The sequence below is a fragment of the Hypomesus nipponensis genome, chromosome 6, assembly GCF_054491055.1.
Source record: "Hypomesus nipponensis isolate SF chromosome 6, ASM5449105v1, whole genome shotgun sequence".
NCBI classification, from domain to species: domain Eukaryota; kingdom Metazoa; phylum Chordata; class Actinopteri; order Osmeriformes; family Osmeridae; genus Hypomesus; species Hypomesus nipponensis.
This window is the reverse complement of record NC_140366.1, coordinates 4,176,823-4,248,911: the sequence shown is the minus strand read 5'-3', so window position 1 is coordinate 4,248,911 and position 72,089 is coordinate 4,176,823. Positions and strand designations below refer to the sequence as shown.

Sequence of the window (72,089 nt, the reverse complement as noted above, 5' to 3'; positions counted from 1 at the left end):
CCCCCCCCCCAGTCAGAAAGAAAGAACGTTGTACCTGATCAACATGGTTGCCATCGCCAGTAGGCCAGCGGTGCTTACTAGGGGCACAACCTCCCAGCTGTTCCCCAGGCTGCCGCTGAAAAAAGTACCCCACTGTGGCATCATCTTGAGATCGGCCACTCAGAGGAGGCTGTGGGATACCTGGGGTGGGGTTTGGGCCTCTGTCCATGCCCTGTAGAGTATGTGGTCCCCCAGGACCCTGGCCTGCTCCCCCGACGGAGGCAAGGGAACTGCCTCCATGAACTCGACCCCCCCCTGCTTCAGGAGCACCGTTTGTGTGCAGCATCCCACCTCTCGATTCCTGCCAGGCCACGTCATTCATACCTAGGATGCTGCATGGAACGCTCATTCCACGGGGAAACCTGTGAAATTAATTATTGTGGACAGCGGGGTTAGCTAAAAAATTGGTCTGAATTACAAATGAGCTCGTGATATTACTATCAGATTTAACTCGATGAAGTAGTAATATAATTGCTAAGATCATTAATAAAGCATGCATGCTTCCAGAGATGACCAATTAGACACATGTATGAACCGTACTCATAGCCAGACTATCTTGTTTCTGGACCAGGAAAATATGCCCACGTTTCATTGCAATCTATGTAGTCTAGTTTGCTAATTCAGACATTGTGGTGTGAGCCACGTCAATAAAATAGCATGGCAACAATAGGATTTTAGCCAAGGAAATATGATAGGATCAGACCCATCGATTGGCTTGCATAGTCTGTTAACTAATAATTCCCTACTAGGAGAGATCGTGTCATCTCATGCAAGGATGCTGCTTAAAATGTGCTAGCTACGCGCTAGTTGGTTGAACTAGTACTAGTTAACAACATGTTTGCTCGGCAGACATCAAATTCAAAAAGTGGAAGGGGGGGGGGGGTCGTCGCTAGCTATGCTAATACTACTGCGATACGCATCATTGAGGTAGACTAGCTAGCTAACTGTGAGGCTGGCTAGTCCAACGATATTCAGTACAACCATGCCAACGTAATAATTGGTAAAGCCAATTTACTCAAATGTGTACAGCAACATGTACGTCAGTTAGTTAGCTTCGACAAGCCAACGATAGTACTAGCTGGGCGGACTACATTACAGTACATTGACATTATTATTATTAAGTTGCTAGCTAGCTACAGTAGCGCTTCTACAGTCTAGCTATGTAATGTTGTTGAATTGAACATACAAAAGATTTCGCGTTCAGCCAAACAAAAGGGCTACACTGCTAGCTCACATTGATGCTTCTATTTACAGACTATAATTATTGTCTACAGATATTGGGCTAACCAGTTAACTACTAAATTGTTCCTATACGGTAGTCATCGGCCTCACTTGTAGCTAGCCTAGATACCATAGGATAGCAATGCTGCTAGCTACCTAGTAGCAGCTAGCTAGTCAATTACCAACATGATGAGGAGAAAGGCCTTGTATTCAGCTAGCTAGCTAGTCAAGCTATCAAAATCAGTGAAAAAAAATCGAACTTATGATTTTTTTGGGTAAATAATTAATAAGAATAGTGGAGATCACACGGCAGCTACTAAATTATATTACATCGAAAAAAACAATAACGTCGTCAGATGTCGTTATAAAACACAATTGCTGCTGGGTAGCAAACTAGCTTAGCTAAGAAGACAGCTAGTTTGTAAGACACTCAACGAGCTAACAACATGGCCCCCCTCCAAGTCCCAAACAGACTGAGGGGCCTTACACGCTAAACAAAAGGGGGAAATACTAAGAAACCACGGCTACAACAATCCACGCTTAACCAAAATATGCACAGCACCGTTTTTATGTAAAGACTTCTAGCAGATACTCACGCACAATCTCAAGCGAAGGTCGATGGTTTTGTAAAACGTCAGGCCTAAAATTTTGTATTGTTTTGTTTCCGTGGAGATCGGTGTTTTAATGTTTTAGCTAGCTCTAGCTAGTAGCCTACGATTGAACATGCAATGTAGTTTGACTAGCTATCACGCCAGAGCCTCCCTGCAGTGTGCATATTATCCGTAGACCTGCGCAGTAAGATGTCTATCAAACCAACATATTGGAAAGTCTTCATTATGAGACCCTTACGTAATTTAAACCAGAAAAACTTACTAAACCTCAACTTTTGCCTTAATAGAGAAGATACATTTTGTGATGGTTAAATAGCCTAATGCAACCTACACGTTATATGATTGATTTCACACGCCTGGGATCTTTTCGAATACTAATTGTAACCTACTTTTATTTTAATTATAGATCTACAAAAATATAGGCAATATTCCCAGATATCAAAAATAAATCCCCAGTCCAATATTAAATAGGCATACGTCATACCTTTCATAGGATTGCCCCCATTCACAACTGAATTGAAATAAACCTAACAATTTTGAGGCTATAGAACATTAGCCAACCACTCTGCAATTTAACCTACCACGCAACTGCAATATTCTAACTTTGATTTATTATGATCTTAAACAATTAGGTTTATAGGCGCTGTTAGGCAGCATGCAAACTAAACAGGCAATGCAATGTGTTTAGAACGTTATGTCTGTCGCGATAGGCGTTTCAACACCAACATTTCACCTCTTAGACTTAGTCACATTATCCTTTTCATTCCTTGTCCACAGTAGAGGCTGAAGACCCTCTTGTCTCTGTAAGAATGTATTCGGCTGATTCAGTCAGATGGTGTAAATCATTTTCCTCGTGGTACACGACCCTCCCCTACTAACCAAACAGACTGTCCAGATCCAATCACATTCTCCCTTAGAAATAGTGATCTCACCTCCCCACTTCCGATTGGGTTGCTATATTAAGAAAGCGTCCGTGTGCTTTATAAAGGAAGCGCCTCAGCTGTTACTATTGCATCTACTTGGAAAAAGAGACTGGTGTTTGCAGAGCACAACGATCAGTGCTCAAGAATCGTCACCATAGGCCTATAGCGACCAAACGGCGAATAGTCTGGGATTCACAGTTTTAATCGAATTTTGTATTTTGTCACAACTAAGTTTATAGACAGTTCTTCTCTTTTCCAGAGCAACAAATGGCAGATATACGTAAGAAACTTGTCGTGGTTGGCGACGGCGCGTGTGGAAAAACCTGCTTGCTTATTGTCTTTAGCAAAGACGAGTTTCCAGAGGTGTATGTGCCAACTGTGTTTGAGAACTATGTGGCGGACATTGAGGTGGACACTAAGCAAGTGCAACTAGCATTGTGGGACACGGCTGGCCAGGAGGACTATGACCGCCTTCGCCCACTGTCCTATCCGGACACTGATGTCATTTTGATGTGCTTCTCAGTGGATAGCCCAGATTCACTTGAAAATATTCCTGAGAAATGGGTACCAGAGGTTAAACACTTTTGTCCAAATGTGCCCATTATTCTAGTAGCGAACAAAAGGGATTTGCGTAACGATGAGAATGTCAGAAACGAGTTGTCCAGAATGAAGCAAGAACCGGTAAAAACCGAGGACGGGCGAGCCATGGCCATGCGCATTGGCGCCTATGACTATTTGGAGTGCTCTGCGAAAACTAAGGACGGTATACGGGAAGTGTTTGAGACTGCGACACGCGCTGCTTTACAGAAGAGATCCAGCCCATCTACAGGTTGTGCCAATTGCTGTCTGTTGTTATGAATTAACAGACGACCACTGTAGACTACTCCGTTAACACCACTAAGATCGGTTGTCTTTCCCTGAGAATCTTCAATGAAGAACGGTGGATCCATAGCATGGACCTATTCGCCAATTCTGTTGACCTAGATTGAGTCTGCCAAGTCCACCATTAATACTAGTTAGAGGTCCTATGCCAAACAAGTTCGTTCTAATGCGGGGGTATCCTACACGTTTACTAAAGAATGCTGCTTCAGAGGGCTTGCACAGGTCCTAATTGGCAAACGGCATTTGATGGACATAATGGAATTGTGATGGCAACACAAACGAGTGGTTTCAAGGACAAAAACAAACGCATCTTCATTACTAGGCCTACAGACTACTTAATCTACCAGTGTTGTCAAGTTTTATTTATATGAAAGACTGAAGCTTACAAGCCAAGTTTTATTGCACAATGAAAGGGTTGTGTCTTTCATTAAAAGTCCTGTATCTGAATACTTTTGCCACAGGTTTATTTGTTTTGGTCAAGCTGCTTTCACGAAGACTTCCTCCAAAAGGTTGTGTATTCTGCCTCCTGTTTGGTTTGTGTGAGTATTTCATAGGCACTTTGACTGTATCAGGTCAGAGAATATGTATAGCAGCTACAATGTGTACTTCACATACTGTATTGTGAATGTCATATGACATAAAAAGTGCAATATTTGTATGTCTTCAAGAATTTGCTAGTTGAAAAAATATAAATTTTGTGCTTTTTAAAAAGATACTATGATTTTATTACAGCCTGTTTAGTCACATTGAATGCCTTGATGATCCCAAAAGTGGAATTACGTAAAAATGTTTTAAGTAAAGTCCCAATGGCATCAATGAAACCACCATATTTATTGTATTCTACTTAGCACAGGATCTTACAACTTGGTTTCTAAATAAAATTCTGAATAACCTGATTATTACTATGTCAACCATGAGGAAGTGTTGGGTGTATATTAGTTACAGATAAAGCATGTTTATATTGTCTTTTCAACAGCAAAGTGGATATGAAGTGTATTTTTACATAAACTGTGTAAATAGGATTGCAGCACAATAAGAGGAAACTAACCCAAAACCCAGAAAGCACACATAAAGCACTGTACTATATTATGGACTGGGCAAACAGGAAAGCAGGAAGACTGGTTTTTGTCACAGCCCACCAACACAAAAATTAACGGAAGTACAAAGTTGGATTTCATATCAAGGGCTTTAACTACAGAATAAAAGCTTAATCAAATTATGTTTAATGTAAACATGTCGCATTCATGTTATGTAATGGACAGTGTTTCATGACATCATTTCATGTCATTGTTACAATTTATTTCCTTTGGTCCCTTACAATAGGGGTATTCTGTGGGATGTAAAGAGCTCAGTCTTGATTTGGGTTCAATAATTTAAAAGGCACATTCTTTCTAAATGTCTGTTGCTGGGCTCTTTGTTGACAGGAACAAAATGTTTTCTCTCTCTGTCAGTCTGTCACATACCTGCAATCAATTTTGTGTTATTGTGCATCATACAAAAGTTTTAGTACACTGTATTGTATGTGTGTTATACTGCAGGAAATGGACATTAAGCCAGAAAAAGTATTGTTAGAAACTTATCAGTGTCATGTAATATTTTCACATCCATTCAGGACAATGGCACTGGAAGGGGTCAACTGAAACCCCAGTGAAGTAATTCGAATGGACTATGTCTCTTGGAACTACACTGAGAGGGAAACAAATGGAAAGTTTTAAATAGAAAAGCGATGCAGAATACAGCCAACAGCAGTCCAATCAATAAATAAATCCATACATTTCTCCATCACTGGCTTTCTGTTTTCCATTTTCCCAACCAAGAGGAACTATTAATAGTAGGGGTGTAACATAATTTTTACAATATGTATTGTAGAGTTATGGCAATATTTTTACAATATGACGTCCGTTTGATCTTATTGGTTGAGCTACCAGCACGCGACCTACTCTGCACCTGCGTGCAGAATGCAATGTGTGCATTCATTGCATTCACAGAAATCGCTTGAACGGAAATTGTATGTACAAAAAAGAAATGTATTATGTTTAATGTTTTGGAAATAAATCTGTTAAGTGAATTTCAGTTTAATTCAAAATGTTGTTCAAAATATTGTAATAAGTATTGTATTTTACACCCAGTATCGTGACACGTATAGAATCATGAGCTGAGTGTATCGTTACACGCCTAATTAATAGGGCAGTTTCATGCCTCTTTAAATTTGTATAGGCCTCACTAATCCAGAAGCAGTATTCCATGTCTGTGCCAGTGGCGATTTCTTTAAGACTGCAAGGGAAGCTCAGCTTCCCCTGCAATAAAAAAAAAAGTATGGTCAAACATTTACTATTGTGTTAACCTTTTAAATGTGTTAGAACACGTTCATATAGAAGACGAGTTCTTTCAGAATCAGCTACATAAATTAGCAGGTCGACTGACTGATTTCCTTCTCATACATTCCCGTAGCGTCACATTACATTTCCAGAGAACGTCTAATATTCATGGATACCATGGCTGTGTCTACTACCGCGCACTTGTGCACTTCGAGCACTGACTTTCAGTGCTTAGGACGCTTCACTTACAAAACCAGCAGAATTCAGTGCACTGAAAGTACCCGGATGGCGCACTGCAAACGGTCCAAAAAAACAGTGTACAACAATGGACACTACTCGCCCTAAAAGGGCGCCATCTTGGCTACGTAGCGGAAGAGGAGGAGCCATTTCGGCAGCTTTTTTAACTTGGGGTGGAGAAGCGCTTTCATTTTGGCAGGTTTCGCGGGTGTCGCGAGCAGATTTGCGTCCGTCACTTCGGTCAAGTGTTTAACGTAAGTGTTCCATTTCAGACAGCACTTATCAGTGACGAAGTGCACTGAATATGTAAGTGTACTGTTTTGCGGTGCACTGTATTGCAGTGTACTTCGTAAAGTGCGCGGTAGTAGACACAGCCCATGTGACGTCACTGTGTTTAAGCGCCGACATCTTTGTGTCTGAAAGTGTAGCTAAGCCCCGGTCACACCATAAACATAGAACAGAAAGTACAGAAAGTAACCCACAGAAAGTAAAAAATGCTTGCCATATGTTGTGCTGTTGGATGCAACAACAGTCGCCAAAATAACCCAGAGATCCAATTTCAGTGTATCCAAAAAGATTCTGATCGGCGTAAAACCGAACGGGGTTTGGACACCCAGTTTCCGGTCTTTTTGCCACCATTTTCTTTTGCAATCGCTAGGAAAGTGTAAGTAATATCAGAAAATGTCTAATATAGAGAGAACTGCCACTCTCGGGAAACTTCCGGGCTCTGAACTGGTTGAAGTTCCATGTGAGGGCGCTAACGAGCGAGTGCAGAATGAATGGAGGTCTATGGAGCTATACCCCTAAAAATCCACGTTTCTCAGGATATAATTTTTTGCCTAGTAATTTGAATTCTGAATTCGAAAGGGGAGGCCAAAAAAATGCTTGCTGTTAGATTTTTTTAGTCGCCTTTCTGTTCTAAAAAGCTTTTGAAAATGTAGTTGACGTCATACACATCGTACGACCAGAGCTACTGCTTTACGGCAAGCTCTGGTCACTTACTTTTTTCTCTCAGGGCATCGACAATTCTGGCAGTGGCTAGAATTTTCGATAAGTGTAAACCAAGCCCTGCGTGTTCTTCTCCTCCTTTGACAAAATGAAGGCTCAATTGCGCTGTTTGAAAATCTCCCCCTAGTGACGTAGATAGGGGGAAGGTTACCTCCCCTCTCTCTGCTTTGCCCGACCAGATCATCTGGCCCGCCCATGAGAAACTGAGCTACCACCGTGCAAGGGCGAGTGCGATATCGTTTTTTCCTGGAGAGACATCATGGCGAGCAAACAAACGAAGCATAACAGTTGCTCAGTGCTTGAATGTACAAATGCAAGCACACATCTTTTTTTTTAGTTCCTTCATCCGAGCCTCTGCACAACCCCTATCTTAATTGTATTTTCGCTGGAAATGCGCCGACACAACTTCCCAAAGTGTTGTATGTCTGCGCCAAACATTTCCTCAACTTGAGCAAACACAAAGCTGGCCTTGCTGAAATTAAATTCTGGATCATTACTAAATCTCCTTGGTCAAGCTACAAACCTTGGACAAGTTAACTAACGCTATATCATTTTGTTGCTTTACTGTATATGGTTACCTAGCTTGCTACCCTTAGAATGTGGTTGTAACATTAGCTCTGCAGCTAACAGCTGAGTTACTGTTGCTAACGTAAAGATAAATGGCATCAAGTGTGTGTGTGTGAAAACAAACGCTGTAACACGAGTGTTGTACACTTCTTTGTTATTTGGATAACCGTAGTTATTCTAGTCAGAATATGAGTCTGAGAACTCTCCGTTGGGCTTTGACTACGGGGCGTGTTTCAAACAAGCCTGGAAAACAAATGCCTCTTCGCTCAATTGGATAGACCTACAACCAACCAGAGCAACGTAATATGTTGTTTGTTCAAAACGAATTCAACTTAAGCGCTCTTTTGTGACGTGGGTGATTACGTTACTGTTGATCATCTGTCCATCATCGTATAAAGCCCGCCCTGGCAATTTAATTGGTACGCCCAGATTCTGGTTTTCTGTAGTTGTTCCCCAATACGAGACCCTCCAGACCCAACTTCCCGACCACATTTTTTTGTGGGCGGGGAGAAGTTGGGCTGGCAGCCAGGCTAAGGGTGTTCAGATGAGAATGCCTAAATTCGAGGCATCTTACAGCAACGGGGGCAACGAGCCATTGCGATACATCCTGTAAACATTAGCGCATGTTGCCGCCCCTCTCCTCCTCATTAGCATTTAAAGCTACAGACACAGGAACAGCGCGTTCTGAGGAAAGCTGATTGTGGGACCACTTGTAATGGCTATAATTCTGCACCATGGCTGAATTTCCGGAAAGAGACTTCAGATACAGTATTAGGGGACAACTAAGGCCTATATAAAAGCATCCAAAAACAGCATGTCATGTCACCTTTAAACAAGCTTTGTTGTAGTTAACCTACCACTAATATATTTTGTCATGCTAACAGGTTAGAGATAATGGCGACAAGCGTTCGCTGGAGCAGAGGGCGACTGCTTCAATCTGGAGTGGTGGATGAGATGCTTTTGCTCATTAGCGAGTTAGTTAGGGAAGCCAACGATCAACAACCACAACAACCTGGTAATGTACTCGTCAGATTAAACATAATCTGAAGAAGCAAGATTCAAAACACGCTGCCTCTAACATTTTCTCTTGAACTGCAGTTGCTTTTGGTTTCACCGTACCTCGAATGGGAGGACAGACTGGAGGAAGGCCGGTTTACCAAATCGCCCAAGAGCAGTTGCAGATGTTGTTGTCCTTTAACTTCTCTGCTAAACAGATTGCGGAGATCGTGAGTGTCTCAAGAAGAACAGTGAACCGACGGTTAAGGTATGTCAATTGAAGGACTAGTTCAGGAGAGATCTGAATAATGTGACCCCTTTCTCACTGAGCCCTACACAATTATTTTGTTTATTTACAAAGCACATGAAACACTGCATAATTACGCTTTCTATACATTTCATGAAGAAATTGATATACTTTGATAGAACTCTTTCATATCCCATATCTTTGGAGAAAAAAACTGTCATGCCCTTGTAGGCTACCACATAGCTACCTTGTCACTGTTCCTTAAACACATTGTTTTATTTAGAGTTACTACTAGGGATGAATGTAAAAAATGTATCTAAGTCCTAATATGTATACATTGTCTTCCATAGACAGTACAATTTTATATTTTAGAGGTCGCTACACAGACCAGATGATGCACTTGATGTGAAGGTGCTTGTTCTGCCCATAATATGTTTTTATTCTGTCCATAATGTGAGTAAGCAGTCTCCATCATGTCAATGTAATAAAGATGAGCAGAACAAATACAAATTTTGTGTGTTAAATGTTATTGCATTATGTAACTGAAAATAGGATACATGTAGGATAAACAATATTCAGCCCTCCCAACGGATCAGCTGATCACATACATAACATTCGAAGATGAGTATCACGCCTTTGAAATCCATACATTTAAACAGAACAAAACATGTGTTCATGTAAAATACAATTAATTTACGCCTACATTTAGTCCTCCCCAAACTGATCTGCAGAACACATTCTAACCTATTCCAAGCTACACCTTTTAAAGTATTCATAAGTCTCGCCCACAGGTATAGCACCAGGGTGCACTTGTTTGCATTTGGGAACCTGGCCAGTCCATTTTCTGGGTAGAGAAAAGGCAAGCTCTGGCTGTACCGGAAATATGTCATATATACATATAATAATAATAATAATTAAGCCTCTATAGTGCGTAGGCTAATTAATTCCTAGTAAAGTCAATAGCCAGATTTTGCTGTAGCCTTGTTTTGTGGTGTGTTTGGCCTTCGACAGTAAAAAAAAAAAGCTGAGATCTGATGTTTAAATATACAGTGCATTATGTACACTGCATAATATACTAACCCCTTTGGGTTAGAATATTAAGGTAGGCCTACATAATCTAAATTGGCCAACTGTAGACAATATAAACAACGTGTTCAACTTTATGCATAAATATATGTGACTCTGTAGCCTGCACATAGGCCTACAATTTGTTTTTGTAGTCAACAAGACAAGCATTTCATGGCAAACTATTCAGTGTCATTCATTTTACAAAAATGATGCACCTCGACTTGGGAACAGGGATGAATGCAACCATAGCCTATAATGACTCAAGCGCAGAGCATGCAAAGAGATTGTAAATAATTGATGAAAGGTCATATACACATTTATTAAAGAGTAGTTTTGGCATGAAAAAGTATTATGCTGAAACTTTACAACCACCAAAGTATGAGTGAAAAAATAAATGAGTGTGCTATGCCCCATGTATGGTCGAGGGGATTCAAACATTCAATAGCCTACCAAATAGGCAAAGGAATGCACCACATATCTGGCCAAAGGTGCTGCTCAGGCAATGCAACATAGCGGCATGGAGATTAAATCTGATCACATCTGGTCTGGGCCATTAATAATATAATAATCCTTGCTCAGGTTTAATTAATGGTACTCTTTTCCTTGCTTCACTAATTTACAACTCCGTTCAAACATGCTCTGACTAATGCTGGGTACACACCACAAGATAATCAGTCTGATTTTGGGCCAATTTCCCTGTTCCGACAATCCTAGATAATGTCCCGACAATCGTAGGTTATGTCCCGATTATCTACAGATTATTTTATCAGATTTTCACTTTAAATGAGGTGTGTTAAGAGTGGCCAAACTTGCTCGGAAGAACATCGGAGCCGCTCCGAAATCATGTGTGAGGGGAACCCCGAGAACAAACACCACACACTATAGCATCAAAAAGGTTACATTTAGGATTTTCTTGTCCTCATGTTTGTGGTCTCTCACATTTTAAAAATCTTAAAAGGTTAAAAAATATTTCTACCAGCATAACACAGGTCTCTATCCTCTATAGACCTGTCCTGCATGTTTGAGATGTTTCCCTGCTCCAACACACCTGATTCAAATGAATGGGTCATTATCCAGTTCTGCAGAAGCCTGCTTATAACCATTTATTTGAATCAGGTGTGTTGGAGCAGGAAAACATCTCAAACATGCAGGACAGGGGTGCCCTGAGGACCAGGGTTGGGAACCACTACTACTGATAGGTTCCCATTAGGGTTAGGGGAAAAAAACAGACCCTGTACATTTTCATTTACTCTCAATTACATAAGTATTTTGTACATTCCCTGTGTTGGATATTACTTGTATATTGCCATGGGTATTACTTGTTTTATTTCTTGAATAAGGCTATGTGTACTGTCCAGCTGTCTTCAACCCTGTGTATTCCTAACCTGTTTTATTGTAATGTTATTTTGCTTGGTGTTGTGCCACAATTTATCCTTGGCTATACCCATAACATTGACCAGAGGCTCTGCCCTTACTATTTGTGCACTCACACTGCCATCTAGAAGGCAATTTAACAAACTTAAATGTATAACTTTTTCGAAATGTGAATATGATATAGTATACAAACGTTTTTTAGTTTTCTTCAGTTGGTACAAAATAGCCTACAGTTGCTGATAATGTCACTGCCAATTTATATTAGCCTATTTCTTAACCTTAATTCAATCAAGATTGGTTGAGTGTGGACAGGTTTTCTCTCTTGCCATGATCGTTATCTGGTTTCCCCTCAGAAACAAATGAAGTGGTAGCACCCACGTGTACAGGCGTCAAAAACGGACGTCTGTACACAAAATTGTGTGTACACAAACGTGATTTCAGACGTTTTGGCACAGTTGGCGTTCGATGGATAGCACACATACGTCGGGCCTATGGGGGGTGACAAGTGCCCTCACACACACAAACAGCATGCACTGTATACTAGCATTGCCCACACGGTGCGTGTCGTCTCAGCCTTTTTATCATTGGTTCCCAATGGGAGTGATGGCGGCGACGTGGCGACTTAGTACGTGAGGGAACTTTGATAGCAGCGACGTATACGGCGACGTTACCTTTGTAAATGTTGCATTAGTGCGTGTGACGTGTATGGTGAGCGGAAAGGGACATTCCTAGGCTTACCAGGAGAAGGAGCAGCCTAACCATACGTCGCCAACGCGGCGACGGCATGTAAGGAACGTCTACCGGCGGCGACGTCGCGGCGACGCATGTTCGAAAGTATACAAAATACTTACGCCTACTAAGTACGTCTGAGATAAGTACGTCGTCACTAAGCCGTCGTCGCCAAACAACACACCTACTAAGTAGCTACGTCGCCGCTTTCACTGACTTGTTTTGTCAAACCTTAATGAGTGAAATCAAGTCGTGCATAAGGCTACATGGTTCATATGTTAAAGTGTCTTTATTGAGAACTTCATTTACTTGTTTTTTCAAACCTTATTGAGTGAAATCAAGTCGTGCATTAGGCTAAATGTTTCATATGTTAAAATGTCTTTAGTGAGAACTATAGTAGCCAACTGTGCACAGCCTGTAGCATAGAGGATTTTACAACAGGTGCTTTTGCACCCCCTACTGTTGAGATGAAAAAAATACATTTTCAAACTAATATACACAAACGATAAAAGGTTTTTAAAACATGTAAAAGTGATGTCAGAGTTGTATGTTCTATCATGGTTTGTTGTACTCTAATGATTAGTTATCCATTTTAATATCCAGTATTCATTTTGAGCATGTTTTAAAACGTAGAATCGCCTCTAGCCTGTAGTATGCCAATTGTTTGTAGGCTATTCACATTTTGAACATTTTGACATTTAATAATTATACATTGATATGTGGATATAATCATTCAAACCTTTCAAAGTGCCAATACACACATCTGTATATCCCGGCATGAAGTGTGTAGCCAACCAGTGCTTGTTTAAAGCTTTCATAACCGGGTTCATATATGAAGGAAGAATAGATAGATATGTAGGCACTTCAGGCAGTGACAAGGCACAGAAAATAAGGATAACAGTGTATTTATTCAATAGTCAGTTGGATGTGAGGGGTCATGTAAATTAGTAGTGTAGGGAGTGGATGTGGGATCAGTGCAAGTGTAGAGTGTGTAGAGAATTATTACAAACTAAAAAGCAAACAGTGATGATGTTCCTGCTAGTAATAGAGACCCAGTATATTAGGGCACAACTTATTAAGAACCGAGGCACAGATCACAGGTGTACCCTTGCAGCAATCACAGCTCCTCTACCTGCCTGCCATCCTGCAACAGAAACAAAGACACAGAAACAGACAGGAAGACCAAACAATGCACAGAGCCAACAATCTAACATGGTTTATGCCATCATCAGAACAACCTCCCGATCACTTCAAGTCATTCAGGTAATTGTAATGTCCTATCGGCATCTGTGAACATATGCTTTCTCAAGTAGTATTTAACATTTATAGGCAACTGAAGAAGCTGTACTTTCACTGAACCACAACCTAGAATAGTCTAGGTGAGCACAATACTGTGTATTTGGTGCTTGTAAAGTTTGCATTCATTACATTTGTTACAAGTATTTGTTTTTTTCCCAACATGTGGCAACAGTGTAGTCTAGTTGTATTGAGTTTGTTTGATGTGTTTGCTAACTTGGTGGTTCTAATAAGTTACTAATGAATGTAGCCTTTTGCTAATGGAGTTTTAATTGATAATTTTGCCTTCTGACTACACTTTTCTGCTTAGCTCTCGTGTAGAAGTGCAAGACAGCAAATTAAACATATTCAGACAATCAATTAAGGTTTTCATTTTTTTGTGTGGACGCTACACTAACAGAACCTAGCACACTGTAACATGATACCAAAGTTTATTTGTCACTAGCCTATTGATATTGCTTTAAACATGATTCTTTACCATTAAATTCACAACTTACAAGGTTAATACTGAAGATGTATTAGATAGTACCCAATTGCTGTGAAAGTACCAAGTCAATGAAGTGAATCACCAAGTACAAGATAAATTCAACGTATTTATTATAGATCTATAAAGTGCACGTGTCTGATACACTCAAGTTGAGCATCTCAGAAGACTGGACCATGAATACAGGAATCAGGGCAGTTAAATAATATCACAATATGGGGAGTTTTCCTCTCACAACAAACGTCAGGGGGTGATAATCAAATTAGCCTTTGCAAGCACAGAAAGAGGATGCTACATGCTAGATAGCATTTTTTTAGGTCTTTAGATAGGGCTCCTAGAAATGGCCTTGACGCTCCTCCTATTTTCCTTGTTCAAAGTTGCATGGCAGTATACACTTTGGTACTATTGTGACCTCTGACCTACACTAGTCTCACAGGCCTTTCATAGTCACACCTTACAAAGAACTAAGTTATGGCTATGCAGGCATAAGCAAACAGTTAGATTTACATGTTTAGCAAAATATTAGCCTAATCGTTTATACAGGTCTATCTTATTATAAGGCCTAGGCTATAAATCAGTTATTCTGCTTAGTCCATCGATGTTAAATAAAGAAGAAGTAGTAAAGTGAAGAAAACTTAAGGCCAACTCTAAATGATCTGGCAGGCTAGTTAGTAGGCCTATCTAGTAATAGATAGAATAGGCTGCTACTTTCATATGGGCTTCTCCCGCCATCCACTCTTGCAACTGGAGTCCCAATGTTTCTAGTAATAGCACCACAATAGACATTCTCAACCAGTATATTATCCACTGCCTGTGTTGTCCTTCTGAAGTTGTTAAATTGAATAGGCTGAACATCAACATGTAATATCAAGTATAGCCTAGACATTCCAAAACGAATTAGCTTCCAATTTTATGTATGCCTAGGCTAATTGGACCGTGTCCTGGCAACAAATATTGAACATTATGTTACATGTTTTGCCAGGATAACTGGGCTAGACCATTGAATGTTCATGATGTTCCTGTGAGTTTATTCCTTTGACTGGGTACAACAACGCGATTAGTCAACCGACTATAAAATGTTTTTAATGTCGGGCAACGACTAAAGTCATCTTCTGACAATGCCTTTGCTTCGTGTTAAAAGCTCCAAAATGATGAACTGGCAAAAACTTTATAACTATACATTTACTCTAAAATGTACTTTAAAGTATGGCGACGACGTTATCCACAAGTTCGTTATCCACAAGTAGGTGCGACGATGTAGCAACTTAGCTTCAAAATGATGAACTGGCAAAAACGTTATAACTATAAATGTACTCTAAAATGTACTTTAAAGTATGGCGACGACGTTATCCACAAGTACGTAATCCATAAATAGGTCTGACGACGTAGCAACTTATCCAAAAGTAGATGTCAAACGACAGTCTCCTTAGGCAGGTTATCCATGTCCCTTTCCGCTCGCCATAGGACGTGTAGTCTGTCTGCAGTGATGGACGCCGCTACGCCAAGCGTCTGACAACAATGGACGCCGCTACGCCAAGCGTCTGCATTGATGGACGCCGCTACGCCAAGCGTCTGCCATTATGTGGTAAATTAGCTATAACCGGTCTCAGGTTGGCAACTGTAGGCTAGCTAGCTAACAATCGGAGATAAAAAAATAATAAAGTAGCCCACATGATCAACTGTGGCTATTTCAGCTAGGTAGTGTTGGGCTGTATCAATTGGCAGACCTTAATTAGACTCCGAAATTTGTGTTGTGTGTAAATATAGTTTTAAGTACGTTTTCATGTCATGTTTGATATGTATTAATTTCGTATTTTATGCATCACATGCAACACAGTAATGTTTTCAGTGTTGTAAAATGTATATTTGCTGGTTTGATAGCCTCGAGTTTTGTCGTGCAGAGGTCCAAAATGTGTTTACATATTCTCTTGTCTTGATGCAAAGGCATATTTGTCTTACTGCAGCCAAGTAGGCTACCGGTGATGGGCCATTTGAATTTGTATGTGTCAGACAATTGTTCTTTCATATAACACCGGCGTCGCTATTTTAGGATGCAGGATGGGTTTACAAAAGGAGTTTGATTAGCCTCCTATAGGCTACTTGTTCAGGTTAGGTGCGCTAGGTTTATAAAATACCATTGTTATTGTTGTTTCTGTATTGATTTTGTTACATTGTCATAATGTATTGATTGTCTTACTATTTTGATAATAAACTAGAGAGCATACAATTTCTGGGGAAATTGTGAGGGTGTGCTTGCAGCTGCCCCAGCTGCCCATACTCTCCTGGTGTTTACGTATTTCAAAAAGCATTTAAGTGTATGACTACAGTTCTGACCATTGTGTTCCCTTGATAATAAGTTTGTAAAAATGACATGCATCACTCAGATGGAGGAGAGGTGATACTGGTTGGTTGGAAGAGAAGGAGGCCAAATGTAGTTCATGAAGATGCAGCGCTAGATAACTTATTAAATTGTAATCAGATATAAACAACTTGTTGGTTGCCCTATTATGTCCTATAATCCTCCTATTATCGCCCTATTATGTAATTTGAACGCCCTGAACAGCATCATTTGAGTAATGAGGGCAAGCGCAGGCTTATTGATTACTTAAAAAACGTTAAGTTTCATTATGCATGATAGAGGAGCCTAGTTAGAGAAGGATTTAGCAGTTTTATTATTACAAGCCTATTTTATTAATAATTTTCAGAGTAACGTCAAACCTTTCTTTTGTTTCTTTGACCTTACATTTTCTTTGAGGGCTTAGTGGTCTCGGTTTAACATCATTATTTATAGCGACGTCATTACCGGACACTGTTAGCTCGCAATGTAGACAAAGAATGCCCCTGCAACAAAGTTGTAACTTGGTAACAAGTAGCCAGCTAGAAACCGAGCAGAAGTTTGTAGCCATATAAAGGCCTATATATATAGGCTACTTGATTTGGCTGCAAGATTCGCTGATTTTGAGTGTCCAAGATATGATGGATTCTGATCTGTATCAACAGTCTAGCCATGTAGCTAAGGCTTGTCCGGGAAGAGTGGATTTTTTTTGTACGGCAAGTCTGGAAGATCAATTTAGGCTAGTGCTACTTGCCCCAAAGCACTGGACAAGTTATTAAAACTCAAACAAAATAAAATGCAATGTTAGGCCTACTTCACGTTATGTGCCACTCATTACGTCTATCGATTTTATTTGGGCGAATTCTGCATCAGTAAAACCACCAACCCAAGATCTCTACAGACCAGCTAATTTCCTGCTCAACACTTCAACGGGGGCTTATTACTTGAAAGATGAATTAGGCTATTTACGGTCGTCTCAGTTACACTATGAGGGGTGGGAAATACTGTGATTTGCTTAAGAAGTCAAATGGCTAGTAAAACATAACATTTCATAATAATTTCAGTAAATCAAGCAGCGCTGCAAGACCCAGTGAAATGTATATTCTACACCTAAGCAAGGCTGAAGCAGGCTGACATGAATTATTTTCACGAACAGACAAAGTTTTGACATTGACAAAGTTTAGGCTGTGGCAACGAAGTTCAGGTTAGTAGTCAGATACTTTCACCTATTGAGTAAGGGGAAAGCCGAACATGTTCCGTCGCCGTTTGACTTCCTAAACAGCTGTGGAGATGTTTTTGTTAGCTACTCATTAGTGTCTCGGGTAGGCTACAGCGTTGCAGTGAGCCGCCACACTGATTTGAAACCACAGGTAATGGTCATTTCACCAATAAATCGTTTATTAATGTCAAAATAAATCCTACAACAAAAACGTATTTGTGAGGAATGTTTATTTTAACGATTGAAAACAGATGCATCATGACCACTGTAATATGTGTTGCCCAAGCAAAAGAGGCTAATGTCATGATGCTAAATAGTGGACTACCGTTTCCGAAAGTAGATATGGGCCTACTTACTTAATAATATCAGCTAATATTGTACATTACATTTCACAATTATGTTTCACATCACAAAGTAAAATGATTAAATATCACCCTGGCCTCTTTGCTTGTGGCGTTTCTGCAGCTGCCTTGCAGACTAGTATCCCCCAAGTTAACAGATGCGAAACTAATGTTCTGCTAGAGATAGTCACATGAGTTTCCGTGACTTTGGTGACGTTAGTGGCGTCCGTGACTGTGGCTAGCAAGTTAGCCACCGTTGCTTCACTTTTCGCCACAAAAATGTAATTTCTACTTAAACCAAGCAATGGAACGTAAATCCCAATACAACCAACGCAATCGCTACCGAGACGAACCTTTGACATCGCCGTTGTCTATGTAGTCCAAATATTGAGGCATCCTTTGGGGGGCGAAAAGAAACAATAAATAATATATATGTGAGATAACAATGGTTTGTGCTCGCCGAAGGCAAGCACACCCCGACTATGTTTCTGCATTTAAAGTTACTTGTCCTTGTGCCTGCGTTCAATATTTGGACAATAGGATTTGCTGGAGTCCTAAGTCACTATCAAGAGAGAGCCTTTTTATGTGTCCCTGACAAAGAAGAGGTGAATAGTATGAGTTGTATGTGCTGGTTTTAAAATGTAATACCATTTCATTTATTTTAAGTTGCTTTATGTGTCCACAGGAAGATTGTTTTTCACCACCACTGTTCTACCATTTAGTCTGATTGTTAGCTGAGTTCCAGTTTTAGTCTTTTTTATTTATAGTTTTAGTCTTTTTATTATGCAAAGAACAACACAAGGTCAGACTGGGCACTGAAATTCTTAGGACAAGACAACGCAAAGCAACCCGGCATAACATATAAGTACTCTGAACATATTACATCTATGATAACAAAATAAAATAAAAACTCCTAAATATACACTACAATATACTAAACCTGTAATACACATAATAACCTATACTAACCGTTTAAACCTATACTAACCTAAAGACAAGTGGGGTAACAATTATTGCAATATTGCTGATAATACAACCAGTAGCTGAAAGTGACAGTGTGTAAAGTGGCTAGTGTAAAGTGGTGAGAATGTATCAGTCTCCATTCAGAAGCCTGATGGCCCTTGGAAAGAAACTATTCTCCAGTCTACGTGTGCGAGACCGAATGCTTAAATATTGCCCGCCAGAAGACAACAGGGAAAAAAGACTGAAGGATGGGTGGTAACAGTCAGCTTTCCTGAAGCATTGTGTGTGGTAGGTGTTCTGTAGGGCTGGAAGCTTCCTGCTGATGATGAACTCAGCAGACCTGACCACACCACGTAGGGCCTTGCGGCCCCTGTCTGTGCATCTACCATACCACACTGTAATGCAACCAGTCAGTATGCTCTCTATTGTGCATCTGTAAAAGTTAGTGAGGATGACTGAGTCCATGCCAAACTTCTTCAGTCCCCTTAGGAAGAACAGGCATTTCCGGGCAGCTTTAACTACCGTGTGAGCAGCCCAGGTGAGATCATTGCTGATGTTCCCCCGAGGAACCTGACGCAGCTGACCTACTTGCAGCTGACCTGAAGCAGCATGCTCCTCCTCCTGCCGCCTCCTATAGTCCACAATAATCTCCTTAGTCTTGCTGACATTGAGAGGTTATTGTTCTGACACCATGATGTCAGGGTATCAACCTCCTCTCTGTAGGCTGATTCGTCACTATCAGAGATGAGGCCCACAATGGTTAACAAGGAGGTTGGACCTGTGCGTTGCAAGGAGAGCAGGAGAGGGCTGAGCACACAGCCCTGGGGGGTGCCTGTGTTGGTGATCAGTGTGGATGAGGTGCGGTCAACTATTCTCACCACCTGTGTCCTCCCCGTCAGGAAGTTGAAGATCCCCTTGCATAGGGAGGTGCTTAGTCCAAGGTCCACAAGCTACGAGCTGAGTCTGGAGGGGATTATGGTATTGACTTCTGAGCTGTAGTCAATGAACAGCATCTTCACATACGTATTCCTTTGTCCAGGTGGGAGAGAGCGGTGGGCATAGTCAGGGTGATGGCATTGTCTGTAGACCTGTTGTACCGGTATGCAAACTGCATAAGGTCCAGGGTGGGAAGCAGCGATGAGCAAATGAATGTTTTGACTAGCCACTTGAAGCACTTCATGATGACAGAGGTCAGTGCTATCGGGCAATAGTCGTTCATGCAGTTGACCTTGGTGTTTTGGGGCACAGGGACGGTGGTGGTCCTCTTGAAGCAGGTGGGGAGTACAGACAGGCTGAGGGAGAGGTTAAAGATGTCTCAGCTAAATATAAAAAGGTTCAAATCTGACTATTATTGTTATTAACAATTGTTATGTTGATTTATTTGCTGTTACTTTTAGAACATACAATAATAGCATTTATAGGCGTACAATTACTTGTGTAGGCATCATTATTTGAATAAAAAATCAAGTCAAGAGTGCTTATAGTGGTTTGATTCAATATTGAAGAATTACATGAATTAGAATATTTGGGTATTGTGTGCCTTGTTAGCTGGGTCTTGATCTTGTCTGGGTCCCCAGGAGGTATAGATGTACATTCATAGAATGGTCATATTTGAATGGAAAATTCATGAGTTATAAGATTCTTAGACATTGTATTCATTGAGATTAGCAGACGCTTTTATACAAAGTGACATACAAATATGGGATTTAGTGCTAGTTGGCACAGCAAGTAAACTAACAATTTAGTGTAATTGAAGGATATTGATTACTTTTCTCCAAACTATCATATTCTTACTCAACATATCGATAACACAGGCCTACTGACAACACTTTTTATTGACAGAATTACAACAGATGTTAAGAAACTTGACTAAATAAAGGATCGCCTCACATGGTCACTTCCGGTTCCCTTCCGGTCTCTGGTGAGCTAGCTGCTTATCTTCCTAGCTATCCACAAAATGTCAGACGCTTGGCGTAGCGGCGTCCATCATTGCAGACGCTTGGCGTAGCGGCGTCCATGATTGTCAGGCGTAGGGACGGTTGTGTGTTGTTCTAGTGTGCGAGGGCACTTGTCACCCCCCATATCGGGCCGACGTCGGCTTAAGATCGAAACGTCGTGTTCTATTCATAACGTCGGTTAAGCATCGGCAAATGGTTGGATTTCTTCTCATCTCTGTGCTCTATTTCAAACGTCGCAGATACGTCGGCTCATCGTCGGATCATCACTGACTGTTTCAAGAAGAACGTTCCATTATGCTCATTCCGTGTTGTATTGCTTGGCCTATCTAGAGCCAAAGACTCGCGAGTCAAAGGCGTTCACTTTTTAAACCGTCATTTATCTTCTCAAAGAAGAAGCAGTCGTTGTTAGGTAAGTAAATGAAAGTAGAAAAATATCAAAACGTTTTGCGATAAGTAGCCTATACCTACAACAATGTGTAAAGTTACTGTAATGAGCTAGGTTTGAGTGAATGTTATGCTACAGAGCTACAGTAGCGCAAAGGGACCCCAACCGGCTAGGCTAGTTCGACACAGGTCAGACATTTTACAAAAATGTAGCTACTAACTAAAGCAAAATAAACATACATGTCAAAGTGTTGTATTGTAATAAGTATCCTAGGCCTACATACACATAGGCGAATACTTTCTGGTATAACAGTGATATGTCGGATTTTTTAAATTCTAATTTCGGCAGTTAGCTACTGTAACCATGGCAGTCAAGACAGTCAGAGGGCGGCGGAGACCAATGGAAGACGCAGAACTGTAGGCAAAGCTGTATATTTATGTTTCTCTGTTCCGTTGATCTCTCTTTTCTGTGTTGGAGTTCTTTCAAGAGCTTGATGACATCAACATCCAGTCTGATAATTAAAGATCGTTAATTTGAATTGTGTCTCTTCATTACCCACACAGTAAATCCAAGTTGAATCAAGTAGCTAGCTACTGCTAATAGCCCATTGTATGTTCATTAGCTAAGTGACATTTCAGATAGATTGTGAAATATTTGCTGTCTGAGAGATCAAAACGAAATAAATAAATGTAGAGGTAAGAGGAAATATCTGTAGAACGGCCGGTTGGCACAGTTTTGATTCATCGTCTAGACATCGCCTGGAGGTCGGTTTCGATCAATTGCCGACGTCTCTGCGACGTCTTGCCAATGTGCAAACAATGTCCATACGACGTCGGGCCGACGTATATTGTAGTGATGTGTCGTTTGTGAACGATTCGTTCATTTTGAACAAATCCTTATAAGGACTCGGGAGTAACGAGTCCTCTCAACGAGTGATTCGTTCATTTCCCAACTTGGTCTTTCTACGAGCCTTTGGATCATTTTTACGTGACCTGCAGAGGCTCTGTAGCTAGAGGAAACGAACGATTCGTTCATTTCCCGACTCGGTCTTTCTACGAGTCTTTGGATCATTTTCAAGTGACCTGCATAGGCTCTGTAGCTAGAGGACACGAACGATTCGTTCATTTCCCGACTCGGTCTTTCTACGAGTCTTTGGATCATTTTCACGTAACCTGCATAGGCTCTGTAGCTAGAGAAAACGAACGATTCGTTCATTTCCCGCCTCTGTCTTTCTACGAGTCTTTGGATCACTTTTCACGTGACCTGCATAGGCTCTGTAGCTAGAGGAAACGAACAATTCGTTCATTTCCCGACTCGGTCTTGTATGGAGCTAAATCAGGGCCAAATGTTTTGTTAATTCGAAAAAAAAATCTTTAGTCGAAAACCTTACGTTTGACACTGAAAATGTAAGTTTTGGTCGAAAACTTGAAAAATAAAACCATTTATTCAAAGAAAAAATAAGTGTACAATTTTTTTTTGCATTTCGATAACATTTTGTAATAATTTTGAATAAGTTATTAATTTTCATTTTTCACTTTCATATTTCCACATAGTTTCACATTTCATGTTTTCAGATTCAGCTTCAATTTTTTCTTTGTGTTTCAGTTTTTTCTTTTTGAGTTTCAGGTTTTTTTTTTCAGTTTCAGGTTTTTTTCTTCAGTTTCAGACTTTTGGCCCCGATTTTGCTTAGGGGGCGTGGCTTCAACTCAGAGGCGGGAATTGTGAGTGACAGCCCAACAAAGAGGCAGAAGACTCGGCAGTCGGCATGGCGTCCGCTCCGCCAACCCAGTCTCATACTTCTGCGTATCTATCATCTATGACACGGGTTTACACATCTATTTTGCGTCATCATACGGACTGGTTTTGTTATTTTCACTTTACATTTACACTTACAGTTTAGTGCAGTGTAATTTTTGACGTATGTGTGCTATCTGGGACTAAAATAACACGGTTGATAATCCCGTTTGAATAACTTACATGTCCTGTGATGACATGCATGTGTTTTGTCTCCAGATGCCATATCTTGGTGTGGTTCACCCATCCTGCAACTGCATATTGATATACTTTTGAAAGCCTTCAGGCTATCTCCGGTGTATGGGGATGGATTCTGTACAAGATACATATGTCGTGAAAGGACAGTTGGGGCAGACGTTTGGCAGGCTTTAAGGGACAAAATAAAGTTGACGGTAATAAATATGGATTGCAGCCAATAATATAACCCATGAATAGAGAGAACACTCTCGGGAAACTTCCGGGTCCTGAACTGGTTGAAGTTCCATGTGAGGGCGCTAACGAGCGAGTGCAGAATGAATGGAGGTCTATGGAGCGGTACCCCTCAAAATCCACTTTTCTCAGGATATAATTTTTTTGTCTAGTAATTTGATTTCTGAATTCGAAAGGGGAGGCAAAAAATAAATACACACTGCTGGCTGTTAGATTGTTTTAAAGTCACCTTTCTGTTCTAAAAAGCTTTTGAAAATGTAATTGGCTGTGTCTACTACCGCGCACTTTACGAAGTACACTGCAATACAGTGCACTGCAAAACAGTGCACTTACATATTCAGTGCACTCCGTCGCTGATAAGTGCTGTAAGAAATGGAACACTTACGTTAAACACTTGGCGGAAGTGACAGACGCCAATCTGCTTGCAACACCCGCAAAACCTGCCAAAATGAACGCGCTTCTCCACCCCAAGTTGAAAAAGCTGCCGAAACCCTCTTCCGCTACGTAGCCTAGATCAGCGGTTCTCAAACTTTTCCCCTGGCGACCCCCCCAAAATTCCATGGTGACGTTTGGCGACCCCCTATTCTCATGACTAGTGGAAACATGGGGGAAACCGGAATTCTCCCCCAAAAGTAGTGCTATGGCTGGATACTCCTCTCAATAACTAAAAAACGTTCGAATTTCTTCCACAATCGACCGAATTGGCCAACAAGGCATGTGCATTTACCTTACAGTGTACATAATATAGCTAGTTAATGTTGTTTTTCCAAGTTTTCTAGAAATCTGCTCAAATCGAGGCTTAACAGTGCTACTACTACCGTCATAGCTGCCTGTCCTGTCGGACACGTAATTCTTTCCTAAAAAACTTGCGTCCCTCCCACAAACAAATGCTTCGTAAGTAAACATTTAAGACTTTTAATTGACAATATTGACAACACATATTAAGAAATTTGTCTTTACTCATAATATCGTCTCCGATTTCAATTCGAAGCTGTTAATCTACTGTAGGCCATCTCCCATGGTATCCGCTCTGGCTCCATCTCGGAAAACAAGGGCTGCCGTTGCTGACGATACATTTATTTCCCCCTCCCAGTAACCCCTTAACCAATGATATGTGCTTTGAGCTCAAGTTGTCATGAGTATCTGGCAGTTTTCAGAAATAAAATCAGTGATTGGACAGCAAAGATATTAAGGCAGGAAACATGGGAATTTTCTTTCCCATATTTGAATTGTCAGGCAGGAATCATCTTGTCTCCAAACATTTTTAACGACCCCCTGAAAACCTTTCGCGACCCCTTTGGGGGTTGCGACCCCTACTTTGAGAACCGCTGGCCTAGATGGCATCCGTTTAGTTTGAGTAGTGTCCATCGTTGTACACTGTTTTTTCGGACCGTTTGCAGTGTGCCATCCAGGTTCTTTCAGTGCACTGAATTCTGCCAGTTTTGTGAGTGAAGCGCCCTAAGCACTGAAAGTCAGTGCTCGAAGTGCACAAGAGCGCGGTAGTAGACACAGCCATTGACGTCATACAAATCGTACGACCAAAGCTACTGCTTTACGGCAAGCTCTGGTCACTTACTTTTTTCTCTCAGGGCATCGACAACACAGCTGACAGGTTAGGCTCTCCCTGTCAATACACATGCTAGAAAGGGTTTTGGCTTGCTAATGTTGTTGCTAATGTTGCTAATGCTCTGACATTCTGATTCCGCTTCGGATGCCATCAAGCGGGAGCTCTGGTCGTATCAGTCCTTCACTAACCAATCAGCAGTCATTAGCAGAATGCTAGCGTGTTATGGGCAACAACGACTCACCCTGTAAGAAATCAAAAGGACATAAGTACTCGTTCATTCAACTTTTGACCTATAATCCATGTTAAACATGCAAAAACTACAATCAAATCGGAGATTTTTCAACGACAATCAGGCTAAAGAGACAAATTTAGCTGTTTAGCTCCATAGACTGCCATTCAACATGCACTCGCTCGCGATCACCCCCAGGGTAACTCTGGTGGAACTGCAGCCAAATTTGGTACAATGGGGCTTAATAGGGAGTGGCAAGGCTCTCCTTAAGCTTTGGCATTTCCCTGTTGAAGCTCACCTTCCATGGACTTCAATGAGGCTGCTTTGAACAGTTTTTTTCAGGGCTTCAAAACTATACGGTCATTGGATGAATGGTGAGATTATGTCCCGCCTCGGACGCTCAGCGTCTCTGGGGGTGAATGGAGGAGTGGGCTGGCCTGGACGCTGCGCTTCCGCATGATGATTGGAGGGTCTGTAGAAAGACTGCATCTCCTTTTGATTGACAGTAATTTCGTACAAGAAAAAGTCAGCAAAGCTATTCAAGCTGCTCAATCCCATCACGGATTTTGCAACTGTAGTTGAAAGACAAACTGCAGCAACCTATTTCTTGGTATTTGCTTGGCGAAATTGAAAACGAGTTTTCATCATACATTTCGTACAATTATACACCATGTTCCTTGTTTCAGTTTAAAGGTGACATTACATGAAAACTTCATTTTATGAGGTTATTTAACATTAATATGAGTTCCCCAAGCCTGCCTTTGGTCCCCCAGTGGCTAGAATTTTTGATAGGTCTAAACAAAGCTCTGGGTGTTCTTCACCGCTTTGACAAAATGAAGGCTCAAACGCTCTGTTTGAAAATCTCCTCCAAGTGACGTAGATACGAGAAAGGTTACCTGCCCTCTCTCTGCTTTGCCCGCCCAGATCATCTGGCCCGCCCATGAGAAACTGAGCTACCACCGTGCAATGGCAAGTGCGATATCGGTTTTTCCTGGAGAGACATCATGGCGAGCAAACAAAAGAAGCACAACAGTTGCTCAGTGCTTGGATGTACAAATGCAAGCACACATTTTTATTTTATTCCTTCATCCGAGCCTCTGCGCAACCAATATCTCAATTTTATTTTCGCTGGAAATGCGCCGACACAACTTCCCAAAGTTTTGCATGTCTGCGCCAAACATTTCAGCCACTACTGTTTCCTCAACTTCAGCCAACACAAAAATGGCCCTCCACCTCTGGATCATTACTAAATCTCCTTAGTCAAGCTACAAACCTTGGACAAGTAAGTTAACTAAAGCTATATCGTTTTGTTGCTTTACGGTTACCTAGCTTGCTACCTTTAGAATGTGGCTGTAACATTAGCTCTGCAGCTAACAGCTGAGTTACTGTTGCTAACGTAAAGATAAATGGCATCAAGTGTGTGTGTGAATACAAACGCTGTAACGCCAGTGTTGTACACTTCTTTGTTATTTGGATAACCGTTATGCTGTTGGTGTTATGGCGTGCGCGATATCCGCCTTTCACCTCATTGAAATTATTATGAGTGTGCACCTCTGCAAACCGGGGTGATCAGATGAGAATGGGCAAATTCGAAGCATTTTACAGCAACGGGGCTACGAGCCAGCTGAGTTGCTGTCGCTAATGTAAAGGTAGATGGCATCAAGTGTGTGTGTGAATACAAACGCGGTAACGCCAGTGTTGTACACTTCTTTGTTATTTGGATAACCGTTCTGCTGTTGGTGTTATGGGTCGCGATATCCGCCTTTCTCCACATTGAAATGACTGAGTGTGCACCTCTGCAAACCAGGGTGATCAGATGAGAATGGCTAAATTCGAGCCATCTTACAGCAACGGGGGCTACGAGCCATTGCGATACATCCGTTGTAAACATTAGCGCATGTTGCCGCCCCTCTCCTCCTCATTAGCATTTAAAGTTACAGACACAGAAACAGCGAGTTCTGAGGAAAGCTGATTGTGGGACTACTTGTAGTGGCTATAATTCTGCACCATGGCTGAATTTCGGGAAAGAAACTTCAGATACAGTATTAGGGGACCACTAAGGCCTATATAAAAGCATCCAAAAACACCATGTCATGTCACCTTTAACCTAATTTCCACATTTCCTCCTTCGAGATTAGTATTATTTTGTTAGATCGTTCGTTCATTCATTCATTCATTCAGTAGGGCTTGTTGTAGCGGTGAACTACCCAGTGAACTAGCCAAATAAAACATTTTTAGGATGTTGGCCGAAAATGAGCTTCCCCTCTTTGAAAGACCAGCAGCCGCCACTGAGAGTCTGTGCATACACGTTGTGAGAACTATTAAAATAGACATTAAATGTGAAATATCCTGTCATGTTCTGTTGTGCTTTGGTACCCATTCATAGATGCCTACCTTTTATCTCCATCAAAGGATGTGCTTACGCTCTGCCAACAGAAAGTCAGCAACCAAGAATGGCTTTGCTTTCTGTTGTCATGAATTACTTTGTTTATAGCTGATGTCATGCTATAGACTGTGGAACGTTTTTAAGTGGAGGGACACTTTAGCCTGCTCTGTATTTAGCTTGAGAGATGAAAATGACACAATGTTAAACTTGTAAAGGGTGTTTTCTCTATTCTGTCCATAAACAAAATACTGTTTCTGTAGAGTACATACATTTGATCAAGTAAAGAAAGTTTTGCAGTGAGTAACAATTAATTTTGAAAATGTCTTAATTTCTGTGTTGCAGTGAGGCTTACGTGTATGCTGTATAATCTTACTTGATGATATTCTCTGTTGTTGAACACTTAGTAAGCGCATTTTAAAGCAGGCTGAGCAGACATAGATTTTTTATGTTCCATAAATACAGCACCCTCACAAAGGTAATTCAAATATTACATTTCATGTGGAACCTTAATTTCCACTTTTGCTGATTTAAAGAGAATGACTGTAACACTAAAGTGTGTAGAAGGAGTTTGAACAATTAAACTTGCATTCCAAATGGTCTTTATTTATGTGTTTAGGTTTTTAAATACAGACACAAGGGGAACATGTTAATATCAGCTGAGGTGGTAGATATCTGAATAATTAATATTAAACAAAATAAGCAATTTACAAAACAATGCGGGGAAAAACATGGGAACACCTTTGCCTGAATAACTAGGACTGTTGCATACAGAATGACAACAATGTAGGTTTAGCTGTTTTCCATGTCTAGCTGTTTCAGACTTACTAAAGTTAGATTTAAAAACATTCTTTGACTGAATAGCATTGGTTACAGGTTACTGGTTCAATCTGCCTGGTCAGAAAATGGAATAGGAATGTCAATTTCTATCCTTCTATCATATACTCTTACGTACGACTCTGCATGCTTGGATATCTCTTTAAGGAACTCTATAACCATGTTGTGGAAAGCATTCAAGCGCTTGACCATTGAGCCAATCCATGACTGGATGTCAGCTTTCAGCTGCTCAATAGACATGTCGGCAAAAATAAGCTGGACATTGGTATGGATATCACTGAAGTAGGCCTCAGCCATGTTCCTAAAGTTTTCAGCCTGGGTGTTAATGAAAGACAATCCACGAGAGTTGACAAAATCAGTATAAATGTCGCTCATCCAATTGAGCCCCTCCAGTTTCTGAATACAAAAACGATTTGATTTATTCACAATTTCCACAATGTCCTCCAGTGTTATATTCCTGATTGTCTGAACAATGTCAATGAGAATACGTTGGAGTTCTTCAAATGTGATGGTGGACACAAATCCTTCCTTTCTGAAATCAGGAATGGGAATTTGGATATTTGTAATAAATTTATGAAAAGTTTCGCTGCGGGCAGCAACAAATTCTGGAACCTTTGTGATAGCCTCTTCGGTTACTTCAGTAATGAAGCTAGTGAATTTCCGGTAGACTTCAAGCCCAGACAGTTTGTCTTCAAATCCAGGAAGTTGGAACTGTGTTTCCTTCAGGAACTCAATGACAGCATTGAGAAGAATCTGAATCTTCTCCTCATACTTTCTGAGGACATAGATCATGCTCTCTGAGACCTTTTCGGTCAAGTCAGCAAGACCTAAAGCTTCAAAATGGTCAGCAGCCCTCTTGAACATTACTCTGCCTTCTTCCTTAATCTGCTCAAGTGGACCCTCAAGATTGCTGGCTAGCCTGGTGATTTCATTATATGCTTTACCAATGGGATTGGTCACAATATCCTGCAGAGTAACTGTGGACACAATGGTTGGTATGTTCTCTTTCAGTCCCAACATCATCTCATTGGGAACCTCCATATTCCAGGTTGTCTGAATGTTAAGCATAGCTGAGTCGACCACAGACATCTTGATGGACATGATATCCACATCATTTGTTGGATCAGACTACATGAAAGAGAAAGAATTATGTTTCAGGAAAATGTTACAAAAATTATGTCAGATATTTTTCTAAAGTATTCTGTCAGGGTGTGGTAACGTGTGCTTTAAGTCAGCCCAATTCTGTCAATTACTTAATAATAAAATTGTAAACCAAACTAGACCCTATTTAGATGCTACCTGCGAACATACAACAACATTTCTTACACAAAATATATATAGGTCTTACCGGATAGCGGCTGTAGAGCCTTGCTTTCACTTGAGCTGGGCGCTTTGTCAACAACTGGAGTCCAAGGAGACCAGAAGATGGACTGGACAGAGATACAATGAGCCCATCTTGTGCATTTGCGAACAATTCCTGGTTGGCTTCGATCATCAGGGTGGACATGCCAACCTTAGCTGAATTGGTGATAGAAGCATCCACAGCCTCATTGCTGAAGATGATGGTGCTGTCATGATTGCTGTCAATGATCATGTGCTTCACAGACAGGACAGATGACAGTTTCACTCCGTTATCTCTGTTTAAAGTGCTGGTACCCTCAATCTTGCCTGTCAAGACCTTAAAGTCAGAGGTGGAGGTGGCATCAAGTTTGACTACGATTTCATGCTGATTGATGATACTAGCATCAGTTTTAAGCGTGACCACAGGTGTCTTCATGGAGAACTCATATGTCAGGTCACCCATGACAGGGATCTTGATGCTCCTCTGCATTTTGGGCAAAGTGATTTTTGGAAGAGTCAGCTTGCTGAGGGCAGATGGAACATGCAGAGCCGGCATGGTGATGAGACTGGCGTCAGGCAGAGGGATGGTGAAAGAAGACAACTCAATATTCATCACTGGAACTTTGTATGCTGGAACTGTGAGGGTTTTTGGCAGCTCAATATTGTATTTCTCATATTCTGCCTTTGCTTGATCCAAGGAGATTGTGAGTAAGGCGACAACATTATCCCTACCAATGTTTATGTTTTTGTTCAGCATTCTGGTATTCTTATTGATGGCACTGACAACAGGCTGCAAGTCAAGGTCAATGGTTAACATATCAGGGTTCTTTTTGTAAACAATTTTGGACTCCATGTCAAAGGTCTGCTGAGTTGTTGTCAAGAGCATGCTCAGGCCGGTGTCCTCCCACAGAGAGTAGTCCTTAACTGCGGATGTCTTCACACTGAAGAATGGCACAGAAATTTCAGGAATGGTGATGGGCTCCTTCAACACATCAAGGTTGGCTTCTCCATTAATCTGTGCAAAGATGTGAATTTCCTTTTCACCATTGTCCATCGTGAAGTAATGGGAGTACTTGTACTGATTGAATCGAGCACGACCCACCCAGCTGCACTGCTGCACTCCAGAATTGAGGGTAACGGCAAAGTCATTCTGAAGATCAATCTTTCCAGACAGCTTGAAAGGTAGTTTCACCTTGGTATTTTCCTTGTTCTTGATGTCAAACATGAGCTCATACGGTGTGATCAATGCAGTGAGTGAGTTGGAGATAGTTCCCTCAACATTGCCTACCAGCTCAGTGTTGTGGGAAGCAGTTATCTCAATTTTCATATCCTGTGCCTTAGCCTCTCCTTTCAGCTCAGCAACACTGCTTGTGATGAAGGGTGTTTTTGTCTCAGCAGATGCCTCAATGTTGATTTGACCGTAAATGCAGAACTCAGCCTGAACATTTTGCTTCATCTGAACATGATTTGTGTTTGTTTCTCCAGTGAAGGTCAGTTTGATGTCATGGAAATTAATAGTTATCACCATGTCACTCTTCTGGGTTCCCTCATCTCCATACTCCTGGATGACAAATTTACCCCTGCCTTCATGACCTAGGGTCAGAGTGATGACCCCATTCTCCAGGAAGGCAAAAGTCTTCTGGGTGTGAGAAGTTTCACTCAAGATTTCAAGAAGGGGCATGTTCACCTCATGGTTGTAGGCAGTCTCCAGTGTGGCTGAGACTCTATTCCCTGTTGTAAAGATCGCACTGTTGACAAGTTCAGCTTTGTATGGCTCGGTCGTAGCCTTGGCAGTGGTCTTGGAGGATGCCTCTGCAGAAGTACCATAGAAACCCACTGTTCCCTCGTGGTCAAAGGAGAAAGAGGTGTGCACGACTTTGATGGTCTCAGAGAGAGAAAACTGACTTGTTCTGCGTACAACATGTGCAGTGGCATCCAGAGTGTAGGCAATGAGGTCAAAGGTAGATGTGGCCTGAGAGTTGAGGTTGACAGTGAGCTCTGGAGACTCAGAGGCAGTGGTAGAGTTCTGCAGCTCAGCAGTTGTTCTGAGGCTGTAATCAGGTGAGATGAGTCTGAACTCACCATGAAGTTTTCCAAAACAAGGAATCTTGCTCATGTCAGTGATTTTTTCTTTGAGCTCCTCAGTGAATGTTTGATAATCAAAAGATTTGATCTTCTGGACCAATCGTGAAAAATAGACATTCATGTCTTCGAACATGTGCTTGAAGTCAAATGTGCTTAGTTGATTCACAAACTCCTCCACTGGTGTCATGACTTTGTTTAGGAATGGTTGGATGTCAATAGACTTGAGAGCAGCAATTGCTGACTGAATGTGTTCCCTGAGCTGGAGGTGCTTCATTATTTCCACTGCTTCATCCATAACACTCTCAACCATCTTGTCAACCTCATAGTTGGACAGAATCTCCTCAAGTTTGGTATTTGGTATATTAAATTCCACGAAGAAGTCGGAAATGGTGTCCTTAACTGATTTGATCATATTTTTGAATTCTTCATGGGGAAGCTTAGACATCAGACCAGTCATGTGATTTACCATGGAGTTCATGAAGTGTTTCAAGTCTTGAATGAACAAATTAATGTCAAAAGTGGCAATGACTTGTTTGAGTTCATTTACTTTCTCTCGAAGGTTGTCCCCGATTTCATACTTTGTGTCAATGTCCTTCAGTAGCTCAATGCTATTGTCCATAACTCCCATAATTGTAGCCTTCACTTGCTCAATGACTGCTGGCAGATGCTCAATGAAAGGGATCTGGAGGAGATGGCTGTCACTGTTCTTGTCATACTTTACAAATCCGGAGATGGAGTAGTCCTGGTTCTCACTAGCTTTGCTCAACACAGTGGTGGAGACAGTTCCAGTCATTTCAACTCCCATCTTCTCAAGGTTGTTGTAGGCCGTAAATTCCTGGTCAAATGCATGTTTGTTCAGTTTGGATGTAGACTTCAATGTGACACTTTGCTCTTTAGTGGTTATCAAGCTGTTGAACTTGTTGTCCATATTTGTCTCAATAGAAGTGCCACTTTCCAGCTCGTGGGTAGTTGAGGCTCTGCATTCATGGGAGTGGGAGAAAGACAGGGGCTCTGCCTTCAGGAGGAACTTGCTGTACACTTCACCAGTCTGCTTTCCGTAGAAATTCAGCTCAGAATTTGAGTTGAAGATTGCATCAACATTCAGAGTGAAGGGTTCAGCAACAGTGTGGATAGTGCTATCCAGACGAAGAGACGGAGAGTTGAAGTTTGCCAAGCTGTTGAACTTCATGGTCAAACCAGAAAGTTCCATGTCTGTGTTATGAGACATCTGTGATCCCATGAGTTTTCCGTTGGTGTTGCACTTAGCAGTGGATGTCATATCAGCAAAGCTGATCTCGTAGGTGTGCTTCAGCTCATCTTCTGAGTAGGTGCCCTTTACACTGCCAGTCAGGTCCATATTGTAAGGCTCTGCCTTGAACTCGGCTTCATTGACAAAGTGAACATCCATAATCTTCAGGTCATTGTTTACAACCACAGAGGCAGTGAAACGTTCAATGTCAATGGTAATGTCATGCTTGTAGGAATTACCGTCACTAAGGAAGTTATCAGTTTTGGAGCGGACAGCCAGAGATCCAAGAGTAAGAGTCATGGAGTGTTTGTTGTCAGTTTTCATGTCCTGCAGAGAGGCTACCAGGCTGTTAGAGATGGTCAAACCATCTTCATTCATTCTGAGATTTACTCTATTTCTGGTGTTGGCATCAAATAGGTTACCTTTGTACATGCTGTTCATGTATAGCTCAGAGGTGCTGACTTTCCCCTCCACACTTAACTCAGCTGTGTTCTCTTGGATGGTGCCCTTAGTGTTGATGCTCATACTGGCCCCAGTGGTGTCAAATCCACCATGAATAATGTTCTCGAAGGTCACTGGGCTACTCTGTGCAGTTGTGGTGCAGCTGGTGGCCAGGCTGTCCTTATTCAGGGTCAATGTGGCTTTGTGGGAGGCACGGCTAGCAAATACATTAATAGAGGAATCCCCATTAATCTCAAGGCTTGACGGATTCAGGGATGCGGAGACCAAGGAATATATACGATTCTCGGTATCATCTGCCTGGTTCTCCATCCTTATGCTGGCCTCGTTTCTGGTTGCAGTGAAGTCGACCTGGCTACGGAGCATTCTTTCATCAGCCTTGGTCACAGAGTCAGACTGGATAGTGAGCTGAGCTTCCTTGTAACCAATGCTGAACTTGGTGGTGTGCTTGATTGGGTCGTTGTTCATGTTGGTGTTGGACTCGATGAGAAGCTGCTCATCAGCATATCCGGCCTTGATCTTATTGACAAATTCTAGCATTGGAGCATCCACCCTCAATGTAGACTCAGCTCTTGCTTCTTTCTTCATTGGCTCAACAGAGAATGACTGGGAGTAGGTGGTACTGGCAGTCAGGGATCCCACGGTCAGACTTCCATCCATGTTGGCATCACCAATGAAAATGTCAGAGGCCAGGGAACACTGGGAGGTGATGTCCAGGGATGTCTGCAATCCCAGGGGGCTAAATGCCTGGATCTTGTAGTTGCCTGTTGCTTTAACTTTGTCTGAAACACTGACACTCTCCATGATCCCAAAACTTGTGTCAATAAGCATGTGGCTAAGGGAAGCATTAACAATGGCCTTCATTGTGTCCTCTGGGATGTCAGTAATCAGCGCAGTTCCTGTAATAACATGCACAAGTCAAATTAAACCTCATAAATGTCCTCTAGAGCAGACCTCAGAGCTGATGCATGAAATGTCCTTTCAGTTTAATGCCAGGCACTTGAGCTAAATTCTTGACCTTAAATTGAATGTCAAATAATATGAAGATTACCTCATTGCTACATTTATGAGAGAGGAAGTTACCTTCAGTTGTGTAGGAGAGCAGCTCGATGGGACTGTCAGCCATCACTTTGTACTGGACCATGTAGCTTGGATCCTCAACACTGTTGTTGCCAGCTGAGATCATGGCTTCCCAGTTGTAATAGTTGCTGTTGACCTTAGCAGATACTTCCACCATTCCCATTAGTGGCACAGTAAGATCATAGTTGGATGGGATGGAGAAGGTGGGGACCTGGATCTCCTTAGAGGGAAGGTCTAGACCCATCTGGGGCACTGCCAGGTGTGGTGTGGTCAGCAGGGCTGGGATCCTGAGTTCCTCAGATGACTTTCCTCCAAGAGGTATGGGGATGATGATGCTGATGACACGGTCCTTGTTGAACTGGTATCTGAATGTGCTCTCACTGGTGAATGAATGACAGAAAGTTTAGTCTAAAAGTAAAAATCCATTATTTTGATAACAAATTCAAAATATATAAATATAGCTGCAAGCCGCAACGAGGGGCCAAACAGGTCAAATGACCGCCAAAACATTTTTGACATCCTCCTGAGTACATATAGAACGTTTTATGTGAATCCATCAAAGATTTTCTGAGATACGACCCAACTTCCTGTTTAACGGCTAAGCTGCCGATTTTGATAGACTGTAAAGGAGAAATGGTTTAGAAAATCAAAAATCCATGTGAAATCTTTTGTGAGGCTTGATCTGAAGATAATATGTGCCAGATTTGGTGAAGATTGGACAAATTATTTAATGAATTCAAAATGGCGGCCGCATCAATTCAGCTGGTTAACATGCGTCAGACGTGGGATCTCCCAACATATCACGAGACAAAGGAATCACTTAAATAAGGAAAACAAATCAACAGTTATTGGCCAAAATGCATTTTTGCTTCCTGCAGCCCTTCCCAGTGGTCACATGACACCAAATTGTTCAGACATCCTCAGAAGAGGGTTCAGAGTCCAGGGGCCCGTCCTTCGTACGTTGCTAACTCAGTTAGCTGGATTTGATTATTGAGAATTTGTCATGATGATATTGGATAGTTTGGTTCTTCAACGCTCATTCTGGACTTACTGTCATAGCAACAAGTCCTTTAGCAGAAACCTGCTCGGTAGTAGGCTTATTTTATGTAAACAAGATTTGATTGCGGCTTTATAAGCAGAAGTGATACAGTAAGTCTGTCACAGCCATGTCTTGTCCGTTTTTATGACAACAACCTGTTACGGAAGGTGCAAGAATAATTGGCAGAATTTAACATGAACCCGAATTAATCGCGCATTGTGTGATAGACAGATCCTTGAGCACAGTGCGATAGGCTACTATACCTTTTGAGAGATGTCGGTTTTCTCATGAGGGTGTCATTTACATCATTAATTTGTTGGAACCACATCAAATCGAAAATTATATGACATTAAATATGATAAACAAAGTAATTATGAAAATAAGAAAATACAAAAACATATTGGCCTAGCCTACTGTAATAAGCGAACTACTGTAATAAACATCTAACACGGTCACTATACATTAAATTTATCTGCTACATTTTGCCAGCCCTCTCTCCTGGATTTTGCAGACTTTAAGGTGTTCCCTGGCGCTCTGATTAAATCTTCAAATTCGGAGTGACCTTCGAGCAAGCTCTTGCTCTGTTTGGCTCTGTTGCTTTTAAACAAATTCATGAACGCACAATTATCCCAGACAAGTCAATCCAGCTATACTAATCATAAACAACAGGGGTGTTCAAATAACCTAATTAGCCAAATCCTGATTAGCAAGATGATGTCATCTTGGATGTGTCATTTCGATCTCGGATGTAATAAGCGACATACAAAGAACGGACCGCTGGTACAAAGTTTGGAGTTGATTTCTCAAAGATATGACCCAACTTCATGTTTGGTTGCTTTACTACTGATTCTGATCGGTTGGTTGTACCAAACAAATGGTTTAAAAAATCTAAAATCTGTTGATGATTCATTTGAGGCTTGTTCTGAAGATCATCTCCTTTTTGAAAATCGGACGTACAGTTCCAACTTTACGTGTGTAAACGCACCTCCAAATTATACCTATTGGTGGCGCTAGAGTACTCCAATGGGAAACATGAAACTTGGTGAAAATGAGAAGGGGTCTGTCCCCAAAGAGTGTGCAAAATGTCACAACGTTTAACCATACGGTGCTAGGGGTTTCCAAAGACTCCTATGGCGGAAGAAGATGCATAATAATAATATTAATATAAAAAGGTAGAAACACAATAGTTGGCTTTGTATCTTTGCTGCTTGGCCCCCAATGATAATAACAAGAGAGGGTTGCGTTGGTTGCAGATTAGTCCGTTGTTTTACTTACATTTTATAACTACATTTTGTAATTTTAAGAAATTATAATTACATATGTGAGATAACATAGTGTGTGCTTTGCTGACACAAGCACACCCATTAAATATATATGAGAGAGAATATAGATTGATCCTTGCCAAAGGCAAGCACACCCAATAAGAAGAAAAGGTTGAAACCCAATAGGTGGCTTTGCTGCTTGGTCCCATGATATTTTAAGTTGGCTGGTGTTATTCTTTAATTACTTAATTCTTGGATTCTTTCTTTGAGTGACACAGATGAACGTTTTTGACTTATGTTGCAAATTACATTTTAAATATTCACTTCAGGTGTGTGTCTATATTGCATGCTTTAATACATTTTGTTTCTAAAGCTTATATATTTCTGGTGTGCCTGCAGGATGGCCGCACTGACGAGAGCTCCGCAAGTACCTAGCATTTTGTTTGTTAAATTAGTGTTCCTAATTTGTTTTGTCCATGTTACATTGTCGCTCATTCAGTAAGACCAACAGACACTTCTGGATATTAGGTTGTCACTTTGCAAGGATTATTTTACTGTCTTAGGTTAGCATAGGTTTATAAGGTTAGTATAGGTTTTTTCAGCTACTGGTTGCACTATCAGCAATACTGCACTATTGTACTTAACTTGTCTTAGGTTATTATAGGTTTATAAGGTTAGTATAGGTTAGTATGTGTATTATGTGTATTTAAAGGTTTAGTATACTGTATTGAATATTGTATATTATTTGTATATTAGGAGGTTTACTATATTTTAGCTTATCATAGATGTAATCTATGTTCCGTGTACTTATATGTTATGTTATGCCAGGTTGCTTTGCATTGTCTTGTCCTAAGAATTTGCAGTGCCCAGTCTGTTGTTCTGTGCAACTGACAATAAAAGACTTGAACTTATTCATTTATACTTACGATTTCAGGAACAGCTTCTCAGGCATGGAGGGCATTACTATATTTGGCATGTTGTTCTTAAATGTCTCAAAGACAGGGACATCAGTTGTGATCTTGTCCAACCACATGCTGCTTGCCTGTAAATTTGACAATCTTGTAAGTCTCCTTCTCATGAAAATGAGAAAGCTGAAAAATGGACAAAGGTTACCTCAAGAGCCTTTGAGTAAATGTGACGCAGTTTCATGTCAGTCTTGGCCACCTTATGGTCCATGATGTCCTCTGAAAGCAGTATGAGCCACTTCTGGATGTCTTCAGTGTAAGGTAAGAGCTTATGGATTTCAGAGTTCATGTCAGACATCAGCTGTACCTGAACCTGGTCCTCTCCTAAAAATGGGTTTTGTCAAACGTTGAACACGTCACTTCATAATGACAACCTTAGAATGGACATAAACTAGGCTTTCTCCCAAAAAGTTGTTTAATGAAATGTTGGTGTACCATATTTGAAGACGACTCCCTGCACAGAGGAGGTCTCTGGGAGTTTGACGTCACTCTTAATCTCCAGAGTGAGTCCTTCTACATTCCTCAGTGTGGCAGTGACAGCTGCATCTGTCTGAAGTGAAGGCACCACCAGTTGCACCTGGAGCATCCCATTAGTCATGGCCTCAAGCCTGTAGGAAAGACATTTTCAATGAAACAAAGATACAGAACTAAATGTATTCAAGGATAGAAAAAATTGGGCCAATAAAAAATGTTTCCTCTGAATGTGTGCCCATTTTAACTTACTTGGCGCGACCAATCAGAGACAGCTGGGGAATGTTCTTGTTGGAGATTTCGATGGTGATGGACTTGCCCTTGGTGCTGCTGTCAGTGAGGCCCACCCTGACTCCAGCCTCCACATCATAGTCAGGAATATGGACATTGGTGGTGAAGACGTTCTTGTTCCTGTTGTACTTTATTGTGGCTGTGGCCTCAGTGGGTTCGGAACCTAAAAGCAGGAAGAGTGATTGAGAAGCTGCTCATTTTACACAAAAGGATGTCAAAATAAAAGGGAATCAAGGGGGAATTGATTGGAGTATGTATGGAACAAGGGCGTGACCACGCATTCTTTGGGGGGGTCGTGTCCCGGCTGATATTGAGAAAATACCTATCTGTCCCCCCCAATATACAGCAGAAAATATGTTAAATATACGTTCTCCTTTCATGAACACTGTCAACGGATCAGTCTCTTGTTCTGTCTTATTTATTTTCAATTTATTTCCGTTTGTTAAGAAAAACAAAAGTTTGTAAATCCCCCCTCCTAATTGTATTTCTTCGTTCTGCATTGTCATGGTTAACTAATACTTTTTTTTTTGTCAGTTGAGCGCAAAGAAAGTAACATTAGTTAACTTGTTGGAGAGGAGGTAGAGTAATGGAGGATTTGAGGTTACCTAAAAAGCGGAGAAAACTGCACCAGCAGCCAAGCATACGCTGTTTTACAGTTACAGTAAGTAACTTGATACCAAGCTAAATGTATAAGCAAATAAAACGAGTAGCCTCATAAAAGCATTAGTCGCTGTTTTTCTGATAAAATTGCATGTGGTCACAATGCAGGCAGTCACTGTCTCTGAGAAATTACACTATTCCTTTAGATGTGAATTCAAATGGTCAATGTAGTCCTCGAAACAATGTTTTAAATGTGCACATTTTCATATATAAATATAGTAGGCAATCCACTTAACAACAACAAATTACGGGGAAGGGTATTCATTTGGACCCCCCCCCCCAATGCCTAAACCATGGTTATGCCCTTGGTGTGGAAATGCTCATACCTTCTGCTTTCATAATCATCTTCAGAGAATCAACCTTCTGGTGTCCATCTTTTCCCTCACTGAGGAGCTCATAGGAAAAGGTGGCTGTGTATTCAGTCACCTCTCCAGTGGGCTGGATGTCCACAGCAAACCTACAGAGACAGGTGATACAGTGTTAAAGTATAATCAAGCACTACACATATCCAAAACATTTCTGTCTTTACTGAAATTACTTACTTAGTCTCTCCATTAAGTGGGAAGTAGGGAGCAGCAGCGTTGACACCAGCTATGGAGTAACGGGCTGTGGTGCAGTACTTAACTCCAGAGAAGAGAGGACTGCAGTTGACAACATTAGTCCTGGAGTAGTCCTCCATGGGAGGGACCAGGGAAACATGACCAGTGGTCACTGTCAGAACTCTGTTGCTATTAATAGGAAGTGCAGAGGATACAAAATTAACTATACACAGTGGTGCCTTTGGTAATTTTCCCAAATATTAAATTATGAATAATTACACATATGTATTTGCGTTTAAAGTTCCAATGTTTCTTTACCTAACTCTGAAGAGCTGTGTAGTTCCCTGAGGGGCAGGCATGGTCAGCTTGACCTGATTTTGTTCCATGGTGATCTTGGCATGAAAAGCACTCTCGTGGTACATGTTTGTGTGCATCTCAATGGCGGAGACAACAAATTCAGGCATGTGTACTCCCATCTGTGTCACAAACTCCACCCCCAGAGAGGGCAGGAAGGATACTTCCTGCTGTTGTAAGAAGAAGTAAAGATTAAAAGTTCATGATGAAATTACTTCAAATACATTCTATGCTTTTAATGGAGGAATGTACAACAACGAGTGGGCTATATACCATGTTTGGTGCAATGTGCAGTCCCCCTTTGGCTCCATTTACAAAAGTCCCAGACAGAGCGAACTTCAGAGGCAATCCAGCAGCAGTTGGCAGGCTAAAACTGTTGTCCATGAAGATGTAATGGGCGAAAAGTTCATTATCAGTGCTTGACATCAGTTGTTGCAAGGTCTGGAAAAGAAAATCCATGTTATGAGGAACATCAATCATCTTGATAGGAAGAAACTAAGACAAGTGTTCATCCCAGAATGAGATGTACCTTTGTGGGGATGATCTTGAAAAGGATTTCGGCATACATCATTGCTGAATAGACGATGCCCTTCAGATCGGTGCCCTTGATGTAGCCAAGCTCAGCTCCCATAATCCTCAGGTAAGCTGTGGCCTCAGGGGACTCCTGAGTCTGCAGCTCCTTGGCTAGCTTGTTAAAGTTACGGACAATTTCTCTCACAATGTTCTCAGGGACCTAAAATGAAGGTTTAGTTCATGATTATAACAGTGGCACAGCTAATGATAAAGTGTTACAAAGCAACTCAAATGCAATTATTGTTGCAGGTAAACACAAAATATATGTTTAGTCAAGTCTCACCTGTCTCTTCAGCTTCTCACTCATCAAAGGCTCAATCCATTTCTGTAAAACCTCATTGATCTTGTTTGGCATTTTATCTTCAGCCCAGTACATGGTCTTGGACAACGTGTCTGGGAAGAACCCATTCTTTCCAAACAGAGCCTCAATGGTTGGTTCAAAGCCTTTTCCCTCCATGCCAACCTTTAAACAAATTAAATGATTTATGAATGTCGGGGGATATGATAGTGAATAAAACTAAGAAGGGACCTTTCTATCATGGACTTCTGGATTTATATTTAAACATACCTCCCACATATCCATTGAATAGCCAAAGGCATTCAGTGTCATCTCAAGCATGACTTCTCTAGGCAATTGGCTGGTTGGATCAAATACCATGTTGCCCCTCATGTCAGTTTGCATGTAATTGGCACCAGTCTCCATCTTGTAGTTGCGGGATTTCGTGTAGTCAAAATCAGTAGTCACATCATTTTCTCCCATGACATCCAAAATCTTCTTTCCCATCCTGAGGAAGAAGGCAAATCATGGACAATTAGGTTAAAATATTAGGATTGTGTGACTCATGTAGCTTAATTTTACAGTAAATCGGTTCAAGTGGGAATACTGTCCTTACTTTTGGGTTTCTGGGTCCTTAGAGGAAATTATGTTGTAGATGTGGGAGGCCACAAAGGCCTTGACCTGCATGTTCTGATCCTGGGTCAGCACCTTCTTTACCAGTTCTAGGTCACTCTCCTCAGGTGCTCTCATCAGAATGAGGTAGGCGGCTAGGCGCTTCTGCACAGCTCCCTTGGCATACTGGCTGACCCTCTGGAGGTTCGAGCGCACCTAAAGAAGACAAGAAAGTCTATTGACCATTGAAGTCCCAAATGTGTCGTATAGCCGTTGTGATGTTAGTTTATGTGTTTTACCCAGTATTCCAGACTTTGGAGCATCAGTGTTGTTTACATAAATACAGTTTGTACAGGTATCTCTAAAGGAAAGTGCAAATGCATGTAGCTGACCTCGTTAGTCACAGACATGCGTCTAAAGGCCTGGATGGCTGCCAGCTGGACAGACAGGGTTGTGGCAGGCTGTCTCATGCACTTTACTAGGGTAGTCTTTACACTGGCATCTGCAGCCTCCATGGCCTCTCCCATGTTACCAACAACCTGGACACATTGAAAAATAACACATTCACAGTCAGCAAAGAAACAAGATCTTGGAGGTTTGTGTATTGCGACAATATGGAACGCAAAAATTAAGGATGTAGAAAGAGGTCTCATACCCTCAGGGTCAAGAAAGTCATCTCCTTTTCACCTGCACAGTCACTGCCCAGAATTGAGGCCATGAACTCAGACACAGCAATGATCTCTGGGGTGACCTTGCCCTCGGCCTGGTAGAGCCTGGCAACACAGGAGAGAACAGTAATGAACACTTGAAAACATGAAAATGTAATTTTGATGTTGTTTTCATATTAAGCTTCTGAGAGGAAAACTCTGAATGTAAAAACATTTACTTACTTTCTGACGACATTGCTAAGAGCATACATGATGGGCTTGCTCTGCTTGTACTGAGCCATTGCCAGCATGTCCTTGACAAGAAGACGGGATGGATTAGGCATCAGGCCCAAAGCATATACGGCAGCATCGACCTCCAAGGCGTCAACATCAAAGGTCCTCAGGATCTGGAGCATGGTACTGCTGCACTCTGGGGTGCCGCACTGGGCCAGCGCTTGCCAGGTCAGGGCACCAGACACATCCATCATGTGAACCACGGCATCGCTCATAACCTCAGCCTTCAACCCACGGAGCTGCATTACGAGTTTCTGGAAAGTGCTGGCACGCTGGTGACCCTGGTCTGTCTGGGACAGGGAGGTGAGCTCACCCATGGTGGCAATAATGCTATCCTTAGTCTGGACAAGGTTCTTTTCTTCAACAGTCTCCATGGGCAGGAATTTGAGGTTGGCCTCAACTTTAGAGAAGAAATAGAACATTATTTATCAACTGATATCAGCAGTCTGCTACAATTTTTTAAAATTAGTCTTGGCTACTTACTTGGGTCAAAGACCCTGTCGTTGATATTCTCAGACTCCACCAGAGTCAGAATCTGCTTCACCGCGGTTGAAACTCCATACTCATTCCTGTAATCAGAAAATAAGTTACATAAAAGAAATGACAAACTGGCCATTTAAAGTATTCTGGAAAACTCTGGGTACTGCTTTTTCTAAACTTACTGGTGAGAGAAAGGAAGGAAGATGTGCTTCTCAGTGCAGGCTCCTGAAAGTATATGACTTTCCTCATTGGAAAACTGGTAGTTGCAAGTCTGAGTGCTGCTGATTAGTTTGGACAGAGGGAAGTGCTGTTGAGAGGGAAATAGTGAATTTTAATAGGTATTACACATACATTAGATACATTATTACATTATTATATATACACATTATTATATATACATTAGGTTAGGATTAGTGGAGAAATTCAACTCATCATAAACTCAACTCAAATGTTGAGTTTAGTTGAGTTTATGGTGTTCTTTTCACACAAACTAATTATTGTCTTGGTATCGTGTATTATACAGTTTGAAGGTCATAATGTAGACACCTACCATGCCAGAGATTAGGGCCAGAGGGCTGGTGTGGTCTTTCTGGGCAGTAAAATGGTCACATCTGGACAGATCCCTGGTGAGGGTGAGGTCGGTGACAATATTTTCCCTGGCATTGACAGTGTTATCAGTGTCACAGACTCCATGCAGTGTGGCCTGAAAAAGGTAAAGGGTTACAATTAAAAATGAGAACATCAGACCACATATGATTCAGTTCCAGGAAAAAAAAGATTTACAAGAATGTGATTAACTGTTTACAGTTTGATTTGCTGATTATCTTAATAAGGCTGTGATACTAAGCTGGAAATTCCCAATTGACACAACATGTGAATCCACACCTAAAGATAAAGTTGTTTTTATGAACTTTGACCTGGCAATAAGGACAGTCACTTTAAGAACACAATGTTTGGTGCAGCATTTATCACCCCAGATTGGGGCTTCTTATCTCTGTATTATCTAACCTGTTATTATTGATTTAATCTGCATCACAAACAACCTTGATGACACATATTTCAGGAATAAAGGGTTTAGAGATTTAAAACAAAAAAACTTGTACCATTTTCATGTTTTTCTCTACTTTCAATGAAGGCACGAGAAGAGCAGAAACAATTCCCCTCTTGATGTTGAGGATGGTGGTTGGCTCATTATCCTCTGGGAAAAGTTTCACACCTGTCTCTCCCTCAACCATGACCTTCAGTGGGTTCCTGGTAAAAAAAGAAGAAGCAAACTTGGTGTAATTAATTGTGTGGTTCTACTAATGTTTTTAACACACATTGTCTGACTGAATCACACTGAAGTACAGGGAACTGATTCGAGAGCTTTTAGGACAAAGTTATATAATGACATACTTTTCCATGGCAAACTGGAAGCTCTCAGCATTGGCGGAAGGCTCATACACAGGAGAACCCACAGAGTCTACAGCTGCTACCTCACTTAAAGAGCACTCTGAGGTACGCACAATGAAGTTGCAGGTCTGGACAACATCAATCTCAACCTGTAAAATGGAGATAGGGATTGGTCAGGCTATTCTATGTTGGGAGAACGTTTTTGTGAGGAGTAAGTTAATATTTCTCTGACATGACACTTACTTTACAGTACACTTTTGGGCCATTCTTGAGGCTGGTTGCCCCTTGCACACCATTATGGGTCTCAGCTTCGTAGTTATACACATATCTCCTGAAGTTTTGGAACCTCTTGGCCACTAAAAGGTTCAAATGAATGAGACATTATGTAATTATAATAAATATCATTAAGTTCAGGTCAGTCCGAAGACATCTTATCTCCTAGATAAGTAGCTCTGGACTCTGATATAGCATTATTACATCATAAACAGGATAGTGTTGACTCAGAGAACTTGACAAACTGATATGAAATAGTATTCTCGGTAAGGGTTCAAAGGTAAACTTTTCAGCTTAGAGTGGCACAAGTTCAGTAGGTGAATTTTGCCAGTGTCTGTGTAACTGTTAAGTTATTTTGTACACATTTTGGTCACTGAAACAATTAAAATAGGTCCCTAGATGATGACTTTCTGTTTCTCCTTTTTTAAATGTTCATTTGATTAATTTAGCAGATATTGTTTTTTTACTTACTATTACTTTACTGTATGTTCAACTATAAACATTCGGAGTGTTTTACTTATTACTAGTTACTTTAAGTTGTACTGTACTAAGTAAAAAAATATATATATTGACATTTTGTTTATTTCTTTATGTATCTTGCTTCACAATTCAAATTAAAGTTTAGTTTTAAACACTTACCAAGACATGTTGGAGAGCGCCCTTCGGAATCTACTTGCTCTGTAAATGATAGGATCATGAACAGTTAAAAGAAGATACAAATACAAAGGCTGTTGGTAGTTTCGATTAATGCCATTAATTGATTGTGTCTGATATGAAGACCATTGTCCAGAACATCAACCATCATAAAAACGGGATAAATTAATATCTGTGAGCTCTTAAATTATTGTCATTTATTAACAGATACAAATATTTGATATCCAATACATGAATAAATAACATTAATATTCAAATAAAGTATGTTAAACTTAGCTCCATACAAACATAATTAATAGTCACAAAAGTGTCAATTTAGTTTAAGTTGAGTGATACTTACGGGCCAAGGCATAGGTACTTAGCAGCAGCAAAAGACAGAGCTTAGTATCCCCCATGATGGGTTGGATATAACTCTGAAAGCCTTTGGAGAAAGGGAGTCTACACTCAGCGAAGACTGAGTCCTTGTAATGAATTTAGCCTTTTTATAGTTCCCACATCTCATTTTGTGAGACTAATCAGAGTTGCAAATGTGTTAAACTAATTCCAAAGTTCAGACAGTCCTTGTGGCAGGCCAAAGGTACGCCATTTCACAAACCCTTATAAGACTTGTCAGTCAGCACTGGGTTGGACTGCGATTGCATTAGATTAGCATTTGTTTCAAACTCATGATTCCCTTTGTCATGTTGCGAATACCAGTCAAAATCAGATCACAATCAATATTTTGTCTTATTTGTCTCTGGTGTTTATTGTATATTATTGACAGAACGTTTTCTGGTTTGTTTACAACTGAGAATTATTATTATTATTAATAATTAGTAACTATTACATTTTCAACATCTTCTATACTGCATTTTAATTATATCCTTTAATTAACACGTTATTGTGATATATACAAAATAATATAATATATAGTATAATAAATACTGAGGTACAAAATCTTATTGAATAGACTAACAAAGTGTAAGCCACTATACTTTTTAGTGGCCAACAAGACTAATTGCTTACGCAAAACTTACCGTCTGGTGATTAATAAAGTGTTATTTTATGGACATTTTTAGGTGTACAAGATTACATCTAAGTGTAATTGTACTGAAGAAATCACTACAAGTCTCTACAAGTAAGTGTTTCTTCTTTCTGAATGTTTGAAGTTATTTATGTGTTGTCTGTAAATTTGTGAAAAGTTTAAATTAAAATATTTGGTGTTTCTTTGTCAAGATATGGTATGTTTTGCAGACAGGTATGAAACAATCAATCAATTTCAATATTGAATTAAAGCTGTGGAAAAACTGCATTTATTTATTGATTGTATGTACTGTAGAGAATACTTTTGAAATACACTTTGACTTAAGAAGACTTGCAGCTAATGTCATGTTAAATATGCACTTGTAACCCCAAAAGCACAGTACTATATATTTATATTTTTGAAAGAGTCTCAACATGATGACATAATCAATACCATCATGTAACTGGTGTCTACACCATAACCCCTTTGCTAAAATCCAATTTTCTAAAGATAAAAGTGGTCCTTAGTCCCGCTGTTACTCTTTTATGACTTGCAACATCAGCTGTGTTCTTCTGCATGATTAAGTTATCTACTCACTGTACGTGATCGCTGACGGAGACCACTTCTGTTGGTCATTTATTGATTTATGTTTGGAAGTGAAAGGCATGTCTACATTTTTTAAGATAAGTTGTGTGAGCAAAATGTGGAAATAAATGTAGGTTTCTTCAACTCCTGACAAAGTCAGCCAAGTGAGTTTTGGGTAAATGTGATCTTGAAATATAGGTCCCTTTATATAACAAGCCAGGACACAATGTTCTATATTACGAAATAATTCACTTTCAAGGTTTATTGAAAATACAAAGAACATAACTGCACAATATCGCCCTTTCTAAAGGATTCGGCCAATGCAAAGACTATTAAGATGCTTATTATTAAATGAATAAAGAGAAATGTTTACTGGATTAGCCTACAAAGATCATAGGTAAGATGTGAAAGATATTTGAAAATACTTAATCCTTTATTTATAAATAAGGTACAATTATCTTAATATAATAATTATTATTATTTTTATTATTATATTAAGTCTAACATGCTTCCCTGTCTAATATTTTAAATTATTCTCAAATCTTCTCACTCTAAACAAAACAGTCATTTGCATTTTCACAATACATTTAACATTACAGGAAGAACGTTTTATTGTAAATTAGTAACTTGAAGATTTATGCTTTTCCATTAAGCGTTTCATGTCCTTGTATGTTTTAAGTTCAGCAATGGCTTTCTGTGGCAGATAACTGAAATATGTCTCTTATAATTCCAGTAATTTCTGTCTTGTCTATTTGTGTACTTTTTAGAATGGTATTTTACAGCTGCGAGTTTTCCACAATTGCTGTTGAGTTTATATTTATGATTCAATAATCTATTATTCAACAATAAGACAAATACATTCACTATATATTTGTAAAATCTTTATTTGAAATATCAATTTGTATGAATGGCCATTTCACACCCTTTGATTGTATATTTTTAAAACTGTTGTAACACTATTTTCTTAATTCAAAGGTTACCATCCTTTAACAGTAGTCAGTAAGTCGTAACAATACACACTTCTGTTAGTGTGGTCCTGCTAGTGCCTCTGCTCGTCCCCCCATTTGGGCCTTTGAAGGACATCAGTTAGAATACCTCTTGTGATCAAGTCAAAGGAGCTTTGTGAGGCAAAATGAGAAGTTGTTTTCCTGTGTGGTTTCCCCGGCACTCAACTGCAGCAAATTGCCTTTTTTAAAGGTTAAGTAAAATTCACAAGACCACACTACAAGACCACTAGCTCCTACCACCAAAGTAAACGAACAGTCAAAATACGACAGACTAAAGTTCTGGAGTATGTTGCACCAACAGTAAAAAAAAAAATCTCTTGATTTAGAGTGCAAAATCCACACTAAACGATACGTTGAAACTTTAGTTTGATACTAAAGCTTTGTTGATTTTTGGTTGCACCGCGGAGATTTAAAGTTAGGTTAATTACACTGGGGTAAGGCAGGGCTCCAGACAAACTTTTTTTACTAGGAGCACAGTAGCCCCTGAGTGAAAATTGTAGGTGCGCAAGCAGAACATTAAAGCCCAATTTATACTTGGGTCGCAGACACTTTTGAAAAGGTCGCTGACAGAAATGACGTCACGGTCGACACTTTTAACCGTTGCTTGGAAGTGTCTCCGACCAGGAGAAATTTCTACTGGCGCTGATGTCGTCACATAGTGAACATTTTAAATTGTCGCGAACCTTGAGCACAGGCAACTGTTTGCCGAAGTGTAAATGCAGTAGCCTGAGCAACACTTTTTTTTGTTGTCGGCGACCATTTTAAAAGTGTCGGCGACAAAAGTATAAATTAGGCTTTAGGGGCACACCTTATGTTAACCTGAAATGCAATTATGAATGTAACTAAAGAGGGTACAATTCAGTGGTGATTTTAGACCCTTTTTAGGGGTACTCAAGCACCCCAAAATTTAATCTCAGCACCCCTAAAAATAATGTTTATTATCATTTGATGCTGGTAGATTTATATTAGCAAGGGGGTTTAGCACTTTTGCAAGGCACTGTATTCATGTCACATTCTCATTGGGGGCTGAGCACCCCTAAAGGTCTGATCCTAAAATCGCTCCTGGTACAATTTCTGGGGAAATTGTGGGGTGTGCTTGCGTCGGTTACAGATGGGTCAATTTTTTTTTTACTGACATTTTTACAACTGATATACAGCCCCACATAAGCTTGAGTTTAAATACACTACTTAATGTGACATTACATACTGTGCATGCAAGTCTTAGCTAAATGACATGGATGTATGATGCGCTTTTCGATCAGTCGTCCAACACCACGACACGATACTTGCTGAGTATAATAGCGCAAACACCGGCAGGGATACAGTAGCAACGCTAGTGCTACATAAGTATTTAGCTGCTCGGCTCCATGAAGCCGGGTAAGACGGGCTCTTGAAACTGCTCGCCAAAAGAAGGGGACCCACTTTTCTGGCAAATTAAGACATGTTCCTAGGAACCTAGTGAAAAATAGGCAAAACGTTCAAAGACTTTTAGCTAGATTTATAGGTACCTAGTAGCCTGACGTTGTCATACTCATAATTCTAGTCAGAATATGAGTCTGATAACTCTCCGGACATAATTTTCCGCAACCAAGCTACTCCAGACCCAACTTCCCACCCCAATTTTTTTTGTGGGCGGGGCTAAAGTTGGGCTGGCAGCCAGGCTCGGTACCTGGTGAAAAATAGCCTAAACTTCCCTAGACTTTTAGCTACGGTACAAATGCTGAGGGCTCGCTGATATCGCTGTCTTACTAGAATGTCGTATCTATTCATCATTGCTAACGTGTGCTGACGTTGTGCACACCCAATAAATTCCAAATTTGTAGGTCGCACATGCGCGACCTACAAAAATGCTCCCACTGTCTCAAAAAATGCAAAATGCGACCATTTGGTTGCAGTCTGGAGCCCTGCCGGGTAAGGTCCACACCAAGCCCCCACCCCCAGCTCCTCAGCTTGAAGCAAAGGCCCCAATTGATTTCTGTTTTGACACCTGGCTCATTCTGGTGATTGAATTTTATGAACTCCAGTCAAAATATCCAATTTACCTGGTGCTAACTGGGCACAAGGAGAATATTGTCTTGTTAAAACCGTGTAGACAACAACAACTAGAGTAAAATAGCCAGCCATGCACATATACTGTACATGCATATAAGGTGGTTTATCGAGTATATTACCTGATTTCAGACCAATAAGTCTGATTAATGCTGATAATAAAATAATTACAAAAGTTATAAATAATAGAATTAGTGAAATACTTTAATAATTATTCATTTTAATCAAACCGGGTTTATTACATTTACATATACATTTATTCATTTAGCAGACGCTTTTATCCAAAGCGACTTCCAAGAGAGAGCTTTATAAAAGAGCATAGGTCACTGATCATAACAACGAGATTGTCCCAAACATTGCATTATTAAAGGTAGACAGTTAAAAACTAATGTTAGAACTTGTATATCTCTAACACAATTAGCTAAAAAAGAAAAGTAGATCCGACAGTGATGGCGATAGATGCAGAAAAAGCGTTTGATTGCTTAGACTGGAGCTACTTATGAGGTTTTAGACACATATAACTTCCCAAACGAAATAATACAATTGATTAAAACGGTCTACAAGTCTCCTAAGGCATATGTCTACTCTAATGGTATTCTTTCAGATGCTATTCAGATAACTAGAGGCACAAGGCAAGGATTTCCCCTATCCCCATCACTATTTGTCTTGGCTATGGAACTGTTGGCTAAGAAAATACGCCAATCAGACAAGATAAGTGGGATTAACATCGGAGGGGAATGCTATAAACTCGGTTTGTATGCTGATGATGTTGATGTTGTATGTGACTAATATTGAAAAATGTATTCCATATCTGATGAAAATTATTGAGCAGTATCCCAAAACATCCGGTTACAAAATCAATATACAAAAGACAGAACTTTTATCAACAACAGGGCTCTTACCCAAAACTGAGAACTTCTTAAAATAACATTTTAAATGGCAAAAGGAAAGGATTAAATACCTAGGGTGTTATCAGTTTAGATAAAAACAAAACTATATAAAGACAATTTCTCTCCATTAATAAGAGAGTCAGATGGCTGAGTGGTTAGGGAATCGGGCTAGTAATTAGAAGGTTGCAGGTTTGATTTCCGTCCGTGTCAAATGATGTTGTGTACTTGGGCAAGGCATTTCACCCCACTTGCCTTGGGGGGAATGTCCCTGTACTTACTGTAAGTCGCTCTGGATGAGAGCATCTGCTAAATGACTAAATATAAATAAGAGTGTCTGGTAAATGTAAATGTAATACAGCATCTTAAGGCTAGTCGAGATAAATGGACAGACTTACCAATTTATTTAATAGATAGAAATAATTTGCTTTAAATGATATGGCTCCCAATTTTTTGGGAAACTATTAATAAACTTTTTATCTCTATCTGGTCAAATAAGGCGCATAGACTAAATAGAAAACTACTACAGAATAATTGAAGAAGGGAGGGTTACATTTCCCAAACCTTGAGCTATATTACTATTCTGCTTAGGCCTATTATATTAATACAAATTTTAACATATCAGAAGAGGATACTTGGTTAAACAGAGGATCATCAACTTAGGGGCAAAAACTTTTAATAGCCTTATTTACAAAGGGGAAGATAAAAAATGTCAGTTTTGTGTCAAATAGCACATTAAGAGCTTGGGAGAAAATAAAACATATTTTTGGTATGGAAATCGTGGTTCCAAAGACCACATGCCTGTGGAATAACCCATCCATCACCATTCAAAAGCAGGAGCTAAAGTGGAGATCATGTAGTGACAAAGGAATAACAACTATTAAGAATATTACTTCTGATACGAATGTAAAGCCTTTTGAACAATTAGTAATATAATTCAATTTAACTAATAAGGAACTTTTTACATACTTTCAACTGAAGAGCTGGATAACAGATAACTTTGAACTGTTATGCAGCTTTTCAGATCCTCCAGATATTCAGAGACTATTCTTGAATCCAGATGAAAAGAAGAAATTAATAGGGAAAGTGTATAAACACCTTGTTGAGGTACAGGACAACAATTATTCATTACAAAAAATATATGAGGGTTGGAACAAATATCTTAACATAACTAACTCTGACAGTATATGGAAGGAATGTCTAAGTACAACCAGCACGATCACCACCAATGAAAATCTGCGGCTCATACAATACAAGCTCATGACAAGAATATATTGCACAAGATCAAAAATAAATACATTTGATGCCTCTTTCTCTGGTTTGTGTCAAAGGTGGCATATACAAGGAAACAATTATTCTTTATAATTTATCTTAAAGGATTGGAAGGGCTCCGAGGCCCCATCATTACAGCTACGGAAGGGTCAACTGAAAAACTATTTAAGTATATAAAGATCAATGTTCGAAGACCGAAATAGAAGGCGACAATTCAATAAGGTGTGGCAGGACATATGAAGCCTTGTCAATTTAAAAGCCAAGCAGTAGGGAATAGGTGTGGTGGCTGAGAGCTGGGAACCAAGTGTGTGGGTGTTGAGAGGGGAGGGGGGTTGTCTGTGTTTCAGTGTGTGTGAGCGGTGGGAGGGTGTCTGGGGGCGGGTGAGTGTCTTGCGCATATGAATGTGTGAATATGAGCGTTGTTAAAACCATAGGAAGGTGTATAAACTGTAAAATATTACAAAGTGTGCTGATACCTGTATTGCCTCTTGTATGCAATTAAAACAATTATTATATAAAAAAAAAAAAAATGCTGAAAATGTATTGGAAAGCTGAAATCTGTAATTAATTTTTAAAATGGCTGAAAATACAGAAATGATAAAATACCCACAAGCTGAAATTAATTTTAAAAATGTATGACTCACACAAAAGAGGGAGTGTGGAAGCTGAACTGCATCATCTAACAAAGCTAAGTGCTTAAATACAATGCGGGAGAATACGTTTGAACGTTGGGACTTGCTTTGATTGCTTCAGCAATCAAAGAAATAGTTGAATATCAAGAGGCAGTGTGGAAGCTGAAGTCAACAAGCTGAAGTCAACAAAGCTAAGAGCTTAAATAGCCTACAATGCGGGAGAAGCTGAAAGCTTAACTGTTAAACTGATAAAGAAGTAGGCTAGCTAGTAATGCCAGCCTTAAATGATTAAACATGATTTAATTGAACAAGGCTTTATAAGTTGTATATGAAAGATTTGTGTATGTTTAGACCCTTAGTTTTGTATATATTTACATTATTACATAGCAGACCTCCAAACTCCTCAGAGTAAAAAAGGTGACAGTGGGGGGTGGGGGGGGGGCGTGCCCCCGGCTCGATTTTTTGTGATTTTAATATGCAAATGACACATTTCTGAATGTGACTTAAAGGCCATATTGCAGGTTAAACATCACTGTAGATAAATGGGTACATGAAGTACTCAAGATATGTATACCATTAAAAAAATCTCCAAAAGGTGTCTTTAAATGGTGTTAAAGACCAGTTTTTGTCGTTTTTGGTATTAACATTAGCATATTAACGCAATTTGGTGATGACGTCACGTTGGGGAGACGTGGAGGAGACTAGGGATGGATATCCATAGACATAATATAGACATCTATGGAGACTAGCCTCAGATTAGTACTAGAACTATGGCGAATGACTGCAACTCACCGGGGTGTTTCACCAACTCCACTCATTCCTCGGACCATCCAACTACATAAAACATTTACACAATTTCTCCAGAATGAAACACGTTCTGTTATGTAGGCCTACGCAATTGCTTTGTCCCAAGATCTCTACAGACCATGCAGCTAATTTAATGCTCAACACTTGAACACAGGGGCTTATTATTACTTGAAAGAGGAATTAGAGATGGTACAATTTCTGGGTGAAATTGTAGGGCGTGCGTCGGTTGCAGATGGGGGAAATTCTGGGGGAAATTGTAGGGCGTGCGTCGGTTGCAGATGGGTCCGTTTGTTATGAAACAAGCCGCACCCCCTTTGAAACTAGCTATTCTAACAACGTTGTCACTAGTAGTATTTTTCAGGGAATCGCGATTCAAACAGTACTATCTGCTAACTGAAAATATGCCCACAAACACGTAAATAAGCTTGATATTTATTTAGAGGGAAATGGCTGATTCAAAAGAAGTTTACTGGAAGCGATCATTGTCAATAAAAAAGCTGACCATTTGGTCTCAGTCTAGAGCCTTGCATGGAGAAACTTCATGAAGAATCTACGAGACAGCTATCCTAGCTGATGTTGCTAGCCAAACTTCACTGAATGTGCCGGAAATGAAAAACGTTTATTTTGACATAACCTGGTTTAGCCTAACGTGGTAAAGTTAGTAAAGTTAGTTGGAAGTTCGATATTCAACAGACATTCGGACACCGTATGTTTAGGGACCATCAACAAATTACACATTTAAAATGTCAAAAGTCAATAGAAACATAAAAACACGAACTAGAAACATAAAAATGATGTTGAACTGTTCAAAATGTATGCATACACATTGCACAGCCTTTATTTTGATTATTTTCATATCAGGTTGTAACAAAATGTTTTAATTCAAAATAAATTTCACCACCATCTCCTTCCAACACACCCAGAACATGCAACCACTAAACAGTATCAAACTGCAATATTTGTGCAATCGCACATGGCATGACATATGATCAAATAATTGGAGTGCTACTCATCTGACAGCTTTATTACACAAGACCAGGTGCATGGTCACACCAAAAGATTGTAGAGGATAAAGTATTATAGCTCTTTAATAACAATGCCACATAATTGTTATTTCCCCATAATATTTAAATAAATGTTCTAAGCCATACAAAGAAAATGTTGTGCTAAAAGGGATTGAGACTAAAGAAATAAGCAAATGAATAAAATAAATTATTTGGATGCAAGAAAAATTATAGCAGCAGACATATAGCAGCCACCTCATCAATATTGGTGTCAAAATCCTGGGGTTTCTTGAAAAACATGTAAGAAGTATTAATAAGATATATTTTTTTATTTTATTGTGTAATCAGTCTGACAGTTCAAATGAAAATTTGGAAGATTTTGAATTCCTAATTTGACTAACAGAAGACGGTCAGTGACAAAGACAACACTTCCATCTTCTTCTCTTTACTTTGTTCAGGACAGGTGTAGTCAATGTATTTCTAGTCTATATATATTCCTTATTGTTCTACATTTAATTTGAATTTAGTAATACAATATGGACAGTAGCATGGTAACTTGTCTGTCAGAACTTGCTTACCTAATCAAGGACAACCTCTAGCAAAGTTACAGTAAACTGTCCTTTATGTGAATTACAATTTAAATCATGTCTCTAATAACTAATAACCGCCAACAATTATATTTTTGTTGCCTGGTGCTCAGGCAATTTCCTCTAAGCAACAACCTAAACCAACACCTTGTCAAAACACTGTACGAGCCTTAATATCACTATTACTCAAGTCATGCAAACACAAACAGTAAGTCATTCAGATGTATTGGGGAATGTCCCTGTACTTACTGTAAGTCGCTCTGGATAACAGTATCTGCTAAATTACTAAATGTAAAATGTATTGTATTGGCCATCAGGACAATTACATTTCCAGCGGCCAGTCACACACCGAAAACCTAACGACAAATCAGCAGATTGTCTGAAGTCATTGGCTTTCCTCTTCCACTGACCCATCTAAGCAATTGTCTATAAATGCTCTCACCTGCTAGTGTCTGGGAATAGTATCTAAAGGGTGCTGATACACACATCTTAGTGACACATCACATTGAACTGTCATGTTTATATATACAGTATACTGTACATATATCTATTTTCATTAATTACATCAGGAGGTCATCGCCCATCACACTCCCTGGCATTGAAACAAAATTCACTCTCCATAACAAGCCAGCAGCAAGTCCGCACCAGGGACAGTGGTTGAAGACAGAGTGATCAGTACTGTGTAGGAAAGCCACCAGACACACCTCTGTCAGTCTGTCAGTGTCAATGAATGTTGCTGTCACTCAATCCTCATCACCAGTTCATAAGAAGGAACAGCCGAAACAGGGGGTGACCACCACCAAAACCACAACAGGGCCCCAGGCACCCAGAACTTTACCACAACACTGACCATAAATGATCATGGCACCCTGTCCTCACCACTCCCTGGGGAACCAATGACAGTTCTCTCCAGTTTGCTTAACCTAAAATAAATGCAACCTCATGGGGCAGTAAACACACTACTATTTGTGCTGTCTGTGAGGGGGTGTCTGAGGTGTAGTGCTGTTCCCCACACCCCACTGTACATATTACTCTAACAAGTGTTAATTCAGTGCACTAAATTAGCATGTGAAGGGAAAGAAGGCATTCATCAGCACTGATAATATCTTATAATAATATATAGTATTTATGACACTGTACTGCAGCTTCGTAGGGCCAGCTCCTTCGTAGGGCCACTGGTCGTAAATAGCAGGCCCCGGCAAGTACTATAATGTAAACCCAAACACTGCAACTACAATAACAAACTATACAGACAAGTCTATCGTTTTCGGAGATATCCGCAATAATTATTGTCTTTAAATAATTATTTTGTAGTGAAAAATTAAGTAGCCTACCTACCTGAGGAAAACTGCAGCATGTAAAATGAATACCGATCCCCTTGCGTTTTGATTTTCTGTAGTAAACCTACTGATTGAAGGGGTACGCTGCCCTCCAGGAGAAGACTGTATCTAAAACTTGTTGTTTAAAAATGGTTTCTTACCCAATGCGACAATGTACCTTACACCGTACTTGTGTGGACAACACACTCTGCAGTGGATTTGTATTTTTTTAAATACTGTTTTTTGTGTTGTCAATAAATATTTGGTGTTAAATGTAAGCTATATATATGTAGCCTACTGTCTAAAACGGAGGTTGTCATGTAGTGTAGTCAAGTATGTGTAGAATGTGATTATTAATGGGACTAAGAAATCCATCCTTTTATTACCAAGATATAACATGTTGATTCTTGTAATCATTACAGAATACTGTATTTTTCGGATAAGGCTGCACAACAACTAATACTATGGAGCTTTTTTCCTAATAAACTACAAGAATACACATCAAATAAAAATACAAAAAGTAATAATATTCTACAGAAAAGGCTAGATGATAGGACAAATAATCAGAGACATGACAAAAAAACAAGAACAATGCAATGCAAATGGTTACGCCATTTTAGTGAGTGCCTGTTCTAACTGGACAACACTGACTGATCAAGCAAGGTGAAGCCAGGAGTCCAGTCTTGTGCTGTGATGATGTCCTTAGTGTCTAAATACACGCATTATTAAAGCTATAAAGTCGTCTGCCTGCTACCTTAGAGTTTCCATTGAATAAATGTTTAGGTAGGTTAGAATCTGGGTTTATTCTACGTTAGTTGATAGGATGGCTATCTCGGTTAGCTCTTGCTATTTAGGTAACTTGTTAACCATAGCCATGACGTGTTGCTAGGACCATGGAGGCGTATGAAGTGAATTAAAGACGTTATCCCTACTCCGGTTCTTAAATAATTGGCGAGTATCGCTATCGAATCATTACCGAACTGGCAGAAGCACCAGCCCAGAACCAGCACCTTGGAATTTTTGGTTTACAAGGGGTGTGTGTTAGTGTATGTTGGGATATGTTATGTACCTTATCTAAATATTTTAATTAACGTTGGAGTTGATAGTTTAAACCTAATGTTTTGCACTTTAATTTGTAAGCCTTTGTATGTCAATGATATATACAGTTTGTTTTCAAAATAAAATGAACAGAACTGGTAAAAAAAAGAGTTTTGATTATTCGACTAATCAATAAAATAGTCTACAGATTAATCGATAGAAAAAGTGGCAGCCCGTCGTTACTGGCAGCCCTAGGACACACTAAACGATTTTAAAAAATCTTATAAGATCTTCAAACTGTGAGACCACAAACATGAGGAGAAAAAATCCTAGATTTGCTGTTGCCACAAATCAATTCCATTTAACTTTGTGCTGGGCCGTGACTCCGTTTGTTATGCTTCAGTCTACTCTCAGCTTGTTTCCTGATTGGATATTTTTTCGATTCACGTGATAAACTTGGCGTTTGTCCTCGGGGTCCCCCCCTCACATCAGGATTTCTGATCGCAAATATTCAACATGTTGAATATTCAACATGTTGAATATTTAGGATTCGCGATCGGGGCGCCTCCGACGTCCTTCAGAGCAGATTCGGTCACTCTTGACACTCCTCACACCAAGGGAACATCTGATGAAATAATCTGTAGAACCGTCAAGATAATCAGGACGTTACCTAGGATTGTCGGAAGGGGCGAAATCGGCCCGATTATCCTGTAGTGTGTCCCCAGCATTACTCAACCCAGATCTTTCCTATCTAGAGACGTGCGACATAAAGGGGCGGTGTTTGCACCGTATGTCCAATCGCAAACATGGACAAAACAAGAGCGTGAAATATCACGCAGGAAGAACAGACAGTCATCTTACAAACTTTGTCTACTCCTCCTGCGTGAAATATTGTAATACAAACATATCAGGAATACAGACATATGATACAGACAAAAATCAACAAAGTCGCTGCTGCCTAGCTGGCAGAAAATAGCAGACGCTGTAAATGCGTAAGCTAAATGATTTATTGATATCTTGTGACCCAGGCACAAGATGTGACCATAATTACACGTGTGCATTCCATAACATTAAACTTTTGTTGCTGTATTATTTTTGTTGTAACCCTGCAGTGGCAAATGATCGTGGGAGCAAATACGAAATAAATATAAAACCATAATTCAAAACGGTAAGTAGCAGTAGGCAATACTTGCACATATTTTAAGGCCAAGGTACAAGGCTGAATTGCCGGAGTCAGTCCCTTTTGAAGGATATTGGTATAGCTACAAAGGGCCTATAGATTAATGAAATTGGTCGCAGCCAACAGGAAGAAAAAATAGGCAAAGAAAACTAGGGGAGCCCTCATCCACAGGACCTCACTCCTGCTGAGGAGCTGGCCCTCTCCAGCTATCAGGGTCACCCCATGATGGAAGGAGTGGAAGGGGGCATTTCTTCAGACCCTGGTGGCAGCAGCTCGGAAACACAGGCATATGTATGTTTTAAGTAATCTATGTGACCATGTTCCTTCAACAATTATTTATGAGTATTGCAGGAGTGAAATGTATTACTGTTCTCTGCAGTGACAGGAAATACAGTGGTGTTGCTGCCACCACCTACTGTCGTCCCACTGTGCCATACAGAGGTAACAGTGAAACTCATTTTTCATACGCCAGTATGTATGCCATATGTGGTTGCTGAATATTGATCAAATATGCCTTTTACTTTCTCAAGTGGTCCTAGATGATCAGGAAACTGTGTTTGCCTGCCCAGGGAGCATTTTTGGGGTACACTGTGAGTTTTATTTACCACTTGCAACACAGATGGTGAGATTGTGTGAACGTGGCTGTGATTGAAGTGTCTGTAATGACTTGCTAATGGTGGTGGTCTGAACATAAGACAAGTCCGTAAAGAGCTCATTTCAAATATGACTCAATTGATTATATTGCTATGATGTTAAACTCAGCAGGAAGAGGAACTTCTTCCTCCCCCCTGAGCCTTGGGCCTCCACTTCAAGGCCAAGACAAAGACAGAAGTTCAGTCAAGACAATCATGTATTAGATTTGAGCATTTATACTATATTCATATATCTATTCATGACATGGACATGTAGATTTGACTTTGGCGGAGTGGATGATCTAAGGGAAGCACTCCCTGCCTCCTCGATGCAACACATACATACATGACATATGAGGCAGGGAGCAATAGAGATATAATCCCCCTGATGGATAGAACATACAGACAGCATGGGGGAGAAGGTGATGGTGGAGGGTGGCAGCAGCACTGATCATGCAACAAATGGGCTGAGTGTGTGCGTGTGTATCCGCACAGCCTTTTAATGCCTTCTTATCGGACGTGGCCCAATGGGCTTGTGCTGGCTAACACAGGTGTGGTAGTGAGCGGATGACGTGCACTGCCCAATTGCCCTGCCTGAACTAGCTGCGCGTATGTATAAGCAATGAACCTTGAAACACAGAATTCAAATGGACACCTTCAACTTTCTCCAAGTGTGCCTTGCAAAGGGACAATGTTCTTTATTTGTTTCAGGTTGGAGCAGACAATGTGAGGGCCCTGTATAAAAGAACCCTGGAGCTCGATATAGAGTATAAGAAGCTTTTAATTTAAAAAACTAGGCTGGCTTTTCGGTGTTCCTAGGGAAGGGAGGACACATGAGGATGTATTTGTAAACCTTTTTCTAAGTTTAAGTGTTTTTTTTGTTGTGCATTTTGAGTCTTTTGTGGGGGGTTTTCACCATTTCTTTCAATGTCCTATTTATTATTTTTGAAAACTGCTATAAAAGCGAATGAAACTTGTGAAGAATATTGCATGGTACCATACACGTTATTTTTGGTTTGAAATTTTTTGGTTGAAGGAAACCCAAATATCTGATATGGAAATTATTAGAAAATGGGTCAAAGCAACCCAAGGACAATTAAATGGGATAAGGGGAGACACCCCAGTGAATAGGGATAACTTATCAACATGAAACCTCCCCAGTTGATAACTAATCAAATATTGTTTTCATTACTAGTTTCCTGTAAATGTATTTTTAAATGAGCAAATGATGCAATCAATTGTAAAATATGATATAATTTGCATACATTACCAGAACGGAAATCAGAACATTGCATGAAGACAGAATGAAAATCCTTGTTTCATTTTGTCAACATATTTGAGTCCAAAGTTTTTACAAAAGGCACTTCTCTTTTTTATCACCCCATTAATCAGAATATGGTGGCAACAGCCATTAAAGAAAATAATTTGCAAATTGCGCTGCAGACCGTGTTCTTGCTCAGGTTCTCTGCATCACCCACACTATAAAAGTACCCGTAGTGAAATAACCAATCGCTATGCATATAGTCTGTGGGACTGTGAGCGCACGGCTTTGATGTGTCGCATTGAAAACATACATCTCAAGAAGCTGGCAAATATACGTAATTCCCTCTGCTGAGAATCTATATCTTTCATAAAGATACTCATGAGGGAATGCGAAAGGGTTTTGTCGGTCTCTAAACGTTCTGGTTCTTGAGCGCACCTCTCACCAGGGGCGAATCTAGGTTCCCACTTTTGGGGGGGCTAAGCTCTTAGATAATACCTATTATTTTTCCTGTGACCCAGCAAAACTATGGGGGTCTGGGGGCATGTTCCCCCAGAATACATTTAGGAAAATATCCTTTTAAATAGTGTCCTCTACTGGATTTTAGGAAGAGAAATTAACACATTTAGATTTAATTTAAATTTAGATTTGGGGCTCCAGCCCCCCCCAAAATAGGGCTATACGCCTATGCCTCTCACTATCCGCGCACCAAGCTCCACAGGATCTTCTATGAAAGGTGACGGCATTATCCTCCCGAATTAGTTTGTGGGCAGGGCTCTTATACCAGTTGATCTCTGATCTCCAACTTAACCTGCTCCCGACCAGGTTAAGCGTTCAGCATGTGGCACCATGACGATCTACCCCGGTAACCAGTGGCGGTCCTAGCACATTTGACCCCCCCGGGACAAAGACATCTTGTGCCACCCCCTACGCCGGCCAGCCGCCCCAACACGGAATGAGTGGCCCGGGTCCTCAGGGCCCACTATCCTGTATGTTGTTTCCCTGCTCCAACACACCTGATTCAAATGAATGGTCATTTTCAGGCTTCCTAACGACCCATTCATTTGATCCTGCCTTGCATGCCTTTCCCTCTGCATTTGGGTCCACCTTCCTGCACTCTCCCTGACACGTACAACACTCTACATCAGCATACATACATTACATCTAACTATGTAATTTGTAAGTACCTTTTAATCAAAAAAATACTTCTGTTATAACAATGACATTGCCCTCACTACTGTCTACCAAGGATGACTTTGGGATCTACAAATATGAGTTGTCTCCCTGTTTGTTATTACTCACAAGTCATCCCCTAAAAGTTTGAGTTTAAGTAACTAATAAGGTTTTACAGTAAAACATGATGAGCCCTACTTATTTAAGTTAAACAAATGTTAGAATTATGTCCATAATTATTTTAAATTGACATGCAGGAACTTTAACATATGTGCATCCTTGTTGCAGATATTCATCTATAATTACAGCGAGAGGAATTTTAGATTCTTCAGAATAAAATACTGTAATTTGTATTCTGCAGAACATTTTTCATGCCAATGTTTCTGAGTTGTCACCCTACAATACAATATCATGTGGATATCATGCTCAATTAACAGCGCCATGAAGGTTTGGGTTGTCATTGAATAGTTTTTCTCCTTTTCTTTATCTGTCAGTTTCATCACAGTATGGCTGTTTCCACCAGTGTTTATCCCCAAACTTTAATATGGCAACGTGTGTCAAGAGTGATGTGGATCCATGGTTATTCAGTTATTTGTAATGGCTGCATCTGTCTTAATGGCAATTATCTATAATTCCGAGAATCTCTGTCTGTCTTTGGCTTTATTATCTGGAGAATTGTATAAAGGTGAAAATCAGCCAGTGTCTCGCTCAGGACCCAAGGATGTGCGTTGTGACGTTGTTTTGATGAGCAAATGCTAAATATTATTAGGCCTAAAAAGTAACCTGTGCTGCATCAGAGGCATTTTATGCAAAAACTGCCCCGAACACCTAATTTCACCATTACACCATCTGAACCAGTTGTCAATTTTTAATTCAGCAAATCACTTCACTGTATTAAGGGGGGAGGTACACAAACAACTCACACTCCATCCAGTTGTTTAGTAGCCAACATCCTTATACTACAGGGATTTGATTTCCATTGTTTTGATAGGCATGATCAAATGAGGACTGACTTACTGGACAACATTTCAATTGGCATTTCAAAAACATGTTTTTGGGGCATAATGTCACTTAAAGGCATTGACATGTAATAAACCTCATGACTGTTCTGATTATGTAACCCTCAATTCAGAATGATTTATTTTGAATGTATTTTGCATGTAAATAAACAATTGAACCCAAAATATTGTTATTTAGCATGAAGCGTTTTTATTAATGCTCATTAACTGCATAATACATGTTACAGACAAAAGAAAAGGTGTCAACAAAGTTGGTGCTATATATCACAAAAAAGAAAGCACTTGTTCGAGCTAAATGTCCATCATTGTAAGTAAGCAATTTGTCAAACAGATTGATAGTACTTTGTTTTCAATTCATTAAGGCAGTTTACTGGTGGAAGTTGAAGGGAAGGTCAATCTCAAGCCTTCCTCCGTTAACTTTCACATAACCCTGGGCCTCCACTGAAGCATTCTGCAGGTAAGCAGATACGACGTAGTTGAACTGGCTCAACAAAGAGTTAACCACCTCTATGACGTGATCAATTATGCCATTGACCTGCTCCATGTTGACATGAGTATTGACCTGGTCTAGGACATTCTTGATCAAGGAGACAAGGTTTCCATAGATAGCATTGATGTACATGGCAACCACATCCAGGATGTCAGACTTTAGAGTGTCAACAAACTCCTGGGCCATCTCAACGACAGCTGTCTGTGTCTCACCCAGCTTTTCTAGGAACATGTCAAAGCTCTCCAGATGCTTGATAAGATCCACAATCTGGGCCAGGATGCTCTTCACACTGGTTCTAGCCTCGTCAATAATCTGAGCGCCGGACATGACTGTACCAATTGGCATAGTGACCTGAATATTGCTGATCTCGTCCATTATGACATTGAAGGTACTCTCTACATTGGCAAAGAGCAAACTAATAGCCCGATCGAGCAACTGAGCAATGCCAGTGGTCAGCTTCTTGAGGACTTCAGGCAGAGTGGTCATGTCTTCTGATCCAGGCAACTTGAACTGGGTTTCACGCAGAAACTTGACGGCAGCATCCAGGAAGACCTGGACGGTCTTCTGGTACTGGACAACTGTGTTCCTGAAGAGGATGGACAGTTGGCTCAAATCTGCAGCATGGTTGTTAGCTGTGTTGTATGCCTCCTCACTAAGTTTGATGAATGCACTCTTCAGCTCAGACACCTGTCCAAACAGTTGGTACTTGTCAGCAAAGTGGTTGATAGTAGATGTAATGGCAGGAAGTCTGTCTTTCAGGCCCATGAGCATGTCATTAGGTGCATCCATGTTGTAGGCAATCTTTAGCCTCATCCTCTCAGTGTCTTGAACAGACGCTCTAATGATTAGGATGTCCACATCATCCTCAGGGGCAGACTGTTAGAAGGAGAGACATAGTTAGCACACATCAATCTTTAATTACTTAACTTGTTTTTAGACTTATGGAAAGGATCATATTAATAGAAAATTCACTATATTGGTGCCACAATGGTAGATGTACTCACAGTGTAACGGCTGTAGAGTCTAGCATTCAGCTGAGACGGAGTCCTTCCCTGGACCTGTAGACCCAAGAACCCAGTGGATGGAGCAGAGACAGAAGCACTGATTCCATCACTGCGGGCAGTGTAGCGGATGTTCACATCAGTGAAGGTAGGGCTGGTGATGTCCACATTTAGGGTGAGTCCGGAGTCACTGAAAAACAATATAAAAAGATGGTAATCTTGGGTTAGAGAAGATAACATCAACATTTATTAAACAGATGTTCACATTTCCTACAACGGACAATTATGATTATTTTCAAACTCATTTGAGCAACATGATTGTAACGATCCTAAATAAGACCGAGGCAGATTACATTTAGAGGCCTGTTGTGAAATCTTACCTCATGGCCTGGGTAAGAACATGCTGAATGTCCATGGTCAGGTCAGCGTGTGTAAAGACAGCTTTACCAGTCAGACTCAGCAAGGCATTCTCAAGGCCAGCAGTGGCAGAAGCTGATAAAACCAAGAAGTGTCTCTTTCAGCATTTTCCAATGAGATAAGGTAAAAATAGGTGCAGTGTATGGCAGTGAAGTGTCACTATAATTCTTAAAATACTGTAAAACTCACCATCCAGATCATAATCCAGGAAGACAATGATAGAGGTAGCAGAAGACTTGAGGGTAACTTTGAAGACAGGGGCATCACCCTCAATCTCAGCTGCCAGACTTGAAGTGTACACAGGCGTGACAATCTTGGCAGTGGTAGAAACCTTTTGTTTGGGGGCTGTCAGGTCAACAACAGTCTTCTCGAAGATGGTTATGTCACCAAAGGTGCTTGGCTGAGACATGGCAATCTCAACATCAGCATTCAGGCTGGTTGTTGGTGCAAGATCAATGGTAGCCTGGACTACATGCTTCCCATTGGTGGTGAAGGTCACCACATTAGCCACGTTGTTGCTAGCAACCTTAAGAACTACATAAACACGGGTCAGGGAAGCCTCCACAGCCAGGTTCTCATCCACATCAATTTCAAGGATCTTGGTCTCACCATCGTTGAGTACAGCATTGGCAATGAGCTTTGAAGTGGAGCGCAGACCATCAACATTCAAGTACATGTTAGCCTCATTATCCAGAGCAGCCAGAAGTGGGTAGGTCTCCAGGATAGTACCATCAAGTTTGCCCTTAGTAAAAGTCTCCATGGAAATGTATTCAAGATTTCCCTCCAGTTTTAGGCTACTGTCAAGATCTGCCTTACCAACTGCATTGATAAGGGGCATGTGGAAATCACCCTTCAGCTTCAGTGTGGATGCAGCATTTGCACTGGTTTTGAGGTCTGCAACAAACCGCTGGTTGGCCTCAAGGTTGAGGGTGGGCAGGGCAATCTTAGCAACAGTAGACACAGAGACATCAACTTCCATGTTGTCTGTGTTCAGGGTGATTGAGCTGTCATGTGTTCCCTCAATGTGGGGGTTCTCCAGAGACAGAGCAGTGGCCAGTTTTAGCCCTCTCTTGGTGGTCAGGCTGGTGGTGCCATCAAGCTTTGCTTTCAGAGCATCAAACACAGAGGCAGAGGTTGCACCCAGGCGGAATACAAGGTCATCCTCAGTATAGAGTCCAGCATTGGCATTCAGATTAATGATAGCAGACTTGAATGACAATTCTGTAATCAGGTTACCAAAAGAAGGTATTCTGACCAATCCCAGGTGAACAAGGGGGGCAAACTGGCTCTTCTGGTATACAATCTTAGCATTCACATCAACAGTCTGCTCAGTGGTGGTCAATATCTGCTTTATGCCAGTGTGCTCATACAGATTCACATTGCTGATGGCTGGGGTGTGGATGTCAACAAAGGGTACATGAATCTCTGGAATGTTGATAGGAGTGGTCAGGAAGTCAATATTTGCCTCACCATCCATAGCTGCAAAGATGCCTGCCTCATTATTGTTATTGTCAATGGTCATGTTGTAGGAGTATTTGAACTGGTTCAAGCGAACAAGAGCCACATTGTTGATATGTTGACCATCAGGCTTAATGGTGGCAAAGCAATCATTCTGGAGATCTATTTTGGCGGTCAGAGCCTCGCTGATGGTGAGCTTAGTGTTTCCCTTGTTCTGAAAGTCAAGAACAACCTCAACTGGAGAAATCACAAAATTGAAAGAGTTAGAAAGAATTCCACTGAGTACACCAAAAAGCTCAGAGTCATGGGTTGCCTTCAACTCAACCTTCAAATCTCCCATGTTAGCGTGTCCAGAAGCCTGCACCAGGCTGCTCTTTACAGCAGGGCCCTCTGCTTCAGAACGGGCATCAAATTTGAAGTAACTGAGTGTTACAGCTTCAGCATTTACGATCTGCTTCATCTTCAGAATGGCAGTGTCCGTGTCACTAGCAAAGGTCAGCTTAGCAGTGCTGGGATTGAGGGTTAAGTGTAAGTCACTCTTGTGGGTGCCGTCATGGGAGTTGAACTTGGCAGTGCCTTCATTTCCAATAGTCAGAACGATTGTGGTACCCTCCTGGCGAGCAACTGCCTTTGAAGTGAGAGCAGTCTCACTGCTTAGCCCAATGATTGGGAAGTTCAGCTGGTGGTTATAAGTGGTGTCAACAGAGGCAGACATACCAACCTCAGTGGCAAAGAAGACGTTATTAACAATGTCAGCTGTATAGGGGGCAGTTGTAGCCTTGACTGTGGTCTTAGCTGAGGCCTGAGCTGCTATGCCATATATTGTTACTGAGGCCTTGTGGTCAACAGCAAGAGCATAATGGGTTAATTTGAATGTCTGCGCCAAAATCAAACGGCTCATCTTGGGGATAGCAATGCGAGCAGTCGAATCCAGATTGTAATTGAGGATCTCAAAGGTGGGAGATGTGGCCTGGGAGGTGAGGAATGCGGTTAACTGAGGAGTCATCTCATTTTCAGTTGAGTTCTGGAGCTCAACTGATGTCCTAAGGTTGTAAATGGGACTGCTGATTTTAACTTCACCATAGAGCTTTCCAAAGGATGGGATCATGACCTCACTGGGGATTATTGGCAGCTTGATCTCAGGGATTTGGAGAGCAGGAATCTCCAACAGCTTCTCAATGGGCACATGAGGGAGAGATGGGAGTGATAACTCTGGAAGGGTGATCTCTGGGAGGGTAAATTCAGGAAGTGCAGGCAGGTAATTCAATGTCAGTTCTCCAAAGAATTCATCCACATCAAACATCTTGATCTCAAAGTTGGAAATAAAATCAATTAGCTCAACGATTCTCTGCTTGATATCATCAACGGTAATGGTTATAGCAGGCACAGTGTAGAAACCGAGGACAGTAAACTCAGGGATGTCCAACTGTGTTGGTATTTCAGCCCCTTGAAGCTTCTCAAGTGTAATCTTCAAGGAAGGTACAACAAAGTCTGTAAGAGGGATGGTAAATGAGGGGAGGTCTAGTTCAGTTGCCTTCAGTCCAGTGACAATGCCCTCAACAATCTGCTTCACTTCACCAACAATTGGCTGCTCAGCAATCACACTCTTAATAACCTCAACCACATTGACTAACGCATCAGTGATGATAGTGATGGCCTTGGTATAGTAACTGTTCACCAACTGCAGGTAGGAAAGAATCTCAGCTTTCACATCCATTTCAGCGATCTTCTGCTTAAGAGTATCAAGGACAGCCTTTAGGTCATTCAGCATGGCATGGTCAACTACATCCCTCACTTTTTTGATCATGTCTGCAACTTTGATTTCCCTTAGTTGTTCAATGGAGGTCATTACAGATGACAGAACAAAGTTGACAAACTCTCTTGTAGCTTCAAACTTCTGTGGAATTTCAAGTGCCTTAATCAGCTCATTCAGGTAGGTGGTGTAGCCACTGATCATCTGGTTGACCTCATCCACATGAGCATTGTAGTCAAATGACTTGATCTGCTGGACAACAGAATCTAGATACTCATTCAAGTGATCAATCACCTGCTTCATCTCAGTAGCTTTCAGGTAGTCGATGGCTTCCTCCAGCACCTGCATTACCTTGGCAGGAATATCAATGGATTTCAGACTGTTTGCCACCACTTGAATAGTTTCATCAATTTTGAACTGCTGAATGAGTTCCAAAACCTTCTCCAGGATGGCCTCAACTTTCTTGTCAGCTTCTAATTGGACAATAACTTCTCTTAGCTTTCCATGGAGAGCATTGACTTTTCCAATGATGTCAAAGTCTAGAATCACTTCCTTGACAGAATCCACAAACTTGCTGATTACGTCGGTGGGTATCTGAGCCATCAGCTCCTCAATGTGGGCTTCTAGGTGTAAGGAGGCAATGAAGCTCTTCAGATCCTCAAGGAATTTGGATGTGTCAAAGCTCTGTATAAACTGTTTCAAGACATCAAGAACCTGCTCCACCGTGGCCTTAACATCAATGTCATGCAGGAAAGCAATGCTGGTGTCCTTCAGTTTCTGCATATCGATCTGCTTGATCAGCTCATCAATGGTCTCAATCACAGCAACAATCATAGCTCTGATGTCATACTCTTCATAGAAGGCGTTCATCTCCTGCTGAATTCTTTGGATGACAGTTTCAGACAGAGTACCACTTATAATCACTTCCTTGGTAGCAGCAACAATGATCTCTATGCGGGATGCAATGTCAGCCAGCAGTGCCTCAATGGCAGACTTAAGGCTAGCAAGAGTGGCTTCCAGATCTTCTACAGTTATAGCATACTCCTGGGTGAGGGCAATAAGGTTCTGTTTAAGCTGGACAGCCTTTCCTTCCAGGTTCAGTTGAACAGCAAAGTCACTAATACGCTGGGGCAGAGCCTCAAGCTTAGCCTTGATTTCATCATTGTTGAGGTAATTCTGCAATGCCTCTGCCATGCTCACACTGGTGATCTTGATGCTTTCCAGGATTGCTGGCAAACTTTCAATCAGTGGCAGCTGAATAAAGTGACTGTCTGTGTTTTTATCATACTTAAGGAAGCCAGAAATGGTGAATTCCTGGTTTTCACTGTCATCTGTGTTCAGGAGGTTAGTGATGAGTGTGCTGGAGACTTCCAATCCAAGCTTTTCAGCATTGTGGTAGGCTTCCACTTCCTGGTTGAGGGCATGGTTGTTCACCTTGGACTTCAACCTAAATATGGCTTTCTGCTCCTGAGGAGTCATAAGTGCATCTATCTTGTTGTCAACTGTGGTCTCCAAAGAGAAGCCATTGTCAAGCAGCTGGGTGACTGAGGCTCTGCATTCGTGGGAGCAAGCTAAAGCCAGGGGCTGTGCTTTAATGAGGAATTTGTCATAGAGTTGAGCGCTCTGCTTGCCGTACAGGGTTAAGTCACCATCGGCATTGAAGATGGCATCAAGATTGAAGTCAAAAGGAATGACACTGGCACGGATGGTGTGGTCGAAGCGGAGAGGCTGGGAGTTGAAGCGAGCGTCATTGTGGATCCTGGCAGCAAGACCAACAACTTCAAGTTCTGTGTTCTGGCTCATGTGGGTTCCAAGGAGTTTTCCAATGGTACTGCACTTAGCATTGGCAGTCAGGTCAGCGTAGTTAATCTCATAGGTGTGCTTGATCTCCTCCTCACCATATGCAGCCTTCAAGCTTCCAGTAAAGTCCAATTTGTAGAGCTCTGCCTTCAGCTGAGCCTCATTGACCAGGTTGGCATCCAGTACCTTCAAGTGGTTGTTCACATTTGCTGAGGCAGTGTAGGGCTGCAGGTCAATGGTAATATCATGAGTGTATGATGTTCTCTCAGTGACAATGGCTTCAGCCTTTGAGGTGAAGGCCAATGTAGACAGAGTGAGGGTTAGAGCATTGGTGTTTTCAACCTTAACATCATTCAGTGCAGCCTTGGTATCGATGGACAGGGTTGCCTTGGAAGAATCAAGTCCAGCAGCAAAGGTGTTCTCAACAATCAGGGGACTCCGGAGGGTTGTAGTGCCACTTGTGGCCAAGCCATCCTTATTCATAGTCAGAGTGGCCTTATGTGTAGCGTCATGCTCAAACAGCTTAATATTACCATCACTGTTCACAGCCAGACCATTGACATCTAGGGAGGCAGTAACTAAAGAGTAGACACGATTCTCAGTGTGGTCAGCATTGGTTTCCATCTTTAGAGTGACTGCTCCAGCCCCAGCAGAGGCCTCAGCCTGGTTGTGGATCTTCATGCCAAGAGTGAGTGCATTTGAGTCACATTTCAGGGACAGCTTGTTCTCCTTGAAAGAAAGCTCAGCAGCATGAGTCAGGAGGTCTTTAAATGCGTTGGTGTTAGACACAACAGACAACTCACCATTGCTGAAGGATGCTGTTAGGGTGTTCTGGGCACTAACCAGAGTTGAATCGATCTTAAGCGAAGAATCAATCTTTGCCTCTGGCCTGAATGGGAAGACCGAGAAAGACTGGGTGGCGGTGGTACTGACGTAAACCGGTCCTGCCTTAACTGTTCCCTCCACATTGCTCTCAGCAGTGATTTCTTCAGCATTGAAGCCAACCAGGCCAGTGTGCTCCACAGCTACATTTAGACCCAGGGGACTTGTTGCTTCAATTTTGCTGCTGGATTTGACATTGATCTTGTCTGTCACTGTACCAACTTCTGTGATGCTGATACTGGCATCAATGAGCTTGTGGCTCACAGAGGTCTGCACATGCGCCTTGATGGAGTCAGCTGGAGTGCTGGCGACCAGTCCAGAACCTATAAATGAAATGTGAAGAAAAAGGTACATTTATTCACAAATTTTAGAAAGCATTTTGGAGAGTTTCCTCGTGCACTCATACAGTTTGGTACAAAGAATATGGAAATTGCACCTTCAATTTTGATGGAGAGGATGTCCACTGGGGAGTTGCCTGCTAATTCGATCTTGGCTGAGTAGCTTGGGGTCTCAACAGCATCCCTACCAGCAGAAGCGGAAGCCTCCAAATTGTACAAATTGCTGTTTACCTTGCTGGAAACTTCAGCTTTTCCAAAGAGAGGCACAAACAGAGTGATTGTCTCAGGAACAAATAGTTCAGGGATGGGAATCTGCATGGAGTGAACCTCAAGGCCAAACTTGGGCAGAGATAGGTGTGGGGTGGTCAAGGCAGGTGGGAAGTTGAGCTCTTCAGTGGATTTTCCTCCAAGAGGCATTGGGAGTGTGAGAGTGAAGCGGTCATCGTTGAAATGATACGCAGCCTTAGCCTCACTGTAAAATGCCAACATGATATATATCTATATATTGTATTTAATACATACATAATTGTAATTGGTCATATATACATCACCTGTTAGAGCTACTTAACATGTTGTTATATAATCAATATAACTTACATGTTCAAAAAGAGTTTCTCTGGAAGAGTAATCTCTGGCATCTCGGGTACTCTCAGAGTCTGAATGTAGGGGATATCAGCAGCATATTTCTCCAAGTAGATGTTGGTTGCCTGGAATCATATTTCTTGTTAAGATTTAATCTAGACATGATCTCAATAAATCAAAATGGTATTTCAAACTTAAACTTTACCTCCACAGACTTGGTGAGGATGTGGCGGACCTTCATGTCAGTATGGCCCACATGCAGATCAAGGGCATCATTGACAATCTTCTTGATTTCCTCAATGTTAGGTAGGATGTTCTGGATCTCAGAGTTCATGTCAGAATTGACTTCCGCCTTAATCTTGCTGTTGTCTAGGAGGTGAGAATAATAATGTATCAACTGAGATATGCAGAGAATTGAAGAATTTGTGAACTCGTTTTCCAAAGATATCTATGGTGATCCATAGAGATCTAAAGTA

The 72,089-nt window shown here is 40.8% G+C and overlaps 4 protein-coding genes across 15 annotated transcripts in view; 1 reads left to right on the top strand and 3 right to left on the bottom strand.

Annotated features, from left to right (window-relative positions):
- pum2 (pumilio RNA-binding family member 2) overlaps window positions 1–2,671 on the bottom strand; it is a 22,243-nt gene extending 19,572 nt beyond the window's left edge. For 7 of the 12 annotated variants that reach the window (XM_084699390.1, XM_084699387.1, XM_084699392.1 and 4 more), the window contains exons 1-2: window positions 1,857–2,043; window positions 35–401 (exon numbers count right to left, since the gene is read on the bottom strand). In XM_084699390.1, coding sequence (XP_084555516.1) covers window positions 35–388 — 354 coding nt within the window. In that variant the 5' untranslated portion in view covers window positions 389–401; window positions 1,857–2,043. Of the gene's footprint in view, window positions 1–34; window positions 402–1,442; window positions 1,715–1,856; window positions 2,044–2,604 lie in introns of those variants that run through there. The other 5 variants (XM_084699381.1, XM_084699388.1, XM_084699383.1 and 2 more) reach the window with 4 other exon arrangements.
- A 199-nt stretch (window positions 2,672–2,870) lies between these two features.
- Window positions 2,871–5,461, top strand: LOC146286455 (rho-related GTP-binding protein RhoB). The gene has a single exon (XM_084699393.1). The coding sequence runs from the start codon at window positions 3,062–3,064 to the stop codon at window positions 3,650–3,652; it is 591 nt and encodes a 196-aa protein (XP_084555519.1). The 5' UTR covers window positions 2,871–3,061; the 3' UTR covers window positions 3,653–5,461.
- A 22,727-nt stretch (window positions 5,462–28,188) lies between these two features.
- Window positions 28,189–45,900, bottom strand: LOC146286454 (apolipoprotein B-100-like). The gene is made up of 26 exons (XM_084699380.1): window positions 45,778–45,900; window positions 45,423–45,461; window positions 44,754–44,866; window positions 44,514–44,659; window positions 44,222–44,369; window positions 43,669–43,821; window positions 43,301–43,425; window positions 43,122–43,207; window positions 42,588–43,038; window positions 42,353–42,470; window positions 42,090–42,236; window positions 41,702–41,913; window positions 41,377–41,593; window positions 41,092–41,271; window positions 40,765–40,968; window positions 40,509–40,676; window positions 40,200–40,405; window positions 39,885–40,070; window positions 39,669–39,799; window positions 38,644–38,845; window positions 38,356–38,528; window positions 38,069–38,244; window positions 37,882–37,997; window positions 34,658–35,034; window positions 29,789–34,473; window positions 28,189–29,568 (listed from the first exon to the last, which is right to left on the bottom strand). The coding sequence occupies exons 1-26, from the start codon at window positions 45,830–45,832 to the stop codon at window positions 28,489–28,491; spliced, it is 9,894 nt and encodes a 3,297-aa protein (XP_084555506.1). The 5' UTR covers window positions 45,833–45,900; the 3' UTR covers window positions 28,189–28,488.
- Window positions 45,901–63,059: 17,159 nt separating this feature from the next.
- The window catches only part of LOC146286453 (apolipoprotein B-100-like), a 15,814-nt gene continuing 6,784 nt past the window's right edge, over window positions 63,060–72,089 (bottom strand). Inside the window, exons 22-28 of the mRNA XM_084699379.1 lie at window positions 71,819–71,982; window positions 71,629–71,738; window positions 71,130–71,503; window positions 64,990–71,016; window positions 64,764–64,875; window positions 64,387–64,573; window positions 63,060–64,258 (exon numbers count right to left, since the gene is read on the bottom strand). Coding sequence (XP_084555505.1) covers window positions 63,260–64,258; window positions 64,387–64,573; window positions 64,764–64,875; window positions 64,990–71,016; window positions 71,130–71,503; window positions 71,629–71,738; window positions 71,819–71,982 — 7,973 coding nt within the window. The 3' untranslated portion in view covers window positions 63,060–63,259. The remainder of the gene's footprint in view (window positions 64,259–64,386; window positions 64,574–64,763; window positions 64,876–64,989; window positions 71,017–71,129; window positions 71,504–71,628; window positions 71,739–71,818; window positions 71,983–72,089) is intronic.

Coding starts and splice junctions, on each gene's coding strand:
- LOC146286455 (XM_084699393.1), top strand. CDS start 3,062: ATGGCAGATATACGTAAGAAACTTGTCGTGGTTGGCGACGGCGCGTGT.
- LOC146286454 (XM_084699380.1), bottom strand. CDS start 45,832: ATGGGGGATACTAAGCTCTGTCTTTTGCTGCTGCTAAGTACCTATGCC. Junction 44,867..45,422: donor GCGCTCTCCAACATGTCTTG/GTAAGTGTTTAA, acceptor TGAACCTTTTAG/TGGCCAAGAGGTTCCAAAAC. Junction 41,272..41,376: donor ATTCAATGGATATGTGGGAG/GTATGTTTAAAT, acceptor ATTTGTTTAAAG/GTTGGCATGGAGGGAAAAGG.